The sequence below is a fragment of the Rana temporaria genome, chromosome 3 (assembly GCF_905171775.1).
Source record: "Rana temporaria chromosome 3, aRanTem1.1, whole genome shotgun sequence".
Classification (NCBI taxonomy): Eukaryota; Metazoa; Chordata; class Amphibia; order Anura; family Ranidae; genus Rana; species Rana temporaria.
The window spans coordinates 481,466,027-481,533,941 of NC_053491.1; the positions used below are offsets into that span (position 1 = coordinate 481,466,027).

The window sequence follows — 67,915 nt, forward strand, 5'->3', positions numbered from 1 at the left end:
ACATTGGTGATCAGTGAGAAGAATGTTCCTTACATTGGTGATCAGTGAGAAGAATGTTCCTTACATTGGTGATTAGTGAGAAGAATGTTCCTTACATTGGTGATCAGTGGGAAGAATGTCCCTTACATTGGTGATCAGTGAGAAGAATGTCCCTTACATTGGTGATCAGTGAGAAGAATGTCCCTTACATTGGTGATCAGTGAGAAGAATGTCCCTTACATTGGTGATCAGTGGGAAGAATGCTCCTTACATTGGTGATCAGTGAGAAGAATGTTCCTTACATTGGTGATCAGTGGGAAGAATGTCCCTTACATTGGTGATCAGTGGGAAGAATTTCCCTTACATTGGTGATCAGTGAGAAGAATGTTCCTTATATTGGTGATCAGTGAGAAGAATGCCCCTTAACATTGGTGATCAGTGAGAAGAATGTCCCTTACATTGGTGATCAGTGGGAAGAATTTCCCTTACATTGGTGATCAGTGGGAAGAATGCTCCTTACATTGGTGGTCAGTGAGAATGCTCCTTAAATTGGTGATCAGTGAGAAGAATGCTACTTACATTGGTGATCAGTGAGAAGAATGTTCCTTACATTGGTGATCAGTGAGAAGAATGCCCCTTACATTGGTGGTCAGTGGGAAGAATGTCCCTTACATTGGTGATCAGTGGGAAGAATGTCCCTTACATTGGTGATCAGTGGGAAGAATTTTCCTTACATTGGTGATCAGTGGGAAGAATGTCCCTTACATTGGTGATCAGTGAGAAGAATGTCCCTTACATTGGTGATCAGTGGGAAGAATGCTCCTTACATTGGTGATCAGTGGGAAGAATGCTCCTTACATTGGTGATCAGTGGGAAGAATGCTCCTTACATTGGTGATCAGTGGGAAGAATGTCCCTTAGATTGGGGGTCTTTTAAAACATTTAAGTAATGTAAGTAAACACTCTTTACAATCAGGGGATGGTTTAGATATCAATCTTGCTACCTGAAGTTCTTCTTGAAGATATCTTGTGTAACGTTGCCTCCTCTCTATTTTCTCTGTGTGTTGTGCTCTCCAGCGGCTGGTCAGATGGCGAGTGATTCTAGCGACGATCCTGACGTCCGTGGTCCTAGTAGTCATTATCCAGTTCTTCATAACGGAGAAGCCCCACCTGGAGCTGAAGGAGATCCTGGACCATATTGTACCCAATAACAGCCCTGCCCCAGTCCTCCGCCATTCAGTGACTTTGTACCACCGCAACAATACATTTTACATGGATCTGTCTGAGTACTCTGGGCAGTACCCAGGCCTTCAGGAGTACCGTTGCCGTACCTTTATAGATCTCTCCGGATATTGCCGGACATCGGATCCTCTGATCATCTTGGCCGTGAAATCTCACCCGGCATCCCCTGAGAGGAGAATAATCTTACGTCACACCTGGGCTCAGCAGAGGAGGATTCTAGGGTACAGGTTCCTCCCCGTGTTCCTCCTCGCCAACTCCGGCCATCGGGCAGAGATGGAGAGTTTGGTGGAGGAAGCCTCGATTAACGGTGACATTATCCTGTGGGACTTCATGGAGAGCCACCATAACTTATCCCTGAAGGAGCACTGCTTCCTGGAGTGGCTGCATTACCGCTGTCCGGAGGCCAAGTACATACTCAAAGGTAAAACCGGGTCCCACAATTAAAGGACCTGTCCAAAAAAAGTGATATTTTCTTTATACTAGGGTTGCGCCGATACCAGTATCGGTGCTGATACTAAGCAATTGCACAACTATTAGTACTCATGCAAGTGCTTCCATAGCTGAAACCGATACTTTCAGGCTTGGTTCTTTCTGCTGTCAGCGGGATTCCCCCACTGACAGCTGAAATAGAAAAAAAAGCCGCCAGGAGGAAGGAGGTACTGATTCCTCTATATAGATCTTTATTTAACTAGAGTGGTCACCAGCAATAGGAAGGAGGTCCTGATTCTTCTATATAGATATTTATATCACTAGAGGGGTCACCAGCAATAGGAAGGAGGTCCTGATTCTTCTATATAGATATTTATATCACTAGAGGGGTCACCAGCAATAGGAAGGAGGTCCTGATTCTTCTATATAGATCTTATTATCACTAGAGGGGTCACCAGCAGGAGGAAGGAGGTCCTGATTATTTTATATAGATCTTTATATCACTAGATGGATCACCAGCAGGTGAAAGGAGGTCTTGATTCCTCTATATAGATCTTTATATCACTAGAGGGATCACCAGCAGGAGGAAGGCGGTCCTGATTCCTCTATATAGATCTTTATATCACTAGAGGGGTCACCAGCAGGTGGAAGGAGGTCCTGATTCCTCTATATAGATCTTTATATCACTAGAGGGGTCACCAGCAGGTGGAAGGAGGTCCTGATTCCTCTATATAGATCTTTATATCACTAGAGGGGTCACCAGCAGGTGGAAGGAGGTCCTGATTTCTCTATATCAGGGGTCTCAAACTCAAATTACCTGAGGGCCACAAGACAAGTTTTCATATGCCATGGGGGGCCGCATGCAAACTTTCAAACTTCAAAAACAACAGTACTGGTGTCAGCGAACACATTATTACCACCAGCACTGGTGTAAGTCAGGGTTTGACAAATTTGAGTAAGTACATACTCAAAGGTAAAACCGGGTCCCACAATTAAAGGACCTGTCCAAAAAAAGTGATATTTTCTTTATACTAGGGTTGTGCCGATACCAGTATCGGTGCTGATACTAAGCAATTGCACAACTATTAGTACTCATGCAAGTGCTTCCATAGCTGAAACCGATACTTTCAGGCTTGGTTCTTTCTGCTGTCAGCGGGATTCCCCCACTGACAGCTGAAATAGAAAAAAAAGCCGCCAGGAGGAAGGAGGTACTGATTCCTCTATATAGATCTTTATTTAACTAGAGTGGTCACCAGCAATAGGAAGGAGGTCCTGATTCTTCTATATAGATATTTATATCACTAGAGGGGTCACCAGCAATAGGAAGGAGGTCCTGATTCTTCTATATAGATCTTTATATCACTAGAGGGGTCACCAGCAATAGGAAGGAGGTCCTGATTCTTCTATATAGATCTTTATATCACTAGAGGGATCACCAGCAGGAGGAAGGCGGTCCTGATTCCTCTATATAGATCTTTATATCACTAGAGGGGTCACCAGCAGGTGGAAGGAGGTCCTGATTCCTCTATATCAGGGGTCTCAAACTCAAATTACCTGAGGGCCACAAGACAAGTTTTCATATGCCATGGGGGGCCGCATGCAAACTTTCAAACTTCAAAAACAACAGTACTGGTGTCAGCGAACACATTATTACCACCAGCACTGGTGTAAGTCAGGGTTTGACAAATTTGCTTGGAATCTAGGAGCCAGCTAAAAAAGTTAGGAGCCAGGAAACGCACCCCGTCCCGACGGGCTTGCGCGCAGAAGCGAACACATACGCGAGCAGCGCCCGCATATGTAAACAGTGTTCAAACCACACATGTGAGGTATCGCTGCGATTTGGTAGAGCGAGAGCAATAATTCTAGCACTAGACCTCCTCTGTAACTTAAAACATGCAACCTGTAGATTTATTTAAACATCACCTATGAAGATTTTAAAGGGTAAAAAAGTTTGTCGGCATTCCACAAGTGGACGCAATTTTGAAGCGTGACATGTTGGGTATGAATTTACTCGGCGTAACATTATCTTTCATAATATTAAAAAAAAAATGGGGATAACTTTACTGTTGTAATTTTTTCCCAAAAAAGTGCGCTTGTAAGACCGCTGCGCAAATACGGCGTGACAGAAAGTATTGCAACGATCGCCATTTTATTCTCTAGGGTGTTAGGATAAAAAATATATATAATGTTTGGGGGTTCTAATTAGAGGGAAGAAGATGGCAGTGAAAATAGTGTAAAATGACATTAGAATTGCTGTTTAACTTGTAATGCTTAACTTGTAATACCAACGGCCACCACCAGATGGCGCCAGCTCACATCTGGTGGTAATAACTTGTAATACCAACGGCTCACCACCAGATAGCACCAGCTCACAAAAAAAAAAAAAAAAAAAATTTTTTTTTTTTTTTTTTTACTCTTTGCTCCCCCCACTTCCACCCTGCCTGCGGGCCATTTATAACTGGTCCGCGGGCCGCAAATGGCCCGCGGGCCGGTACTTTGAGACCACTGCTCTATGTAGATCTTTATATCACTAGAGGGATCACCAGCAGGAGGAATGAGGTCCTGATTCCTCTATATAGATCTTTATATCACTAGAGGGGTCACCAGCGGGAGAAGGGGGTCCTGATCCCTCTATATAGAACTTTATATTACTAGAGAGGGGTCACTATTAGCAGGAGAAAGGAGGTCCTGGTCCCTCTATATAGATCTTTATATCACTAGAGGGGTCACCAGCGGGAGAAGGGGGTCCTGATCCCTCTATATAGAACTTTATATCACTAGAGAGGGGTCACTATTAGCAGGAGAAAGGAGGTCCTGATCCCTCTATATAGAACTTTATATCACTATAGGGGTCACCAGCAGGAGAAAGGAGGTCCTGATCCCTCTATATAGATCTTTATATCACTAGAGGGATCACCAGCTGGAGGAAGGCATAGTTGCCAACAGTCCAGATTTTCCCGGGAAAATCCTGATTCCTCTATATAGATCTTTATATCACTAGAGGGATCACCAGCGGGAGGAAGGAGGTCCTGATTCCTCTATATAGATCTTTATATCACTAGAGGGGTCACCAGCAGGAGGAAGGAGGTCCTGATTCCTCTATATAGATCTTTATATCACTAGAGGGGTCTCCAGCAGGAGGAAGGAGGTCCTGATTTCTGATAGATCTTTATATCACCAGCAGGAGGAGGGAGGTCCTAATTCCCCTATATTGATCTTTAGTGAGACCTCATTTAGAATACTCTGTCCAGTTCTGAAGACCTCACTTAAAAAAATATATTAATGAGATAGAACGAGTCCAGAGACGGGTAAAAAAAATGGTGACAGGTCTGGAGGATAAAACATATCAGGAGCCACTTAAAGGATAAATTCACCTGTTCACTGTTCATAAAATAAATGCTACGTTGTATCTCTTTGTCTCCTGTCTGATCAATGTTTATAAGCAATGTTACTTTGTATCTCTCTATCTCCCATCTGATCAGTGGGGTGGATTCAGGTAGGGGCGCGCAAAACTGCGTTGGCGTAACGAATGACATTTACGTTACGCCTCCGCAAGTTTTACGGGCAAGTGCTTGATTCACAAAGCACTTGCCTGTAAAGTTGCAGCGGCGTATCGTAAAAGGGGCCGGCGTAAGCGCGCGTAATTCAAATGATCCCGTAGGGGGCGTGGATCATTTAAATTAGGCGCGTTCCCGCGCCGAACGTACTGCGCATGCGCCGTCCCTAAAATTTCCCGACGTGCATTGCGGTAATTGACGTCGCAAGGACGTCATTGGCTTCGACGTGAACGTAAATGGCGTCCAGCGCCATTCACGAACGAGTTACGCAAGCGACGCAAAATTGTGAAAATCGCGACGCTGGAACGACGTTCAAACTTACCATTGGCTGCGCCTCCTAATAGCAGGAGCAGCCTTACGGCGAAAACGACGTACGCAAACAAAGTAAAAAACGAGTGCCGGCCGCGCATACGTTTGTGAATCGGCATTAGTATGCAATTTGCATAATCTACGCTGACAACTACGGGTGCGCCACCTAGCGGCCAGCGGCAGATTGCACCCTAAGATACGACGGCATAAGAGACTTATGCCAGTCGTCTCCTAGGGTACAGTCGGCGTATCTAGCTTCCTGAATACAGAAAGTAGATACGCCGGCACTACTTAGCAATTACGCTGCGTATCTATGGATACGCAGGCGTAATTGCTTTCTGAATCTACCCCAGTGTTTATAAACAATGTGCCAGACTTTCTATTTTCTGCCAGTGGCAGCTTCTACATCTGCTTTCTTGCCAACAAGTGCAAGAAAGTAAGTGGCAGATGGGCAGAAAGTTATGGCATACTGCACGTGTCCTGTGCAGAACGATAAGGTGCTACACGCATCTTGTACAATAATGTTTTTATAGGCATGTGAAGTACAGTGGAACCTTGGTTTAAGAGTAACTTGGTTTGAGAGCTTTTTGATTTGAGAGCAACTTTTTTTTATTTTTATTCTGACTCGGTTTGCGAGTGTTGACTCACAATACGAGCAGCATTCAAGCTAAATAGGCCTGCAGTACCTCATTTGGCCTGAGGTACAGGGGCGCAGAAGCCGAGCAGAGCCGGAAATAGGCCTGCAGTACCTCATTTGGCCTGAGGTAAGGGGTGCAGGAGCTACGAAAAGCCAAACATTGGCTTGCAGTACCTCATTTGGCCTGAGGTACGGGGGCGTAGGAAACGAGCCATCGTGTCCTTGGGTCTTTTCGGCCATTTTTGGCTTTCTCTGGCGCCCCCCACCTCTGGCCGCATTTGGAAGTCCATGCAGATCAAATTATTTTCGTTTCCATTGACTTCAATGGGAAAACTCACTTTGATATGCGAGTACTTTGGATTACAAGCATTCTCCTGGAACGGATATGCTCGTAATCCGAGGTTCAACTGTATACCCATTGTCACATTCTAGGTTTATCCAAAAAATTGGATTAAGATCACCAACTACGGTAAGAACAGCTTCTATAAAACCTACAGTATATAAGGACTCTTGGGTTGCTTTGGTAATTGAAAGTTGGTTGATTTGAGAATTTTTGTGTGTGATCGGCATGAACTATACCGTTGTTTTCATCTCTACCCAAATGTTTCCTCCATGACAGCGGACGATGATGAGTTTGTGAACCCCCACTCTCTGGTCTCCTACATCTCCACCTCCGTAAAGAAGTTTCCTCACCAGGTCCACGGATTCTGCCAGTCACGGTGCCCAGTTGAACGCTGGGGTAAATACGGCATTCCCTTCAGTGTCTTCCCGTATGATTTCTACCCCCCATTCGTCTCTGGTGGAGGATTCCTCTACTCTGCCGAGTTGGTCCCCTTGCTTCTCAAAGCCTCGTCCACCATCCCCGTCTTCCCCCTGGATGATGTCTACTTTGGTCTACTGGCTCTAGCTGCCAACATCTCCTTCCACCACGAGCTTCGCTTCCGTACCTTCGGGCTGAAGTCCACCAAGATTTGCCGCTTCCAGGACGTCCTGGTGGCCCATGGTTTATCGAGACGTCGGCTGCAAGAAGTCTGGGATGCCCTTCCTTACGCCTCTCCGTGTCCACCCAGCGATGAAGAGAAGCAAGAGTACGAGATGAAAGTCAAAAGTGTACAAGAAAGTGACAGCGGATAGTCACCAACTAGTTCTGACTTCATAGACTTATGGCCGTGTTAAAGTGTCATCAGATATATTTTTCACGTGATGTCCCTACCTACTAAGTAAATGCTTCCTCCTGCCTGCAGCGGAATGATGACATCATCTTAGCCTAATCAGAGACACTGGACCAGAGTTCAAGAATTACTTTTGAATAAAAAGGGCCCTTTCACACGGGCGGACCAATCGTGTCCGCCTGTCAGTTTTTCAGGTGGACCTGATCACAGTGGCGTCACTAGGGTTGGTGTCACCCGGTGTAGAAAAAAATTGGTGTCACCCCCTCCACCAACTATAGTCACCTTTAAGTACAGACCCCCCTCCACTAAGTACAGACCCCTCTCCCTCAGTGCAGACCCCTCTCCCTCAGTGCAGACCCCCTCCCACAGTACAGACCCCCTCCCACAGTACAGAACCCCTTTCCTTAGTATAAGCCCCCCATTAAGTACAGACCCCCCTCCACTAAGTACAGACCCCTCTCCCTCAGTGCAGACCCCTCTCCCTCAGTGCAGACCCCCTCCCACAGTACAGACCCCCTCCCACAGTACAGAACCCCTTTCCTTAGTATAAGCCCCCCATTAAGTACAGACCCCCCTCCTGCAGTATAGACCCCTCTTATTCAGTACAGACCCCCCCCCCCCCCCCCCGCAGTACAGTACCCCCTCCCCCCTCCTTCAGTAAAGAACCCCCTCCCGCAGTATAGACCCCTCTCCCTCAGTACAGACCCCTTTCCCTCAATATAGACCTCCCCCTCTTTCTCAGTATAGACACCCCCTCCATCAGTATAGACCCCCCAGTGCAGACCCCCCTCCCTCAGCATAGACCTCCCTCAATCAGCGTAGACCCCCTCCATCAGCATAGACCCCCCCTCATTGAAGCCCCCCTCAATCAGTATCAACCCCCTCATTGCAGCCCCCCTCAATCAGCATAGACCCCCCTCATTGCAGCCCCCCTCCATCAGCATAGACCCCCAGTGCAGACCCCCTCCCTCAGCATATACACCCCCGTACATCAGCATAGACCCTGTGCAGACCCCCCTCCCTTAGCATATACACTACCCCTCCATCAGCATATACACCCCCTTCGTCAGCATAGACCCCCTCAGCATATACACCCCCTCTATCTGTATAGACCCCCCCAGTGCAAACCCCCCTCCCTCAGCATGGACCCCCCCTAAGTGCAGACACACCCCTCCATCAGACCCCCCTCTCCACTTATGCTAGTAGTCCCCCCCTTCCCATAGCGCCCCCAGCATATGTCCATGTACAAATACAGTACACTGTTTAGACATCAGAACAGCGCGGAATATGCACAGCGGCGTGTCTCTCCACGGACTCCCTCATCCTGTGTACATGTAGTGTGGGAGGAGCTACAGTGCAGAGGGCTGGATGGGCGTGGAACCGTTTTGATCCAAGAGCCAGGAGAAACCTTTCGGCAATCGGCACAACTCAGGAGAGGGAGAGACACAGATCAGTGGGGTGTGAGGATTGTGTGATGCCGCTGCCCACAGGTGTCACCCCCATAGCAATGCCACTGCCCGATCGGACTATACAATGCTCTTTATGGAGCAGCGAATGTCGACTTTTGATCCAACAGGTACATTTTAAAGACCCGGTAACCTCAGGAAAATATTTGTCTGCAATGTCTGGTACCGGGTAATAAATACAGCGGATACATTTTTTTTATTTTGCTGTGTGGATGTCTTAACCATTCACATGGGTACCACAAATGTTAGCCATACTGTTTGTAATATGATTATCTACCATCGTCAGCAGCTCCATCTAGTGGCCATAATGCATTTTTTTTATTCGATATTTCAGGAAAATACTGCATTATGGCAGGATGTCTGTTTCTCCTGTCCAGGCAGTGCAGAGACAAGGGGGTAGATTCAGTTATGCCGCGTACACACCATCACTTTATGTGATGAAAAAAAATGACGTTTTTAAAAACGTCACTTTAATTGACTGTGTGTGGGGGAAAACGTCGTTTTATGTCTTGTAAAAAACGACCAAAAAAAATTGAAGCATGCTTCAATTTTATGTGTCGTTTTTCAAAAGTGCACTTTTTACTTCACAGAAATTGACCGTGTGTAGCAAAAAACGTCGTTTTCTAAGTTCTAAGCTTCAATGGTAAAACGTGGTGGAACGTAACCTCACTTTGCAAGAACATTGTGAGAAAACGATGGTGTGTAGGCAACTTCGTCTTTGAAAATTGAAGTTTAAAAAACGTCATTTTTTACTTCACAGAAAGTGTCGTTTTTTTCCATCACATAAAGTGATGGTGTGTACGGGGCATAACATCTGTGCTTTTTTTACGTAGGCGCAGGGCACCGTTTTTGCCCTGCGCCCCCGCAAATTTTCTGCACTACCCGCGATTCACGGAGCAGTAGCTCCGTAAATTGCGTGGGCTCTCCGGCAAAATGCCCGGCGTAAGCGCGCGCAATTTAAATGATCCCGTAGGGGGCGGGAATCATTTAAATTAGGCGCGTTCCCGCGCAGAGCGTAGAGCGCATGCTCCGTCGGGAAACTTTCCCGACGTGCATTGCGGTAAATGACGTCGCAAGGATGTCATTTGCTTCAAAGTGAACGTGAATGGCGTCCAGCGCCATTCACGATTCACTTACGCAAACTACGTAAATTTTTAATTTCGCAACACGGGAACGACGGGTATATGTAACATTGGCTGCCCCTGCTAATAGCAGGGGCAGCCTTACGCGAAAACCGCCGTACGCAAACAACGTAAACTGCGTCTGCAGGGCTCGCGTAACGTTGTGAATCGGTGTTAGTATGCAATTTGCATACTATACACAGATCACAATGGGAGCGCCCCCTAGCGGTTTTCGCTAGAATGCAGCCTAAAATCTGCGTGGCATAAGAGCCTTATGCCTCGCAGATTTTAGGCTGCTGTCGGCGTAGCGATGTTCCTGAATCAGGAGCATTCGCTACGCCGGAGCAAGTAAGCAATTGCGCCGTGTAACCTATGGTTACACGGGCGCAATTGCTTCTTGAATCTGGCCCACTGTTTGTAATATGATTATCTACCATCGTCAGCAGCTCCATCTAGTGGCCATAATGCATTTTTTTTATTCGATATTTCAGGAAAATACTGCATTATGGCAGGATGTCCGTTTCTCCTGTCCAGGCAGTGCCGGGACAAGGTCATCTAGAGCCCAGGGCGAACATGCCAAATTGCGCCCCCGCTCAAGATGTTTGAGCATTATGTGTCAACAAACCCCCCCCTCCACAGAAAACAAACTTGAGCAGTAATCTGCATGCTTACCCCCTAAGCATAAATACCCCCTCCTCCCAATAAAAAAACACCCCCCTGCTGAAATCCACTTCCCAGCACTAATATTTGCCCCCCCCAGCTCAAATCCTCTCATTCCCTATATGCCCTCAGCATATATCCACCCCTGAAAAATTCCCCCCTCCTAGTACACATACTATAACCCTCACATTCCCCCTCTGAACACAATCTTCTCCTCCCACTCCACCCCCCCCCCTCCCAGCACAAAATCTCCCATCCTAGCACAACCCCCTTCCCCCCAAATTTCCCCTCCTAGCACAAATACATCAATCGACCCTACTAGCCTCAAAACCCCCCCCCCCCCCAAAAAAAATCCCCGTCTAGCACAAATCCCCTCCCCCCTACCATATTAGCTTTTCTAACAAAAAACAAATGTCCCCCTCCTAGCACAAATCTTCTTCACCCAACCCCTCTCCCAATCCCCTCATATCACTACTTATAGCGCAACTCCCCCAAATGTCCCCTCCTTGAACAATTCTTTTCCCCTGCCAACCCCCAAATATCCCCTCCTTGTGGTCCCCACCCCACCTCACATGATAAGACAGTGCCCAGGGCAGCCGTCCCTTCTGCCCACCCCTTGTCCCGGCCCTGTGTCCTGGCCTATCGTAAAACTATAACCAAATCCGTTAAGAATACATAGCATACCCTTCTACATGTGTTCTGGTCGTGCTCCCGGATCAGGGGATTCTGGGGAGAGGTACTCCACATCACCCAGAAATTCACAGAGAGTACGGTGCCGGACGACCCAGCGTACATCCTCCCCCATGCCACCGATATGTCGGCTGGGGCCTACAAAAAAAATCGATAGTGCGTCTTCTTTTAGATGCTGCTAAAGCCTGCGTGCCTCTCCACTGGAAGTCCCCTCACCCGCCGACCGTAGCTCTTTGTCTCAGGAAGGTAGATGAGATGATCAGTCACATGGAAGACTTGATCCTCTCCGGCCAGCAAAGACAAGAGGTGTACCCCAAAACCTGGCAGCTATGGAACATTTTCAAATACTCAGTGGAGGGACAGAATCTCAGAGGGACTGAGTGACCCTTGACCACTCGGTTACGGGAGTGGTACCTGATCTTTCAATGCTGGGAATACCCAAAGCAAAGATTACGCCCCTTGGGGCGCTTTGTTGCATCCTTGCTCGTGCAGAACCCCCCCTCCTCCCTCGTCTCACCCTTTTCTGCTTCTCTTCTTTTCTATTCTTATATGCTCTTATTCTACTTTCTTTTTGGAAAAAGGAAAATAGGAAGGGGGGCTGGACCGGTCGGGCCCAGATGCCTGGTTTTTGACCATGCTGTCTACTGTCATATAGGTAAATTCAGTAATGCCCCATACACACCATCACTTTATGTGATGAAAAAAAACGTCGTTTTTAAAAACGTCACTTTAATTGACCGTGTGTGGGGGAAAACGTTGTTTTATGTCTTGTAAAAAACGACCAAAAAAAATTGAAGCATGCTTCAATTTTATGTGTCGTTTTTCAAAACGTTGTTTTTTACTTCACAGAAATTGACCGTGTGTAGCAAAAAACGTTGTTTAAAAAGACGTTTTTACACCCGCGCATGCCCAGAAGCTACTTATGAAGCGAGCTTCAATGGAAAAAGTGGTGAACGTAACCTCGCTTTGCTAGAACATTGTGAGAAAAACGATGGTGTGTAGGCAACTTCGTCTTTGAAAATTGAAGTTTCAAAAACGTCATTTTTTACTTCACAGAAAATGTCGTTTTTTTTCATCACATAAAGTGATGGTGTGTACGGGGCTTAAGAGTTAGGCCGGCTTATCAGTCAACCTAACTCAGAATCTACGCCGACTTATGTTTAAGTGTATGCTCAAACAGAGATACGCTTAAACATATCTAAGATACGACGGCTTGCGCCGTCCTTTCTTAGATTGCAATATTTTGGATGGCCGCTAGGTGGCGCTTCCAATGCGGTCGGCGTAGAATATGTAAATGAGGAGATACGCCGATTCACGAACGTACGCCCGGCCGACGCAGTACTTTTTTGCCGTTTACGTAAGAGATGGGCCGCGTAAAGTTAGAGCTAGGCCCTATTGGAATAGTAATGTCAAGTATGGCCGCCGTTCCCGCGTCGAAATTCGATTTTTTTTACGTCGTTTGCGTAAGTCGTCCTTGAATCGGGATTTACGTCGTTTACGTCCACGTCAAAATCAATAGGCCCGTGCGGCGTACTTAGCCGCAATGCACACTGGGAAATGTAGGCGCCCGGCGCATGCGCAGTTACAAAAAAGCGTGAAAAACATAAGGTCAAGCACAATTAGCATACAACACGCCCCCCTAACACACATTTGAATTAGACGCCCTTACGCCTGCCGATTTAAGCTACGCCGCCGTAACTTAGCAGGTAAGTACAATGGGCCATATTCTCAAATACTTTACGCCTGCGTATCAGCAGATACGCAGACGTAAGTCCGATCCTATGTTTAAGTGTATTCTCAAACTGAGATACACTTAAACATGCCTAAGATACGACGGCCTGCGCCGTTGTATCTTAGGCTGCAATATTTACGCTGACCGCTAGGTGGCGGTCAGCGTAGAATATGCAAATGACTAGTCACGCCGATTCTCTAACGTACGCTTGCCCGCCGTAGTGTTTTAACGTCGTTTCCGTAAGCGATACGCGGCGTAAAGATAAAGATGCCCCCTAGGTGGCGTACTCAATGTTAAGTATGGCCGTCGATCCCGCGTCGAAATTTGAAAATTTAACGTCGTTTGCGTAAGTCGTCCGTGAATGGCGCTGGACGCCATTTACGTTACAGTCAAGTAATTTACCCGACGGAGCATGCGCATTACGATCGGCGCGGGAGCGCGCCTAATTTAAATGATCCACGCCCCCTACCAGGATGATTTGAATTAGGAGGGGTTGCGCGGGTGGACTTTACGCGACGCCGCCGCAAGTTTACAGGTAAGTGCTTTGGGAATCAGGCACTTGCCACTTAAACTTGCGGTGGCGTAACGTAAAGGACATACGTTCCGCCGCCTCAGATATTTAAATTATGCCCCATTGTGAATCATGTACTTGCCTAGCTAACTTACGGCGGCGTAGCTTAAATGCCTTAAGCTACGCCGCCGCAAAGTTACGAAAATGTACCTGAATCTAGCTAATAGATTCTTGCTTGAGATAGATGATGGCAGCCCGTTAGGGCTGTACACGGGAGGAGAGAAGGGCTCATGGTGGCTTACCCACTTGGGTTTTTGCTGCCCTCCTTGGAAGACACACGCCCAACAGGGGGTCGACTGTGGTATGTGTCATGTATAATGATGTGTGTTTTATATACTGTATGTATCTCTATCTCCATGTTATTCTTGATGTAATGACTGTATTGTTGTGGTCCGGACGGACCGTCTTCTCTGTTATAAATAAAAAATAAATTAAAAAAAGAATACAGAGCATGCCATCAAAGGATACCCAGAATTAATGAGGATCGTAAAAGGCATTCAGAGCAGTGACCTTTCAGAGACCTCTGCCCAATTCAAAACTTAACCACTTAAAGTGGAGCTCCACCTTAAAAAAAAATATTAAGCCTAGGTTCACACTGCTGCGAATTCAAAATCGCGATTTCGCCCGCAATTTAATGTAAATCACGGCCCGAAATCGCAAAAAGTAGTACAGGAACTACTTTTTGAAATCGCAGATGCGGCGTCGCACTGATTAGGACAGTGCCATTGCCGACAATTGCCGCCGAATTGAGATGCGATTTGACATGTCAAATCGCATCTCAAATCGTTCCAAATCGTACCCAGTGTGAACCAGGGCTAAAAGCCAGTAGCTAAAAATACGGCAGCTGCTGACTTTTAATAAATGGACACTTACCTCTCCAGGGTGCCTGCCGCAGAAGACGAGCAATCGCTCGTGTCTCGGCTGCCCCCGCCGCCATCTTCTGTGAGGGAATCAGGAAGTGAAGCCTTGCGGCTTCACTGTACGGTTCCCTACTGCGCCTATTCACTGGTCCCTGTTGTGTTCTAGGAACTGTGTGTTTCCCAGAACACAGCGTGGGGGGGGGGGGGGCGTTATTCTGCGGATATTCTGCGGATATCTCTCCCCGGAAATGGGTGCAAATACCTGTATTATACAGATATCTGCACCCCCCTCCCCATGAAAGGTGCCAATTGTAGCACCAGAGGGGGGGAGGAATCTGGTGAGCAGAAGTTCCACTTTAGGGTAGAGCTCCGCTTTAAGGACCGAGCCTCTTTCTGAGATTTGTTGTTTACAAGTTAAAAACTATGGGTCAGATTCACAAAGAGATACGATGGTGTATCTCCTGATACGCCGTCGTATCTCTGAGTTCCGTCGGTTGTATCTATGCGACTGATTCATAGAATCAGTTACGCATAGATATGCCTAAGATCCGACAGGTGTAAGTGACTTACACCGTCGGATCTTAGGCTGCAATTCTAGGCCGCCGCTAGGTGGCGCTTCCGTGTCTTTTACGCGTCGAATATGCTAATGAGCATTTACCCCAATTATGAAACGAACGACCGCTCGGCGCTTTTTTTTTACGTCGTTTACGTTCGGCTTTTTCCGGCGTATAGTTACCCCTGGGTCTATGAGGCGCAGCCAATGTTAAGTATGGCCGCCGTTCCCGCAATGAAATTAGAATTTTTTACGACGTTTGCGTAATACGTATGGACGTAATTTACGTAAACGTCGAAATCAATGACGTCCTTGCGACGTCATTTGAAGAAATGCACGCTGGGAACATTTCCGGACGGCGCATGCGCTGTTCGATCGGCGCGGGGACGTGCCTGATTTGAATAGTACACTCCCCCTAGCCGCGGAATTTGAATTCCGCCGGGGGATTTACGATACCCCGCCGCAAGTTTTGAGGTAAGTGCTTTGTGAATAAAGCACTCGCCTCAAAAACTTGCAGCGGCGGATCGTAAATCAGATAGGTTACGTGGATCTAAAGATCCGCTAACCTATCTGAATCTGGCCCTGTTTTTTTGCTAGAAAATTACTTAGAAGCCCCAAACATTATACATTTTTCTAACACCCTAGAGAATAAAATGGCAGTTGTTGCAATACTTTATGTCACACCGTATTTGCACAGAGGTCTTACAAACTTTTTTTTTCGATTCTGCACGCAAGCTTGGCGGGGCGGGGCACGTTTGTTTTTTTTTCTTATTTATTTTACCTTTAATTAAAAAAATGTACATTGTTCTTTAAAGAAATAAAAATAAATGGTGTCACTTTTATTCCTATTACAAGGGAATGTAAACATCCCCTTGTAATAGAAATAAAGCGTGACAGGACCTCTTAAATATGAGATCTGGGGGTCAAAAAGACCTCACATCTCATATTTACACTAAAATGCAAAAAAATAAAAATTATGTCACTTTTATTCCTATTACAAGGAATGTAAACATCCCTTGTAATAGAAAGAAGCATGACAGGTCCTCTTAAATATGAAATCTGGGGTCAAAAATACTTCACATCTCATATTTACACAAAAATGCAATAAAAAAAAAATTGTCATTTGAAAAAATGACAACAAAAAATGTGCCTTTAAGACGCATGGGCGGACGTGACGTTTTGACGTCGCTTCCGCCCTGCTATGCTATGAAGACGGGTGGAGGCCATCTTGCCCTCACTCGTATCCATGGCAAGCAGCGAGAAGGACCCGATCGCCTCCACCGCTACCGTAGGGTGACCATGTGTCCCAGATTGCCCGGGACAGTCCCGCATTTTGCAGGTCTGTCCCGGGCACATTCATTCTAGGACAATACAGTGTCCCGGAATGAAACTGACACAGCCATCCCCCGGGCCAATCTGATGCCCCCAAAAAAGGCCGCCACATCACCGCTTTACTCACTGACAGTACTTGTCTTGGCTGGGAATGCCTGGAGGAGCACAATCCCCGCCCCCTGCTTGTGATTGGAGAGATCATAAATCCTGCCTCTTGTGTCCAATCACTGTGCTGTGATTCGTTACAGCACAAGCGGATTTTTGGGAAGGGAGGTGCCCCTGAATGGTAGTTTGGAAATGTGGTCATCCTACGCTACCGATGTCTCCAGGAAACAGCAGAGGGCGTGGAAGAGCGGCGGGGGGGGCCCGCTCTCCCACCACCGATGACGGTGATCTCTTGGCGAATCCGCCGGGGAGACCACACCAATATCGTTCACAGCACCGCCACCTGATGAGATGGATATCTCGGTTGTGGCAGCAGCTGCTGCCGTTACCGAGATATCCCTCTTCAAATAGAGGACATATATAGTCGTGCGGCGGGGCTTAAGTGGTTAAGAGCTATTGGTGGAAGCAATGTTTTGACGTCGCTTCTGCCCTGCTATGGTATGGAGACGGGTGGGGGCCATCTTCCCCTCACTTAAATCCATACCCAGCCTGCAAGAGGACCCGATCGCCTCCGCCGCTGCCGACGGCTCCGGTAAGCGGCAGAGGGCACGGGAGAGTGGAGGGAAGGGGGGTCCCCTTCCTCCGCCGATTAAAGTGATCTTGCGGTGACTCCGCCACAGAGACCACCATTATCGGAAAACGGACTGCCGGCTGAAGAGGAGGATACATGGGTTATGGCAGCTAGCAGCTGGAATTCAATGCTGAACAATAATCTATCCGTTTCAAGAATGCAAACGGCACATATTGGGAGATATGAACAATGGTATAAAAGTGTGTGTAAGGGAGGGTCATTATACTGTCATCAACCCCCCGGACAGCCCATGGACACTCCTTACCTGTTTTATTGCTCAGGGGGCATCTGTCAACACCCCTTTGATCTCAGAGAAAAGGGGAGATGCCAAGACAGTAGTCAGTTCTCCTTTACCATCAAATCAGACATATCTGCCAAGTTTGAGAACCATTTTGACACCCGGCCCAACGACCGAACTCTGTTCAACCCCAGGACATTGATTGCAAGTATCCTTCCTCCTTAAAGCGGGGGTTCACCCTATTAAAAAAAAAAAAAAAAAAATTTTATTCTACCATTACATTCGGCATCGTAGCGCGAGCTACAGTATGCCAGTCTTACATTTTTTATCCCCGTACTCACTGTGCTATGGATCATTGAAGATTCCGACTCCCGCGGGGAATGGGCGTTCCTATGGTGAGAGAAGGTGATTGACGGCCGGCCCTGGCACGTCACGCTTCTCCGGAAATAGCCGAAATAGGCTTGGCTCTTCACGGCGCCTGCGCATAGCCTGTGCGCAGGCGCCGTGAAGAGCCGAGACCTACTCCGGCTGTCTTCGGGGAGCGTGACGTGCCAGAGCCGGCCGTCAATCATCCTCCCTCTCCATAGGCACGCCCATTCCCCGCGGGAGTCGGAATCTTCAATGATCCATAGCACAGTGAGTACGGGGATTAAAAATTTAAGACCGGCATACCGTAGCTCGCGCTACGATGCCGAATGTAATGGTATAATGATGTTAAGGAGGGTGAACCACCGCTTTAATTCTACCTTATCTCTCTGTTGCTGTTTATTGTCTTTTCTGTTAATAGTTTATTTGCACCAATTTTGACCTTTTTATTGTTAAAGCCTCATTTTGAAAAGTGTTAACCTTGTCCCCTAAAGCTCTTAATGCAAGCTAGAAAAGAACCTGTCTTTTGAAGAGTGCTACTGTATCCACTTAAGCCCCGGACCATTTTGTTGCTAAATGCCCAGGCCAGGTTTTGCGATTCGGCACTGCGTCGCTTTAACAGACAATTGCGTGGTTGTGCGACGTGGCTCCCAAACAAAATTGGAGTCCTTTTTTCCCCACAAATAGAGCTTTCTTTTGGTGGTATTTGATCACCTCTGCGGTTTTTATTTTTTGCGCTATAAACAAAAATAGAGCGACAATTTTGAAAAAAAATCAATATTTTTTACTTTTTGCTATAATAAATATCCCCCAAAAACATATATAACGTTTTTTTTTCCCTCAGTTTAGGCCGATACGTATTCTTCTACCTATTTTTGGTAAAAAAAAAATCGCAATAAGCGTTTATCGATTGGTTTGCGCAAAATTTATAGCGTTTACAAAATAGGGGATAGTTTTATTGCATTTTTAGTAATTTTTTTTTTAATACTAATGGCGGCGATCAGCGATTTTTTTCGTGACTGCGACATTATGGCGGACACTTCGGACAATTTTGACACATTTTTGGGACCATTGTCATTTTCACAGCAAAAAATGCATTTAAATTGCATTGTTTATTGTGAAAATGACAGTTGTAGTTTGGGAGTTAACCACAGGGGCGCTGTAGGAGTTAGGGTTCACCTAGTGTGTGTTTACAACTGTAGGGGGGTGTGGCTGTAGGACTGACGTCATCGATCGAGTCTCCCTATAAAAGGGATCACTCGATCGATGCAGCCGCCACAGTGAAGCACGGGGAAGCCGTGTTTACATACGGCTCTCCCCGTTCTTCAGCTCCGGTGAGCGATCGCGACGGAGCGGCTATAAACGAATAGCCGCGCCGTCGACCCGGATCGCTCCCCGCGGGTATCCGACCGCCGCATGTAGCGGGGGGGGTCCCGATCGGACCCCCGACCCGCGGAAAGGCAGGGACGTACCTGTACGCCCATATGCCTGTACGTGCCATTCTGTGGACATACATATACATGCGGCGGGTATAGGACAAAGCCTCTGAGCATACCCGTCTGTGGTGACAGTGTGCGTTACAGACGATTATTCTAAAATCATAATTGGTATTGCTGATGTAGCGCCCACCCCAAATTATGGGGCGCTATTTCAAATCAAAGGGATGTCTGGGTCGATACTTGGACCCAGACCTGTCTAATTAATACAAGTTTGCCTCTGCTCTGGCTGTGGTACTATCTGGTAGTTTTCCCTTGTTGGCTGCAGGTGGCGTTACCATCTTGGGCTTATGTTAGAACGCAGGTGTACCATGGTGTGTTGGGTGTCCCTTCTCGGCAGCGGTGCAGTGGGAGTGGTGACCCCGCTGTGCATGCTGGGAGGGGATACTTAAGGGGCAGATGCCATTTTTCAGGGGCCTTCGCCTCGTGGCCCTCCTGGCATGAGGTGCGTGTGTGTGAACCCGACTTTGGGGCCAAGTTGGCCCGGGGTCACTTTGCTGTCAAGTAGGCTCAGCTATGCTGGCTGGGGCCTACAATTCTCAAAGGGGATCCCAAGCTGTCTGTCCACAAGGCAGGAAGCTGTCTTAATGAAGGAGACCAGGGGAGGACCTGCCCTGAAGGAGACTGGCAAAGTGCTGGCGTCTCGGGTGAGGCCTGGTGACCTAATTAAGGAGGGATCCACTACATTGAAAGCCCTGCAGTTCGGCTTAGGGGCTCTTCTACTGAACGGCTGTAGGTTCAGGACTTTAAAATCCTGAGGATTCCTGGACGCATCCAAGTTCATTAAAAAGGTCTGTGGCAGAGACCAAGTTCATTCCATGACAGTCTGTAGCAGAGACTGTGTGAACATTAGTTTGTGCATCATCCCAGCTGCTAGGCCATGTGAGAGGGGACTATCCGGGTGAGCAATACCCACTCAATAGTTGAGAGTGGAGACGGATTGACTATTTTTGAGCATTCTGTACCGCGTGCCTGAACCTTCCCCTACTCTTCTCCTCCCTTCTACTTTCTCTTATTCAAGTTACTCTGCAGTGAAAATAAAACCAAACTGTTGAAGGTTTTACATCTGTCTGGACATTGCATTTACTATGGACTTTCCTACCCTGACAACGAAGCTTAAGAGGTAACATACAAACCCAAAATTTAACCAGCAGCTCCTTCGGGGGTAGTGCTACACTAAAATTACGAGTCCCTCCTGCTCGGTCCATGGAGGTTGTGGCAGTTAAAGGGTTAATTGCTTAATTAGCCCAGTGACAATCGCTCTCAGGCTGCTGGCACCTAGATTGTGGTCCTGCAAGCTGGAAGAATCTTTGTGCCGGGTGCATCTGAGCATTTACCCGATATGCCCAAGCTTTTCCTACAAAGGATCAAAGGGCAGTTACAGTTGCGAGCATGCATTGGGAGAAGTATTTTATCCATTATGGCCTACCCACAGGTCATACTCAGATCAGGGCAAAGATTTTGAGAGCAGACTAATTAAAGAGTTAATTCAGCTGCTGAAAAATCACAAAAGTCGAACCACCTCTTATCACAGTGAAGGTCATGCTCTCCCTAAGAGATTCAGTAGGACCTTGCTTGATATGTTAGGAGGTACCCTACAGGCTGATGACAAGTGTACCTGGAGCCACAGGGTAAGATACACTCCTATCTTTGACACACAGGATCTGGAGCACATACTTCCACCAGGAACACATACCTTCCCCCTGACTAGGGATGGGCTGAACGACCCCCTGTTCGGTTCGCACCAGAACTTTCGAACATCGGGAAAGTTTGGACCCAAATAACAAACCCCATTGAAGTCTATAAGAACCCAAATGTGAAAAATCAAAAGTGCCTATTTTGAAGGCTTATATGCAAGTAATTGGGCATACAATGGTTATGGGGGGGGGGGGGGCAGGTACTGCCCTAGGGGACGAAAAAGTTGGTAAAAAAACGTTATAATTTCAATAAATCCCTGCTCATTTAAAAATAAAGTATAAAAATAAAAAATTCCTTTGAATATAGTGCCTGGGGGGTCCCCTTAGTCCACTTGTAAAGTGGCACATCTGTACTGTGTAAAGAAACTGCTGCAGCAATAATTGCATTTATAAAGCCCTGCAAGCTTTATATATAATGGCCCAGATTCAAGAAGCACTTGCGCCCGCGCAACCATAGTTGCGCGGCGCAAGTGCTTACTTGCTCCGGTGTAACGAGTGCTCCTGATTCAGGAACCTCGTTACACCGACTGCAGCCTAGGATGTGACAAACATAAGCCTCCTTATGCCTTCACATCCCAGGCTGCATTCTTGCGTTGGCCGCTAGGGGGCGCGGCCTTTGTGATCGGCGTATAGTATGCAAATTGCATACTACCACCGATTCACAAAAGTTGCGCGGGCCCTGCGTACGCAAGGTACGGAGTTTCCGTACGGCGCCTTTAGCATAAGGCTGCTCCTGCTAATAGCAGGCGCAGCCAATGCTAAAGTATAGCTGCGCCTCCCGCCCGTGAAATTTTAATTTCACGTCGTTTACGTAAGTGAACCGTGAATGGCGCTGGACGCCATTCACGTTCACTTAGAAGCAAATGACGTCCTTGCGACGTCATTTGCCGCAATGCACGTCGGGAAAGTTTCCCGACGGAGCATGCGCTGTTCGCTCGGCGCGGGAGCGCGCCTAATTTAAATGATTCCCGCCCCCGGCGGGATCATTTACATTAGGCAGCCTTGCGCCCGGCTGTTTAGCATATTGCCCGCGCAATTTACGGAGCAACTGCTCCGTGAATCGCGGGCAAAGCGCAATATTTGCGTGGGCGCAGAGAAAAAAAAGTTGCTCTTTGCCCACGCAAATATTGCGCGATTCTACCTGAATCTGGGCCACTGCGTTAAACTTGCAGTAACTATCCCTACATTCACACTAATGTAAAGATTAGGGATGAACTTCGAGTTCAAGTCGAACTCATGTTCGACTCAAACATTGCCTGTTCACTGAACAGCGAACTATTTTGGGTGTTCGCTGCAAATTCAAAAAGCCGCGGAACACCCTGTAAAAGTCTATGGGAGAAATCTAAAGTGTTAATTTTAAAGGCTAATATGCAAGTTTTTGTCATAAAAAGTGTTTGGGGACCTGGGTCCTGCTCCATGGGACATGGATCAATGCACATTTTTTTTTAAAACTGTGTTTAATAATGCTTAAAGTGAAACAATAAAAGTGAAATATTCCTTTAAATTTCGAACCTGGGGGGTGTGTATAGTATGCATGTAAAGCAGCACTTGTTTCCCGTGCTTAGAACTGTCCCTGCACAAAGTTTCATTTCTGAAGGAAAAAAAGTAATTTAAAACCACTAGCGGCTATAATAAATTGTCAGCTCCCGGCAATACAGAGAAAAGTAATTCATAAAAAAAAAATGCGTGGGGGTCCCCCCAAATTCAATTACCAGGCCCTTCAGGTCTGGTATGGATATTAAGGGGAACTCCACCCAAAATTAAAAAAAAATGCTGTGGAGTTCCCCCTAAAAATCCATACCAGATCCTTTATCCGAGCACGCAACCTGGCAGGCCGCAGGAAAAGAGGGGGGGGGACAAGAGAGCACCCACCCCCCCAAACCGTACCAGGCCACATGCCCTCAACATGGGGAGGATGCTTTGGGGGGTCTCATCCCCACAGCCCTTGCCCGGTGGTTATGGGGGTCTGCGGCCGGGGGGCTTATCGGAATCTGGAAGACCCCTTTAACAAAGTTGACCCCCAGATCCCGGCCCCCACCTATGTGAATTGGTAATGGGGTACATTGTACCTCTACCATTTCACAAAGAGAGTGTAACAAATTGTAAAAAAAAAAAAACACAGACACCGTTGAGAAAGTCCTTTATTAAAAATAAAAAAATAAAAAAGATTTCAGCGGTGGTAAGCCACTCTCGGTCTCCACTCCAATGCTGACGGTATCCTGCGATGGGTGATCTCCTCTCCAGGGTCCAGTGATGAGAAGATCTCCTCCTCATCCAGGTCCAGGATCCAACGATGAGATGTCCGCAGCGCAGCGCATCACCTGTCTCCACCGGAGACACTCCGGGAATGATGCGGCGGGAGCCAGTGACAGCTCTTATGTAGGTGAGGGCGGGGGCCACCCATCACGTGACCCCGTTCCCCTCTGACGCAAGGGAAAACCCAGTCTTTCCCAGTGACTTGCAGGTGACACTTTGTGCAGGGACAGTTATAAGTACGGTAAAACAAACGCTACTTCACAGGCATACTATACACCCCCCCTAAGTACGAAATTTAAAGGAATATTTCACTTTTATTGTTTCACTTTAAGCATTATTAAAATCACTGCTCCTGAAAAAACTGACGTTTCTACACTGACAATACAATCAGAACAGCACACTATAGCACACTAAGGCCCAGATTCTCAGAAGAGATACGTCGGCGTATCTCCAGATACGCCGTCATATCTCTGCGCCTGATTCTTAGAATCAGTTACGCATAGATTTCCTGTAGATCCAACTGGCGTAACTGTGTTACACCGGCGGATCGTAACTGCATATTTACGCTGGCCGCTAGGTGGCGCTTCCGTCGAATTCCGCATCGAGTATGCAAATTAGCTAGATATGCGAATTCCCGAACGTACGCCCGGCCGACGCAGTAAAGTTACGACGTTTACGTTAGGCTTTTCCCGGCGTATAGTTGCCCCTGCTATATGGTGGCATAAGTGCGGCATAACAATGTTAAGTATGGCCGTCGTTCCCGCATCGAAATTTTGAAAAAGTTACGTCGTTTGCGTAAGTCGTCCGTGAATGGGGCTTGACGTCATTTACGTTCACGTCGAAACCAATGACGTCCTTGCGGCGTACTTTGAAGCAATGCACACTGGGAAATTCCACGGACGGCGCATGCCCCGTTCCGCAAAAACATCAATCACGTCGGGTCACAGTAGTTTAACATAAAACATGCCCCCCTTCCACATTTGAATTAGGCGGGCTTACGCCGGCCGATTTACGCTACGCCACCGCAACTTACGGAGCAAGTGCTTTGAGAATACAGCACTTGCCCGTGTAAGTTGCGGAGGCGTAACGTAAATCAAATACGTTACGCCCGTACAATTTTACGCGGCTGTACGTGAATCTGCCCCTAACTGTCTAATAGTACTGAACAGAGCCCTGTTCTATCTCTCTCCACGCCGCTATCACACTACAAATGGCCGCTATAGAAAGAATACTTTTATAGTAGGGGCGGGATGTAGACCAATAAGCCATGATTGAATACAGTCATCATGACAACGTCCAATCATGGCTCTGATAATACTCTGTGCCCTGATTGGGCGAAGCTTTTATTGCTTCAGCCAATGAGGGCTTTCAATGCAGAGGCGCAGTGCATTGTGATCATTCAGCGGGCTGAACAAACGTTTGAACGACCCTATAATTCAGTTGCTCAGAGAACTTCCAAACAGCCAATGTTCGGCCCGAACTCATGCTCGGGCCGTACTGTTCGCCCATCCTTACTCCTGAGTCCTGACATATCCTGCACTGCTAGAAGACTCTGATCCTTCTTAAAGCGGGGGTTCACCCTATAAACGCAAAAAAAATAATTTTTTTTCTTCTACCATAAAATCAGGCATTGTAGCGCGAGCTACAGTATGCCTGTCCCGATTTTTTTTATCCCCGTACTCACCTTGTACTCGTACATCGAAGATACCGACTCCCCTCGGGGAATGGGCGTGCCTATGGAGACGGAGGATGATTGACGGCCGGCTCTGGCGCGTCACGCTTCTCCGGAAATAGCCGAAATAGGCTTGGCTCTTCACGGCGCCTGCGCATAGCCTGTGCGCAGGCGCCGTGAAGAGCCGAGACCTACTCCGGCTGTCTTCGGGGAGAGTGACGTGCCAGGGCCGGCCGTCAATCATCCTCCCTCTCCATAGGCACGCCCATTCCCCGCGGGAGCCGAAATCTTTAATGTACGAGTACAAGGTGAGTACGGGGTAAAAAAATCGGGACAGGCATACTGTAGCTCGCGCTACAATGCCTGTCTCGATGGAAAAATCATGTCAGTGAGGGTGAACTACCGCTTTAACTCTCCTGAAACAAAGCATTATGAGGGGCTATATGTAGGAATTATAATACTAATTCACACACATGCAGCTAGCGTTTAGAAGCAGAAGGATATCATAAATTGATTTTATTTACCAGAAAGCGATGTAGATTTGGTAATTGAATATACGATGGAACCTCGGAAACGCGGTTAGCGAGTGTTTCGCAATAGGAGCACTGTATTTTTAAAAATCGTAACTCGGTTTGCGAGTGTTGTCTCTCGCAAAACAAGCACGATTCAGGCCAAAGCAGTGTGCAGTACCGCGTTTGGCCTGGGGTGGGGGGGCTCCAGAGCCGAGCCAAACATCGCCGATCGGCATCGTTCGGAAATGCACAGAAAGGCCCGAGAACAGCACGGCTGATCTCTGCAAATCTCGGGAACAAAGTCTTTCCGAGGTTTGCCAAGGTCAGCCGAGGTGTTCTCTGGCCTTTTTGGCCGTTTCCAAGGCTCTCCGGTGCCACTCTGCCTCTGGCCGCATGCGGTATTGCATGCCATTGAAGTCAATGCGGAACAAATTACCGTATTTATCGGCGTATACCGCGCACTTTTTTGCCCTGAAAATCAGGGCAAAATCGTGGGTGCGCGGTATACGCCGAAACCCGCTTTCCCGCGCCGAGTTTTGAATACTGCGCCGACATATACCGAGCGCAGTACACTCGGGTATAGTCGGGCAGTCTCGGCTCCTTCCGCGCTGACGTCCTGGACGTACAGGACGTCAGCGCGGGTCACCGAGCATTGCCGACAATACACGAGTGTACTGCGCTCTGTATATGTCGGCGCGGTATTCAAACTCGGCGCGGGAAACGAGCGGGGAGGACGCGAGGACGCCGCAGAAGGACGCCGGACCCGCCGAAGAGGACACCGGACCTGCCGAAGAGGACACCGGACCCGCCGAAGAGGACACCGGACCCGCCGCAGAAGGACACCCGAAGCCGCAGAAGGACGCCGGACCCGCCGAAGAGGACACCCGAAGCCGCAGACGAACGCCGGACCCGACGAGGCCGCTGATGGACGCCACGCAAGACACCAAAACTTTTTTTCCACAGGATTCGGGTCAACTTTGGGGGTGCGCGGTATACGCGGGAGCGCGTTATACCGCGATAAATACGGTATTTTAGTTTCCATTGACTTCAATAGGGAAACTCGCTTTGATATGCGAGTACTTTGGATTACGAGCATTCTCCTGGAACGGATTATGCTCGTAATCCGAGGTTCCACTGTAAGGTCATCTTACAGACAAATAGTACACAGCAGAATATATATTTTTTTAAGTATTGACTTTGTTTCTTCTCTGTAGAGTCAATATTGTACTTTATACCCTGGTCTAACCTCTGCTCACCATCACTTATGATGGTGAAAGGGCAACTCTTATGCCTCGTACACACGATCGGACATTCCGACCACAAAACCGTGTTTTTTTTTTTTACAGATTTTGGCTCAAACTTGTCTTGCATACACACGGTCACACAAATGTTGTCGGGGATTCCAAAACGTCAAGAACGCGGTGACGTACAACACTACGGCGAGCCAAGAAAAATGAAATTCAATGATTCCGAGCATGCGCCGAATTGATTCCGAGCATGCGTAGAATTTTTGTGCGTCGGAATTGGATACACAGCTTTTGTTGTCGGAAAAATTGAAAACCAGCTTTTAAACATTTGTTGTCGGAAATTCCGACAGCAAATGTCCGATGGAGCCTACACACGGTCGGAAACGTTTTGAGAATTCTTTCTAGCAGCCACTATGTAATTAGTAAAATCAGGACCCACCATACATCCTCTTCTCAAAAGGACCGGGGTGGTGAGAAGGAGTATATCTTAGGGCGACCATTAATTGGCTGGTTTTAGGAAATCATAATCCCCATTCAAAGATCATTTGTAATGAACAGGCTCTAATGTTCTGAGAGGACAATAATGGCTCCTCATAACACAAGAGACTTGCGGCACACAGAAATATTTCCTCTTGACTGAAAATCTCAGATGCTCAGCCACCAGTCCTTCTCTCTTCAATAGTGGTACGAAGAGTAGGAACATGGACCCAACGGTATTGATGTCAAATGAATTCCATGGACATTCCAGCAAAGGGATGTAGAAGGAGCAGATGTCTCCTCGCCTGACATTTTCCTGTTTTAGAGAAGAGGAACATTTTTCCATAATCAGTGTATACTTTTCCCAAAATGATTCTCATTTACCCCAGAAAAGTGTACTGTGAGGTCCTTTTACTATCTGCTTCTCTCCATTTATTTAAATATCACTGTTCAGCCCCGTCCTGTAAAGGAGGATTTGACACACCAAACAGCATTTTGACCCCTCCCAACTCCATTCCTCCCCGATGTCTGAGAGTTTCACTTTCGTTTCTCTCTTCTGCTGTCAGCGATGGCGTCTGGTGATCTGAGAGCTGAGTTGGAATGTTCCGTCTGTCTGAACATTTATACAGATCCTGTAAACCTGAGATGTGGACACAACTTCTGCCGGGTCTGTATTGATCGTGTGCTGGATACACAGGGGGGGTCTGGAGGATATTCCTGTCCTGAATGCAGAGAGAAGTTTCAGGATCGGCCTGCACTGCACAGGAACATAACACTACGTAACATAGCGGGGAATTTCCTGTCTTCTCAGCCAAATCAGGAGGACTCTGGGGTCTTCTGTACTTACTGTGTGGACTCTCCTGTACCTGCTGTTAGATCCTGTCTGCTCTGTGAGGTTTATCTGTGTGATAAACACCTGAGAGTCCACAAAAAGTCCCCGGGACACATCTTATGTGACCCCACCTTGTCCATGGAGAACAGGAAATGCTCCGTCCATAAGAAGATCCTGGAGTATTACTGCACTGAGGATTATACCTGTGCCTGTATGTTGTGTGTGATTGGAGGACATAAAGGACATAAGATGGAGTCACTGGGTGAGGCTTCTGAGAAGAAGAAGAATAAACTGAGGAATGTTCTGCAGAAACTTCTGACAAAGAGAGCGGAGACGGAGGAAAGAGTCCAGAGTCTGCAGGAACACAGGAGGAAAGTAGAAGAAGAAGCACCTGGTGACACCGAGAGAGTCACTGTCCTGTTTAGAGATCTCAGGAGACGTCTGGAAGATCTGGAGAAGAGAATCCTGAGGGAAATCTCCAGGAGGGCAGAGCGGATCTCCATCTCCATCCGGGATCTGGAAATAAAGAAGGAGAAGCTGTCCAGGAAGATGCGTCACATTGAGGAGCTGTGTAACATGACGGATCCACTGACTGTCTTACAGGAATCAGACACAGGTGACTTGTGTGATACTGAGGATGGAGATAATGAGGACAGAGAGAGACATGAGAAGCTCCTCCATGATGGAGGGGGTCTGGATGTGGCTGGGATATCACACACATTACACACATTATCTGATATAATGAGAGGGGTAAATGTAGACTTCTATATACAGGGAGCTGCAGACATATTACTGGATGTAAACACAGCTTATAATCTTCTCCATATATCAGATGACAGGAAAACTGTATCCAGGTCAGATGTAAAACACAATCGTCCAGAAACACCAGAGAGATTTCAGGGTAGTTATCAGGTGTTGAGCAGTCAGAGTTTCTCCTCAGGGAGACATTACTGGGAAGTGGATGTCGGGGAAACAGATGGATGGAGAGTCGGGATGTGTTACCCCAGTATAGACAGGAGAGGAGGGCAGTCACTGATTGGATATAATAACAAGTCATGGGGTTTGTACAGGGATGGTGATCAGTATGGGTTGAGACATGACAATAAAGAGATCCTTTTAACCCCCAATCTCTCCAGTAACAGAGTCAGGATAGATCTGGATTATGAGGCCGGGCGGATCTCCTTTTATGATCTGTGTGACCCGATCCGACACCTCCACACCTTCACCACCACCTTCACTGAGCCCCTCCATGCTGGGATATGTGTATGGAGAGGTTGTATAAAGATATGTGGGAGGAATCAGGGAAAGTGAGATTTTCACAGGAAGATGGGGGATAGGATTGGTGGAATATTCAGCCAAAAGTCCTGCAGTGTTTTCTATAACGATATTTCTATGAGGCATCTCTATCTCTCCAATTTAGATCACTGTGATTGGCTGGAATAACTGTTTAAATATAATGAGGGATTGTTTTTCATTTGGTCAGCAAAGGGGGTTTGATCTATCTATCTATCTATCTATCTATCTATCTATCTATCTATCTATCTATCTATCTATCTATCTATCTATCTATCTAATTTCTGTAAAGGGACAGCTAAAAGTGGGAAAAAAAGGACGTCATCTTTGTTTGGGAGCCACGTCGCATGACCGCGCAATTGTCAGTTAAAGCGACGCAGTGCCGAATCGCAAAACCTGGCTGGGTCCTTTAGCTGCCTAAAGGTTCGGGGTCTTAAGTGGTTAAAAGGACAGCTAAAGACAAAACATTTTTGGTATTGGATAGCGTGGAGAGGAATTCGAGCCTCTGTCAAGATTGTTATTGCTGTCTGTGTCCCCATTAGGTAGATTTACCCTCTCTATTGTTCTGGTGACCATTCTCACCAGAAGTGAGAGAAAATTCCAAATTTTGGGTCATTACCAGAACTGGAAACGAGGGGAAATCCTCCAATGGGGACACTAGTTCTGTTGACAACCAGGGATTTCTTCAACTTGGAGGGATTTCCTGTCGCTTCCTGTTTGGCTATGGGATAGAAAGTGAAAGGAAATCTACCCAATGGAACACAGGTGGCAATAGAAACCCAATAGGGATTATAATCCTCCCTTTATCCCCAAATTTTTTTTTTTTTTCATTTAGTCCTACATTATTTTGCAAACAGAAAGTTACCGTATTATATCAGCAATTTCCCTTCCTCCTAAGTTCTGCCCCTCCTCCTCAGGGTGGCGCTATTGTGCAGCCATAATCAGACAGAGGGTGAAGATGATCCATCAGTACAGAGAATGCAGTGTGGTCATTGTGATAGGATAGGAAGAGGTCACCTCTACATCTAGGAGGTCACATGACCCCATGTGGGGGAAGGGGACTGGGAAGGACCAGTGCTGGATTTATAAGGGGGGTCGGGGGGAAATGGGGCAATTGGGATATGCTTTGTTGATATTTCATGTTGGAGATTTACAACCACTTTTTTGCTTGCAATTGCAATAATAAAAAGGAAGTATTTTTGTAAGTATTGTAGTGTGATCCATAACTGTGATGTATGACTTGCCAGTTCCAACTACAGTATCTGTGTAATCTCTATTCTTACAGTCAATAAAATTGGGGGGGGGGGGGATAACAAGCATAATCCGTTTCAGGAGAATGCTTGTAATCCAAAGCACTTGCATATCAAAGCAAATTTCCCCATAGAAGTCAATGGAAACAAATAATTTGTTCCACATTGACTTCTATTGCATGCAATACCGCATGTGGCCGGAGGTGGGGGGCGTGCCGGAGAGCCTCGGAAATACTCGGGGACAGCTCGGCTGAACTCGAAAAGGCTCGGAAACCCAGAAATACACTGTTGCTGAGCCTTTCCAAGGGTTTCCGAGTTCAGCCGAGCTGTTCACGAGTGTTTCCGAGGCTCTCCGGCGCCCCCCACCTCTGGCCAAATGCGCTATTGCATGCCATAGAAGTCAATGTGGAACAAATTATTTTAGTTTCAATGGACTTCTATGGGAAAACTTGCTTTGATATGCGAGTGCTTTGGATTACTATCATTCTCCTGGAGCAGATTATACTCATAATCCGAGGTTCCACTGTAGTGCAAAAAAACTTTTTTAGGTTTCGCTGCGACTTGAGTCGCACCAATTAGAATGGGGACCATTGAAATACATGGGTTTTGAATTGTCATGCGACTTCACATGTGTCAAGTCGCACAACAACTAGCAGTAATGGAAATGGAGCCTTAGAAATTCTCCCTAGGACATATTTAACCCGTTGAACTCCCCCTAGTGTAAACCCCTTCTCTGCCAGTGACATTTATACAGTAATCAGTGGCTATTTTTAGCTCTGATCGCTGTATAATTGTCACTGGTCCCAAAAAAGTGTCAAAAGTCTCCGATCTGTCCGGGGCAATGTTGCAGTCCCGCTAAAAATGGAAGATCACCGCCATTACTTTAAAAAAATAAAAATAATACAAAAATTGCCATAAAACTATCCCCTTATTTTGTAGATGCTTTAACTTTTGCGCAAACCAATCAAATGCTTATTGCGTTTTTTTTACCAAAAATATGTAGAGGAATACATATCGGCCTAAACCGAGGAATTTTTTTTTTTTTTTAAATTGGGGCATATTTATTATAGCAAAAAGTTTAAAACATTTTATTATTAATGCTCTATTTTTGTTTTTATAGCTCAAAAAAAAAAAAACAACAATCAGAGGTAATCAAATACCACCAATAGAAATCTCTTTGTGGGGGGAAAAAAAGGACGTCAATTTTGTTTTTGTGCAACGTTGCACGATCGCGCAATTGTCGGTTAAAGTGACGCAGTGCTGAATCGCAAAAAATGGCCCGGTCATTAAAGGGCCAAATCTTCCGGGGCTAAAGTGGTTAAACAAATAAGGTTTATCATTCATTTCAGTTCACTTTTTTTCTTTTTTATTTGTCCTATAATTTAAAGGACAAGGTCATTTATCTTTCTGAACATGTTACACCCGTATTAAGCATGTAACATGTTCAGCAACCTCCTGTCATCCCCACTAATGAACTACGAGAGCGCTCATCAGTACCAAGTATCAGTACAAGCCAATGGTGGCTGTTGTGTGGGAGAAGCCTTGCGCGGCCAAGCTGTTTTCAAATTGTGACAGCGGGCAGGGGATCCTCTCTGCGCACCCGCTGTCACAATTTGAAAACGACGTGGCCGTGCAGGGAACCACCCTCAAAACAGCCCCCATTGCAGCAGACAGCTCGTAGTTCTCAATGAACTGTGAGGATGCTGGTGAGCGCTCTCGTAGTTCATTTGTTCTTCCTGCTCTCCAGTAACTGTGCCTGTACTGGAGGTATGGGCAGACAGCTATACTGAAAGTCTGCAGAAGCTTGGCCATGCACCCATCATCTGCTGATTGGGAGTGCAATGCTCTGCAGGCCCCCAAGAAAAAAAATGCACATTTTTGTACCTGTAAAATGCTGAGGGGCCCTCCGGACCTGAATTCCACTGGGTCCCCAAAGTCTAAATCTGTCACTGGGAAGGACAGAAGTGAGGTCTGATAGATGCTGGCAGTAGGGTGACCACATTTCCAAACTGCCATTCAGGGACCCCCCCCCCCCCCCCAAAAAAAAAAAGATGATTTTTGTCATTTTTTTCGCTGACTTTTGGGGCAGGGGTGTATGAAATCAGCAGGCCCATGTGCGAGTGGAGTGTATGGTGGGGGGTAATATGTACAGGAGAGGAGTGTGGAGTGGCTGGGGGTAGTTAGTGGAGAGAGGAGGATGGGCAGGGGGACCGTGGGATGGACAGTGGGATGGACAGGTGGACGGTGGGATGGACAGGTGGACGGTGGGATGGACAGGTGGACTGCACACTTACACATACGGACTTGTCTCTGACTGTCTCCCCAACCTCTCGGTTCTCACTTCTTCCTAGTAGACTGTTCTCTGAAGCCTACGCTCTCCTTGCCGGACTCTTCTTCCTCCTCGTTGTCCAGGGACGAGCGTCCTCATCCGCGCCTCATGTCTGCCATGTCAGTGAGAAGAGAATCTGCGAGGCTGCGCTGGAAACTACACTTCCCAGCGTGCAACGTGGCACACGGAGCCCTCAATAGAGATGACTGAGGGAGGCGGCTTGTGTAGCTTGTCTGAGCGGAGCGGACATGCTCCCCGCCGCAGCAGATCCGCCCCCCCTCCATCTGTACTGGGAGGACTCATGGAGATCAGGGGAGGGGAGAGGGGTGAAGGGTAACAATAGAGCAAGTTGGGGGGGGGGGCAGAGGAAGAGGAGCGGTATAACCCGATGTGTGTCTGTACAGAGCAGCATAGAGCTCTGTCCAGTTCTGTGGAAAAGCAGAAAGAGAGAAGACTTCACACCACTGACCCGGAGAAAGGCCTTTGGAGAAATATACAACAGTTTACCACTTCCAGACCGCCCGCCGTTGTTTTACATTGCTACTTTAAAGAGGAATACCATAACCTCAGTATCCTCTTCTTCAACGGGCGGTCTGCTTTGAGATAAAAGTGGTCTGCGGTGGGAGAAGCCCCCCTCCCGCCTCTCTCCCGTGCCCTCCACCGCTTACCAGAGCCGTCGGTAGCAGCCGAGGCAATCGGGTCCTTCTCCCTGCTTGGCATGGAGACAAGTGAGGGGCCTCACCCATCTCCATATCATTGCAGGGTGGAAGCAACGTCAAAACGTCACTTCCGCCCAATGCTCTAATGCCGCGTAAACACGACCGTTTTTCACGACGGGAAAAAAATAATTTTTTAAATTGGTCATTAAAAACTATCGTGTGTGTGGGCTCCAGAGCATTTTTCTCAACGAGAAAAATAGGCATTAAAAATTTAGAACAAGCTCTATTTTTTCACGTCGAGAAAAACGGTCATGTGTAGGCTTTAACGACGGGGAAAAAAACGTGCATGCTCAGAAGCAAGTTATGAGAAGAGAAATTTGCATAATCAGCCCAAAGGGTGGCGCCATTCGCATGGAACTTCCCCTTTATAGTGCCGTCATACGGGTTGTACGTCACCGCGCTTTGCTCAAGCATTTTTTTTTTCCACGATTGTGTGTATGCAAGGCAGGCTTGAGAGGAATCATGTTGAGAAAAAAGTTGTTTTTTCCCATGACATTAAAACGGTCATGTGACTCGTTGGTGTTACAAGGTCTCAGGTGTGAATGGGGAGCAGGTGTGTTAAATTTGGTGTTATCGCTCTCACTCTCTCATACTGGTCACTGGAAGTTCAACATGGCACCTCATGGCAAAGAACTCTCTGAGGATCTGAAAAAAAGAATTGTTGCTCTACATAAAGACGGCGAACCTTGGCTCCCCAGATGTTTTGGAACTACATCTCCCATGATGCTCAGCCACACTGCAGTGTGCATGAGCATCATGGGATACATAGCTCCAAAACATCTGGGGTGCCAAGGTTCGCCATCACTGGTCTAGACTATAAGAAGATTTCCAAGACCCTGAAACTGAACTGCAGCGCGGTGGCCAAGACCATACAGCGGTATAACAGGACGGGTTCCCCTCAGAACAGGCCTCGTCATGGGCGACCAAAGGGGTTGAGGTCATGTGCTCAGCTTCATATCCAGAGGTTGTCTTTGGGAAATAGACGTATGAGTGCTGCAGAGGTTGAAGGGGTGGGGGAGGGTCAGCTTGTCAGTGCTCAGACTATACGCCACACACTGCATCAAATTGGTCTGCATGGCTGTTGTCCCAGAAGGAAGCCTCTTCTAAAGATGATGCACAAGAAAGAGCCGCAAACCGTTTCCTGAAGACAAGCAGACTAAGGACATGGATTACTGGAACCGTGTCCTGTGGTCTGATGAGACCAAGATAAAGGTATTTGGTGTCAGATGGTGTCAGGCGTGTGTGGCGACAACCAGGTGAGGAGAACAAAGACAAGTGTGTCTTGCCTACAGTCAGGCATGGTGGTGGGAGTGTCATGGTCTGGGGCTGCATGAGTGCTGCCGGTGTTCTGCCGAGATGTGTCCCCCTGGCGGATAATGCCCGCCCTGGACTACGCAGGCGCAGAGCTCCAGCTCCGAAAATTACCGAACGTGAAGATCTGTGCATGAGCTGTAGACTGCGCCTGGGCAATGAACAGGGCATTGTGACAGTCATTGCCGCCCGCTCCCGATGCTCGCTCCACTCTGCAAGGGGGGCGGGTGTATTACAATTATATTGTGTAAGGGGCGGATGGCACAAACTCCCCCATCAACAGTGTAAAACTCGCCCTTCTTTTTTTTTAAACAATGGACGCCCGCAGTCTGACTGAGACTCTGCATGTAAGAGGTGAGTGTAAACAAACCTTTCCCCGTTCTTCCTAGTGACTGCCACTGATCGTCTGTTCCCTGTCATAGGAAATGACGATCAGTGATGTCACATGTCAAGCCACGCCCCCACACCGTAGTAATCACTCCCTAGGAAACACTTAACCCCTTCAGCACCCCCTACAGGTTAACCCCTTCACTGCCAGTGTCATTTTTACAGTAATCAGTGCATTTTTATAGCACTGGTCGCTGAAAAAATGACAATGGTTCCAAAATAGTGTCAAAAGTGTCCGATGTGTCCGCCGTAATGTCACAGTCAAGATAAAAATCGCAGCTCGCCGCCATTATTAGAAAAAAAAAAAAAATGATTAATAAAAATGCCATAAACTATCCCCTATTTTTGTAGACGCTATAACTTTTGCGCAAACCAATCAATAAACGCTTAGTGTGATTTATTTTTTACCAAAAATATGTAGAAGAATACATATCGGCCTAAACTGAGGAAAAACTTTTTTTTTATATATATTTTTGGAGATATTTATTATAGCAAAAAGTAAAATAATATAGATTTTTTTTTTTTAAATTGTCGCTCTATTTTTGTTTATAGCGCAAAAAAAAAAAAAAAAACGCAGAGGTGATCAAATACCACCAAAAGAAAGCTCTGTTTGTGGGGGAAAAAAAGATGTAAATTTTGTTTGGAAACCACGTCGCACGACCGCGCAATTGTCAGTTAAAGCAATGCAGTGCCGAATCGCAAAAAGGGGCCGGTCCTTTACCTGCATAATGGTCCGGGGCTTAAGTGGTTAATCACAAGAGTTCCCCTTTTACATCAGAGTCCACAGAGTTCCCGTTTTACTTCTAAACTCGCAGGGTTCTCTTACACAGTAAAGGGGGGACTCTGCAGACTCTGATGTGAGGAAGAACTCTGGGGACTCTAACATAAGGGATGCTCTGAACTCTGATGTATGTAGAAGACTCTAAGGGGGAACACTGTCACCTCTGGTGTAATGGGGGACTCTGATGTAAGGGGTGCTCTGAGAACCCTGATTGACCTTGGTGTACTCACTCAGAGGCAGGAGAGAGAAGGGGGGAGACTTAAGTCACAGACAGGGTTGGATGGTGAGCTCACTCACCCCTTGGCAGTCAGCGTCTCTCATCCAGATGTATCTGAGGCTGCTGGAGCGTGGGCAGACACAGGGTTATTGGGACGGGAGGAAGAGGAGCAGATCAAGCCCTTTCTCCTCTCCTGTCTGTGTGGGGGGAGGGGTAATTGTCAGTGTTTGCTTTGGGCAGTGTAAAAAAGAGTGTAACAGAAGCTTACACAACTGCAGCCAGCCGGCAGAGCAGCGTATTTCTTTATTTATTATAATGCCTAGTGCGCCCAAGAGAGGGCGCATGGTGCGCCTCTATAGACCTGGCGCATGGCATTTAGAAATGTAAATAGAAGGGATTTGGGCGGGAGTTTATTAGAGGGGGGATGTGGGGAAGTGTAGTGACATGTGTTTGTTTATGTTTTACGGGCCGAATTGAAAGTGAAAGTGATTTTTCTGAAAACATCGCTGCACGCCTTCAAGTACGCCTAAAGCCTCGGGAGGTTTATTTGCATACTGCGCATGCATGCGTGGCAATTTCGTATATTCGCACGCACCGTCTCACTACGCCGGAAAAATCTTGGTAAATTCCAAGCGGCGTAGCTGCATTTGTGCGGCTTGAGGCGGCGCACGTGAATTCCCAACCATTTTCAGCTTGCGCTGACCATGAAAGGGAACTCCGCGCCAAATTTCAAACAAAAAATCGGCGTGGGTTCCCCTGCAGTAGCACATCAGACCCTTCGGTTTGGTCTGGATCGTAGGGGGGGAAAACCTACGCTGAAAAACAAGATCCATACCAAACCCTTTTCCACGCACGCAGTCTGGCCGGACAGCAATGGGGGTGGGGACTAGCGAGCGCCCCCCCTCCTGAGCTGTACCAGACCGCATGCCCTCAACATGGGGGAGTGTGTGCTTTCGGGCAGGGGGGGCACTGCGCCCCCCACCCCAAAGCACTCTTGTCCCCATGTCGATAGGGACAAGGGCCTCTTCCCGACAACCCTTGCCGTTGGTTGTCGGGGGATGCGGGCGGGGGCTTATCGGAATCTGGGAGCCCCCTTTAATAATTCATCTGGGGGAAAATGTAAAGTAAAAAAAAACACACAGATTTTTGTAGTAATTTATTAGTCAGCTGGGGGGGTCTTCTGCTGAGGCCCCCCTTTCTTCTTTAAGCTCTTTTACAAGGGGGGTGTAGGCCCGGTCTTCGCCGTTTTCTGCGAGGGGCGGTCATCTCTCTTCTGCCGGGCCCGGGCTTCTCCTGGCTGTCTTCTGCCGGCTCCGGTCTTCCCTCTTCTGCCGCCGGGCTCCGGTCTTCTCTCTTTCCTCTTCTGCCGGGCTCCACCGCGGGGTCCGGTCTTCTCTCTTGCCTCTTCTGCCAGGCCCCGCCCAGGCTTCTCTCCACTGTGTTCTCTGTTCCCTCTTCTGCCTGGCTCCACCGCGGGGGCCAGGGCTTCTCTCCGCTGTCTTCTTCTTCCTTCTTCTGTTCCAGCAATGTTGACGAGCTCTCCCGCTGTAATGCCGTCTGAGCGATGCATAGGCATAGGGCGTGGTCACCGGGTAATGCCACCCGGTGACCCCACCCTTTGTGGCATCACATTCCTGCGGCATGATGGGAATGTGAGGTCACAAAGGGTGGGGTTGCAGGGTGGCATCACCCGGTGACCACGCCCTATGCCTATATAAGTCGATGCGCACCGCTCAGACGTTATTACAGCGGGAGAGCTCGTTGTGTCAACATCGCTGGAACAGAAGAAGGAAGAAGACAGCGGAGAAGCCCTGGCCCCCGCGGTGGAGCCAGGCAGAAGAGGGAACAGAGAACACAGCGGAGAAGCCCGGGGGGGGGGTGCCCCACCCCCCGGCAGAAAACAACGAAGCCCGGGTACCCCCCCGAATGGTAAAGAGCTTAAAGGCGGTGGGGGCCCCAGCCGAACACAGCGGAGAAGCCCGGGGGTGGCCCACTCCCCGGCAGAAAACAACGACGCCCAGGTGCCCCCTGAATGGTAAAGAGCTTAAAGGGGATGGGGGGCCCCCGGCAGAATACAGCGGAGAAGCACAGGGGGGCAGAAAACCGGGACCCCCGGCGGAAGGCAGCGGAGAAGCCCGGGGGGGGTGGCCCACCCCCCGGCAGAAAACTACGAAGCCCGGGTGCCCCCCCCCGAATGTAAAAGAACTTAAAGGGGGTGGGGGGCCCCAGCAGAAGACCCCCCCAGCTGACTAATAAATTATTTTAAAAATCTGTGTGGTGTGTTTTTTTTTACCTTTACATTTTTCCCCCAGGTGAATGGGTAGGGGTACGATTTACCCCATACTCATTCACATAGGGTGGGGGACCGGTATCTGGGGGGCACATTATTAAAGGGGGCTCCCAGATTCTGATAAGCCCCCGCCCGCATACCCCGACAACCAACGGCCAGGGTTGTCGGGAAGAGGCCCTTGTCCCTATCGACATGGGGACAAGAGTGCTTTGGGGTGGGGGGCGCAGTGCCCCTCTGCCCCAAAGCACACACTCCCCCATGTTGAGGGCATGCGGTCTGGTACGGCTCAGGAGGGGGGGCGCTCGCTCGTCCCTACCCCCTTTCCTGTCCAGCCAGACTGCGTGCTTGGATAAGGGTTTGGTCTGGATCTTGGGGCAACCCCCACGACGTTTTTTCGGCGTAGGTTTTCCCTCTTATGTTCCAGACCAAGCCTAAGGGCCTAATATGCCCCCAGAGGGGAACCCACGCCATTTTTTTTTATTTGGTGTGGAGTTCCTCTTCATGGTCAGCATCCCCTGCTCGCCCCTGGTCCCGACACGGGTGCCCGGCTGGAGCGATCATTGCCGTGCACCCACGATCGCTCGATGTGTGTGTAAACGCACAGCTCCCGGTCCTGTCAGGGGGACAAATGCCTGATCGTCTGTTCATACAATGTACGGATTTTGTCATATACCGCGTCCCAGAATAAAGGCAGGCAGCAGAGAGATGTTGTAATCTCTCTGCTGCATGCAGCTGCAGTGCACAATGAGGGCAGAACTGTTGTGATGCAGGGGTGGGCAGTGAGAGATGACATCATCTCTCTGCTCCCCTGCCGCTCTTTTGCTGATTGACATCCCCCTTTTAGTGTCCTGCCCGCCATTCCTGTCACACCACTAACAGCAACGGCTCACTCGCTGACTGCTCCCCCCCCTTTCAGTTTCCTTTTCGCCGCTCTGCCTCCTGTCATGTCACCACTAACAGCGAGCAGCGGCGCCGGGCTCCTCACAAGCAGCGGCATTGCTCACTCGCTGATTGCTTCCCCCCTCCCCTGCGAGTGTCCTCTCCGCCGCTCTGTCTCCTGTCATGTCATCACTAACACAGCGAGCAGCGGTCCCGGGCTCCTCACAGGCAGCGGCGCCGCCCACTCGCTGACTGCTTCCCCCCTCCCCTGCGAGTGTCCTCTAAGACAGGCAGCGGAGCGGGTTGAACGGGCTGGCGCGGGCGTCAGTATGCCGCACCCCTCAAAGTGCCGCCTGGTACCCATGGTACCACCCAGTCCCATCATAGGGCCGGCCCTGCATGGCTATAAAGAATAAAGTCATTGCTCATTAAAAAAAAAAAACGTGGGGGTCCCCCCAAATTCCATTACCAGGCCCTTCAGGTCTGGTGTGGATTTTAAGGGGAACTCCACCCCAAATTTAATAAAAAAAAATAAAAATAAATTAACCTGGCCGGCCGCAGAAAAGAGGGGGGGACAGAGTGCGGCCCCCCCCCCTCTCCTGAACCGTACCAGGCCACATGCCCTCAACATGGGGAGGATGTCCCCATGTTTTTGGGGACAAGGGCCTCATCCCCACAACCCTGGCCGGTGGTTGTGGGGGTCTGTGTGAAATGGTACCCCCCTGTGTGAAATGGTAATGAGGTACATTTTGCCTCTACCATTTCACCAAAAAAAGTGTAAACAATTTAAAAAATGACAATAGCCGGTTTTTGACAATTCCTTTATTAATGTCTTCTTTCTGCACTTCTTCTTCTTCCATCTTCTTCTATTCTGCTTTCATTCGGGTTTCTTCCTCCATCTTCTTCTTCCTCTGCTTCTTTCTTGGGTCTTCTCGTCCGCATCTTGCACGGCTTCCATCTTCTTCTCCTTCCGTCGGCCTTCTCGTCCGCATCTTGCACCGGCTTCTTCTTCTCCTTCCGTCGGCCTTCTCATCCGCATCTCGCTTCTTCTTCCCCGGACGCTGCGCTTGGAATTGAAGTCCCCGCCGTTGACGCTCCTGTGACCCCCCTCTGACGCCACTGGTAAACTCATAAGAAAGTCCCCGTGTGGGACATGTGCATCAGAGGGGGGTGGGGTCACAGGAGCGTCACACGGCAGGAACTTCAATTGGAAGCTCATCCGCATCTCGCTTCTTCCCTGGATGCAGCGCTTTTAATTGAAGTCCCCGCTGTGTTACGCTCCTCCGACCCCGCCCCACTCTGACACACATGTACCACACGGGGACTTTCTTATGAGTTTACCTGTGGTGTCAGAGGGGGCAGGGTCACAGGAGCGTCACACGGCGGGGACTTCATTTTCAAGCGCAGCATCCGGGGATAGAAGATGCGAGATGTGGATGAGAAGGCCGACGGAAGGAGAAGAAGATGGAAGAAGACGCCGGTGCAAGATGCGGACGAGAAGGCTGACGGAAGGAGAAGAAGATGGAAGAAGAAGCCATGCAAAATGTGGATGAGAAGACCCAAGAAAGAAGCAGAGGAAGAAGAAGATGGAGGAAGAAACCCAAATAAAAGCAGAAAAGAAAAAGATGGAAGAAGAAAAAGTGCGGAAAGAAGATATTAATAAAGGAATTGTCAAAAACCGGCTATTGTCATTTTTTTTTTACATTTTTGACACTTTTTTTGGTGAAATGGTAGAGGTACAATGTACCCCATTACCATTTCACACAGGGGGGGGCGGGATCTGGGGGTCCCCTTTGTTAAAGGGGTCTTCCAGATTTCGATAAGCCCCCCACCCGCAGACCCCCACAACCACCAGCCAGGGTTGTGGGGATGAGGCCCTTGTCCCCATCAACATGGGGACATCCTCCCCATGTTGAGGGCATGTGGCCTGGTACGGTTCAGGAGAGGGGGGGTGCACTCTGTCCCCCCCTCTTTTCTGCGGCCGGCCAGGTTAACGTGCTCAGATAAGGGGTCTGGTGGGGATTTTTGGGGTAACTCCACGCCATTTTTTTTTTAATTTGGGGTGGAGTTCCCCTTAAAATCCACACCAGACCCGAAGGGCCTGGTATGGATATTTGGGGGGAACCCCCACGTCATTTATTTTATTACGGCGGGGTTCCCCTTAATATCCATACCAGACCTGAAGGGCATGGTAATGGAATTTGGGGGGGGGACCCCACACTTTTTTTTTATACAAATGAATTCTCTCAGAATTGCCGGGAGCCGACAATTCATTATTGCTGCGAGTGATTTTTAATGACTTTTTTTCCTTCAGAATGTCATTTTGAGCAGGGACAGTTCTAAGCATGGGAAACATGCGCCTTTTCACATGCTGACTTTACACCCCCCCCAGGTATGAAATTAAAAGGAATATTTCACTTTTATTGTTGCACTTTAAGCATTATTAAATTCACTGCTCCCGAAAAAACGGCCATTTAAACAAATAAAAAAAGCATTGATACGTGTCCCTTGGGGCAGGACTCGGGTCCCCAAACACTTTTTAGGACAAAAACTTGCATATTAACCTTGAAAATTAACACTTTTGATTTCTCCCATAGACTTCTAAAGGGAGTTCGGCGGCGGCTTTACATATTACTTGTGTAGCGCCTGTGTATTTTTCAATACAGGTGCTATGGTAAATTTAGTGGGATGAGAGAGTAATTTGCTCTCATCTATGTTGATTTGTTTAAATGTAGCTGTCGCCAGCCCTGAACTGTCCTGTCGGTCATTCTGTGCTCCAGAGATGTAGTTCCATCTCTGGATGGCAGGTGGCACCAGAGGGGTCTTTCCTTCAGCAGGTCTTTCTTGGGTCTTCTCGTCTGCATCTTGCACGGCTTCTTCTTCCATCTTCTTCTCCTTCTGTCGGCCTTCTCGATGGCAGGTGGCACCAGAGGGGTCCAGGCAGAGGTGCCTTTCCTTCAGCAGCCAATTAGAGGAGTGTTTCCCTCGCGGGGCATGCTGGGGGAGGGTATTTCTGTGGCCGATGCCATTTTTTGGGGTTCTTTGCGGGTTCCTGGTTCCAGGTGCGGCGTCCACCTTCAGGGTGTGCGCACATCACGGGCCCCGGCGATATGGCCTACCAGGCCGGGGCGCACATGCTACGCGGAGTTCCTGACTCTGGGCCCTCATGGCTCAGAGCAACTAAAGCTACAATGGGGGCCCATTTTGAGAGGAAGATCCCAAGCTGGCTGTGCTGTTCGGTGGGGAGTCGGTGTGAGGTGAGCCAGAGGCAGGTTATCCAATAGGACTCAGACAAACCATCGGGGATCTGGGTGACCGAATACTGGCAGGTTGGATGCTGCAAACTGTCAGTCGGTGGCCCCAAACTATTGACTGAGAGGATTCGCTCTACTTTTCATGTTCCGGAGTACTGGGCCTGTGGCAGAGACCCTTTACTAATCCAAATTCCATTAGAGCCAAGTCGGTGGCAGAGACTTGTTCCTTCTCAGTGTTTCCGAGTGACACCCTGGCTGCCAAGCCTGTGAGAGGGACCTGTCCAGGGGCACAATACCCACTCCGGCTGGAGTGGCGACGAAGCAAGAATAATCATTGGAGGCAGGACTGCTTCTTCTATCCATAGCCTGAGCCCTGGTTCACACTGGGTACGATTTGGAACGATTTGAGATGCGATTTGACATGTCAAATCGCATCTCAAATCGGCGGCATTTGCCGGCAATTGTCGGCAATGGCACTGTCCTAATCAGTGCGACACCGCATCTGCGATTTCAAAAAGTAGTTCCTGTACTACTTTTTGCGATTTCGGGCCACGATTTACATTAAATTGTGGCCGAAATCGCGGCAAAATCGCGGCCGCGAAATTGCGGTAAAAACGTGCATTTTACCGCGATTTTGAATTCGCAGCAGTGTGAACCTAGGCTGAATCTGCAAAGTTCCTCCTTTTCACCAACCTATGCTGTCTACCTCGAGTTGACTGTTGGTTGTGTTGGACCAGAAATAAAAGCATTGAAAACGTCAACCAACAGCCTGGACATTCCGTCACTGCTCTCACCATCACCATTAGAGGTCGACCGATATATCGGCTGGCCGATATATCGGGCCGATATTCAGTCATTTTGGAGAAATCGGCATCGGCCGATTATTATCCAAATGTGGCCGATATTTAGCAGATCTGCATCAGCAGAGTGTGGAGAAGGAAGGAGGAACATGGGGTCCCCCCTCCCTTCTCCACACTGTCTGCAGAGCAGTGCCGTGTGTGTGAAGGAGAATGGAGCTGTCGGGCCGGTGTCGGGGTGGGCGGGACCCGGGGTGGGCGGGACTCAGCTGTCCAACACCAGCCAATGGGATGAGATCATTGGCTGGATAGCTGCCCACCCCGGGTCCCGCCCACCTCCAACATCACGATGAATCTAAACTCCTCTCTCTCTCTGCTCTCACAGTTTCACAGCACATAATGTAGCTGATAATGTGTGAAACAGTTTCACATGGTGCTGCAGAGACAGAGGAGCTCCGATTCATCGTGATGTTGAAGGTGGGCGGGACAGCATTCCAGCCAATGATCTCATCCCATTGGCTGGTGTTGGACAGCTGAGTCCTGCCCAACCCGGGTCCCGCCCACCTTCAACATCACAATGAATCTGAGCTCCTCTCTCTGCTCTCTGCAGCACCATGTGAAACTGTATAGAGAGAGTTTTACACATCAGCTACATTATGTGCTGTGAAACCTGCTAATGCCAACCAGCCAGTGTCACCTGCCAATGCCATCCAGTGCCACCTGTCAATGCCATCCAGTGCCACCTGCCAGTGGCAACGCCATCCAGTGCCACCTGCCAGTGGCAACGCCATCCAGTGCCACCTGCCAATACCATCTACTGCCACCTGGCAGTGCCATCCAGTGCCACCTGCCAATGCCATCCAGTGCCACCTGCCAATGCCATCCAGTGCCAACTAGTGCCACCTGCCAGTGCCAACTAGTGCCATCCAGTGCCACCTGTCAGTGCCAACTAGTGCCATCCAGTGCCACCTGCCAAGGCCATCCAGTGCCACCTGCCAGTGCCAACTAGTGCCATCCAGTGCCACCTGCCAGTGCCATCCAGTGCCACCTGCCAAGGCCATCCAGTGCCACCTGCCAATGCCATCCAGTGCCATCTGCCAGTGCCAACTAGTGCCATCCAGTTCCACCTGCCAGTGCAAACTACTGCCATCCAGTGCCACCTGCCAATGCCATCCAGCGCCACCTGCCAATGCCAACTAGTGCCACCTGCCAATGCCAACTAGTGCCATCTGTTAATGCCATCCAGTGCCACCTGTCAATGCCATCCAGTGCCATCTGTCAATGCCATCCAGTGCCACCTGCCAGTGGCAACGCCATCCAGTGCCACCTGCCAATACCATCTAGTGCCATCCAGTGCCACCTGGCAGTGCCAATGCCATCCAGTGCCACCTGCCAATGCCATCCAGTGCCAACTAGTGCCATCTGCCAGTGCCATCCAGTGCCACCTGCCAGTGCCAACTAGTGCCACCTGCCAAGGCCATCCAGTGCCAACTAGTGCCATCTGCCAGTGCCAACTAGTGCCATCCAGTGCCACCTGCCAGTGCCAACTAGTGCCATCCAGTGCCACCTGCCAAGGCCATCCAGTGCCACCTGCCAAGGCTAACTATTGCCATCCAGTGCCACCTGCCAATTAGTGCCACATGCCAGTGCCAACCAGTGCCATCTGCCAGTGCTAACTATTGCCAATTAGTGCCACCTGCCAGTACCAACCAGTTTCACCTGCCAATGCCATCCAGTGCCACATGCCAATTAGTGCCACCTTCCAGTGTCACCTGCCAGTGCCAATTAGCGCCACCTGCCAAAAAATAAAAATCGGCCTAAAATATCGGCCGCAAAAATCGGCATCATATATCGGCCATCGGCCACCCCAAATTCTAAATATCGGCATCGGTATCGGCCAGAGAAAAACCCATATCGGTCGACCTCTAATCACCATCACCCCTAGACACATCACAGAGGTAACTTAATTATGCCGTCCCAAATCTAACCAGCGGCTCCTCCGGGGGTAGCGCTACACTTGCATTGCGCCCTGTGCTACGCCGATTCATGCGCCTAATTAAGGATTCATCCAGCGTACCAATTAAGCCATGAACCGGCGCAGCGCACTGTTAATAGTAAATCAGCCCCAGGGTGTCGATGCAACATTCCAGACAGGGCCACTTCACACCATAGAAATGCAGTCCAGATGCTTTTCTGCATTCGCTTTTTTAATGCATTCCAGTGCATTTTTGGTGTGTTTTTGATACAGTCCAGTGCATTTTTGGTGTGTTTTTGATACAGTCCAGTGCATTTTCCCCCTCTTTTTTTCTTAAACCTAAATAAGGACATTTGCATTCCAGTGCATTTTTGGTGTGTTTTTGATACAGTCCAGTGCATTTTTCCCCTCTTTTTTTCTTAAACCTAAATAAGGACATTTGCATTCCAGTGCATTTTTGATGCGTTTTACAGCATTCCAGTACAGTCCAGTGCAGGAAAAATGCAGCATGTTAAAAAAAAATTCTGGATTGCACTGGAACTGCAAGCACTGCTGTGAACTATCCCACTGAAAAACATATAACCTGCTTTCCATGTGTTTTTGAAGCAGAAAAAAAATGCACTGGACTGCATGTGGTGTGAGCTGGCCCTGTATGGAGAAAGCTGTGTTCTTGACTTTGGATTCTGTAGTTTCTGGACCAGAACTTTGAGGCTCGGTTCACACTTAGACCCCTTTCACACGATGCATCTCAATGGACCCTTTCACACTGAGTCCTGCAAGCAGCAGCTTTTGGGCTCCAAATATGCCCCTCTCCATTGAAATGAATTGAAAGCGCTGTAAAAACGCCTTGCCCTTTCACACTGAGGCACTGCAAAAACGCCACAAAAATGTTAGGGTCTTAGCGGTGCTTTACCAGCGTTTTTAGGGCACTGCAAGTGTGAAAGGGGTCTTAGCGGTGCTTTACCAGCGTTTTTCAGGCACTGGCAGTGTGAAAGGGGTCTTAGCGGTGCTTTACCAGCGTTTGTCGGGCACTGGCAGTGTGAAAGGGCTCTGAAAGCACTCGGGCTTTCACATTGGGATTGCAGATGAGGCTTCGCTCGAATAACGCCCCCAGTGTGAAAGGGGCCTTAGTGCGGACGCGGCTCACAGCAGGGGTCCGGCGCGTCTCTGTTTCAGGGACAAATCAGGCCAGAATTTTTGCCTGAATTCAGACCTGAAACAGAACCAAAGACGCACAGGTCCCCTGTGCAATCCGCTCCGCAGCCGCCATAGATATGTGTAACCCGGCTCCATAGAGACAGGCACACTCTCCTGTCATGTGAATCGGATTCTGAGAAAACCACTTCCAATTCACACCAGTGTGAACCCGGTTCTATTCCTGTGTCCGGAGTTTACCAGGTGCCTGCAATCTGTGAGTACACAGGTGTGTAAGGTCGTTATATACTCAGGTCTGAGGAGAGCTCAGAACTTCCAGAGATCATTTCCAGTGAGGGAGACAAAGACAGAGGGTCCCATCAAGGGTAAGGTGACCAGATTTTTTTTTTGGCAAATGGTAAACTGTTTTATAAGCATATTTTCCTCTAATGATATGAAGCACTGACCCCCGAAGGAGCTGCTGGTATTTGATTGGGCCTGTTCTCTGCTCTAACACCCCTAATAATTTGGTCTCACTCCCCTTGACACAGCTGTGGTGCAGTGCTGGTGTGAAGCTCAATAATAAGAAAGGTGAATAGACACAGATTATCTTCACTTTACCTGTGTTGTCAGCCGGGCATACACTGCTACACCTGTTTGGAGAACTAACAAGTCTCACAACAGGTTGTGTTAAAGCAAAAGGTAATATTACTGTAGCACCTGTGTACTTTACAGTACCGGTGCTAGTTAAATTTTAGAGGTAGATCAGAGTGTAGTTTAACTCTGATCCAGATTGTTAAAGCGGGGGTTCACCCTAAAAAAAAAAAAATTCTAACATTGCATGGAGCCGACCTATGAGACCGACAGTATGCTGTTTTTTTTCTTTCTTGCGTACATACTAGGGTTGTCCCGATACCACTTTTTTAGGACTGAGTACAAGTACCGATACTTTTTTTCAAGTACTCGCCGATACCGAATACCGATACTTTTTTTTAAATGTCCCCCCACAGATGCGGCCATGTCCCCCCCCCCCCCCCCCCCACAGATGCGGCCATGTCCCCCCCCCCCCCACAGATGCGGCCATGTCCCCCCCCCCCCACAGATGCGGCCATGTCCCCCCCCCCCCCCCACAGATGCGGCCATGTCCCCCCCCCCCCCCCCCCACAGATGCGGCCATGTCCCCCCCCCACAGATGCGGCCATGTCCCCCCCCCCCCCCCCACAGATGCTGCCATGTCCCCCCCCATATATGCAGCCATGTCCCCCCCCCCCCCCCATATATGCAGCCATGTCCCCCCCCCCATATATGCAGCCATGTCCCCCCCCCCATATATGCAGCCATGTCCCCCCCCCCCTATATGCAGCCATGTCCCCCCCCCCAATATATGCAGCCATGTCCCCCTTAACTATATGCTGCCGTGCCGCGCCGCCGCTTGGTTAATACGGGCGGGGAACAACATTACAGCTTACATTTGAATAGCTGTAGTCTTAGACACTCCCCCTTGCTCGGGATTGGACAGTTCACCCGAGCAAGGGGGAGTGTCTATACGCGGCGGGAAAGACTACAGCTATTCAAATGAAAGCTGTAATGTTCCCCGCCCGTATTAACCAAGCGGGGATGCGTTGGCGGGGGGGGGGGGAAGTATTTTATTTTGGTATCGGGGGTATTTGCGGGAGTACGAGTACTCCCGCAAATACTCGGAATCGATACCGATACTAGTATCGGGACAACCCTAGTACATACCATTTTAGGGCTATTTTCACCCCCAGCTTTGCCGCGGGCGTTCCTAATCTCAGGCTGTGATTGACGTGCTTCCGACCGGCGCATACTGCGCGTCACGAGTTGCCGAAAGGAGCCGAACGTCGGTGCGCAGGTGCCGTATAGAGCCGCACCGACGTTCGTCTTCTTTCGGCAACTCGTGACGCGCAGTATGCGCCGGACGGAAGCACGTCAATCGCAGCCTGTGATTAGGAACGCCCACTCCCGCGGGGAAGCCGGGGGTGAAAATAGCCCTAAAATGGTATGTACGCAAAAAAAAAAAATTAACCGCATACTGTCGGTCTCATAGGTCGGCTCCATGCAATGTTAGAATTTTTTTTTAGGGTGAACCCCCTCTTTAAGTGCAAAACAGGGTCTCTGTCTCAGCTTGGCTGTGCTGTGGGCTATTCTGTTGCGCTGGGGTGTTCTTACAACCCTGGTGCTGCAGGTGGCAGCAGTGGAGTCAAGGTTTGGGTACTTCTTTCCCGGCAGCCAATCAGGAGGGTCTGACCTCGCTGTGCGTGCTGGGGAGGGGTATTTTATGAGGCAGACGCCATTGGCTCTGGGTCTTCCACTTCTTCGAGTGTGGCACCCACCTTTAGGGTGACCACATCAGAGTTATGGCCTACCGGGGCGTGCGTTCCACGCGGTGTTCCTGGTTCCAGGACCATGTTGGCCCGGAGCATCTGAACAGCGACGAGGACCCAGTGAGCGACTGGGTTCCCACCTTTGAGGATCCAAAACTGTATTGCTGTTCGGTGGGGAGTCCGTCTGAGGAGCGCCATTGAGAGGCTGGCAATACAAAAGGGCCTCGACAAACCATCGGGGATGGAGGTAGCCGGACACTGAAGGATTGATCACCAGTCAGTCGGTACATGGGCGACAAGTTGAAGGAGATCCAGGCGTAATTCATCTAAGGAGGATTATCTCCGTAACTACAAATCAGAGAGGGCCTGTGGCAGAGGTGTCTCTCTGACGTTCACCAAGGAGGGTCTGTGGCAGGGACTCTATCCTACAAATGTTCGAGTGATACTCCGGCTGCCAGGTCAGTGAGAGCAAGGGCGGATCCAGAGTCTAGTCTCGAGAGGGGCACTGCCAGAAAATAAGGTGTTGCTTACAGAACTCAATTAGGTGTCTGGTGTGTCCGCTGCAATGTTGCAGTACCGCTAAAAAATCAATGATCGCCGCCATTACTAGTAAAAAATATTTAAATATAAATGCCATAAATCTATCCCATAGTTTTGTAGACGATTGTCAGGGACTGCAGACATGGTACAAGAGATGGTCAGGGACTGCAGACATGGTACAAGAGATGGTCAGGGACTGCAGACATGGTACAAGGGATGGTCAGAGACTGCAGACATGGTACAAGGGATGGTCATGGTACAAGGGATGGTCAGAGACTGCAGACATGGTACAAGGGATGGTCATGGTACAAGGGATGGTCAGAGACTGCAGACATGGTACAAGACATCAATGCAGCCTCATCAGTGCCCATCATTGCAGCCCCACTGTATTATGAACGCAGTCCCACTTTTGTATATAAATTCAGTCCCACTTTTGTATATAAATTCAGTCCCACTTTTGTATATAAATTCAGTCCCACTTTTGTATATAAATTCAGTCCCACTTTTGTATATAAATTCAGTCCCACTTTTGTATATAAATTCAGTCCCACTTTTGTATATAAATTCAGTCCCACTTTTGTATATAAATTCAGTCCCACTTTGTATATAAATTCAGTCCCACTGTGTATATATAAATACAGCCCCACTTTTGTCAATGAATGCAGCCCCACTTTGTATATGAATGCAGCCCCACTGTGCATGGCACTCACCATGGCATTGCCTCGATCACACAAAGCAGGTACCTCCTCCTGACGTGTGTCATGGAAAAAACAGGAACTGTGGGTCTGTGTTCGGCAGGGCAGTGTGCTCTAGCAAGGTCCCCCCTAGACGGACTTGTGTGATAGACAAAACACTGATTCATTCAGTGTTCCATCTCCATCTACTATCACACGATCAGGTCTAGCACAGGCAGCATAGCCGAACACAGACCCAACCCTCACACACAGCGAGAGATGCCCGGTGTTATACACGCAGGAGAGAGGGGGAACGCTGCAGTCGGCTACAGCTCAAAGCAGCCTCAGGACAGGCAGCCTACCGGGCTGGGCCAGTCCGGCCCTGGTGATGAGAGAGAGAGTGAGAGACTCGGCAGCGGCAGGAACCGCAAAGCAGTTTAAAAAAAATAAATAAATAAGCCAATGTGACATGATTGTCTCGGGGGGGGGGGGGGAGAATTTCCCTGTTGCCCCCCCCCCTGGATCCGCCATTGAGTGAGAGAGGCCTGTCCGGGTACACTAAACCCACTCAGGAGTGGCGCAGAGAAAGTGTTACGCTTGGGAGCAGGACTGTTTCCCTATCATCACGCCTGAATCTGCTGATCTCCTTTTTTCTTCAACTTTACTTTCCTCACCACAAGTTTATTGTTTTTACCCGGCTGGGTAATAAAGAGCACAGCAAAGAGCACCTGTTGTGGACATTCCTTTACTTCTACCAAATGCAATACGCATCATTCACCTCTAGGAATTCGGGGGAGCCATGAGGTAAATGTGCCGCCCAAAACAACCAGCAGCTCCTCCGGGGGTAGTGCTACATAGTTATTTGAAGTCATGTGTGTTTTAAATGTAATTCATTGTATGTCTAAATTTGTCCTGCATACTTGTTATCTTTATTTTGTTCTATGGTGTTGATGTAAGAACTTGATATGTACACTAAACATCAGTGATACAAGAACCTCCGCCTTCTCATTGTGACTAAGGGGATCTATATTTTGGTGTGTGGTGTGTGTGTGTGTGTTCCTATGGCTTATCTATGCATTTATTACACTTAAATTTCTCTTTCTGGGCAGGGGGCTGAACAGTCTAGCTTTACAATTGGTTGAAGCTGAAAGAGCTTGTGAGCCAGGTGGCACTGCATTTTCCAGTGTTTGTATTTTGCTAAAGCTGGAGAAGATCCCCCTGCGTGGGTACGGTACCGGACCCCCCGTTTTACTTACCTGACCCCTTGAAAGTCCCGCGCGTGTCTATGTGATCCTCTTCGGTTCCCAGCCTGGCCGTTAATTGGCCGTTAATTGGCCAATTGCTGCGCTGCCGTCAATCACAGCAGATGACGCGGCGCGCCAAGTGATACAGTCGGCGGCTATGCCCGCCGCTGTAGCACGCGGGCGTGCTCGTAGAAGCTTTCCACTATGCTCACTCGCATGAAGGTGGAAAGCTTTTGCGAAGGAGGAGCCAAGACAGCCGCCGAGGGACCCCAGAAGACAGGGTTAGGGGACACTCTGTGCAAAACAAGCTGCACAGTGGAGGTAAGTATAACATGTTTGTTATTTAAAAAAAAAAAAAAAAAAAAAAAAAAGTTTGCCTTTAGTGACCCTTTAAGTGTCCAATTTTTTTTTTTTTTTTTTTTTTTTGGCAGAACACCCCTTTAAGCTTCTCAGATCATAACCCTATTAGATTTGTATATTTTATTTATTTTTTCCCTGGACAGTCACATTTTTTCTGTAGGAGAGACTTTTTTATTATCCACCATATAACCAAGCCTATGAGTCCTACAAGTCAAAGATCAGCCCCACCCTGTTTAGGTAAATATTGAAAAATGTAACTGCATTCTTCCCCGGTGTCAAAGATTTTCACTTTCATTTCTCTCTTCTGCTTTCAGCGATGGTGTCTGCTGATCTGAGAGCTGAGCTGGAATGTTCCGTCTGTCTGAACATTTATACAGATCCTGTAAACCTGAGATGTGGTCACAACTTCTGCCGGGTCTGTATTGATCGTGTGCTGGATACACAGGAGGGGTCTGGAGGATATTCCTGTCCTGAATGTAGAGAGAAGTTTCCGGATCGTCCTGCACTGCAGAGGAACATAACACTACGTAACATAGCGGGGAATTTCCTGTCTTCTCAGCCAGATCAGGAGTCCGGGGTCTTCTGTACTCACTGTGTGGACTATCCTGTACCTGCTGTTAGATCCTGTCTACATTGTGAGGTTTCTCTGTGTGATAAACACCTGAGAGTCCACAAAAGGTCCCCAGAACACATCTTATGTGACCCCACCTTGTCCATGGAGAGCAGGAAATGCTCCGTCCATAAGAAGATCCTGGAGTATTACTGCATTGAGGATGGGACCTGTATCTGTATGTTGTGTATGATTGGAGGACATAAGGGTCATAAGATGGAGTCACTGGATGAGGCTTCTGAGAAGAAGAAGAATAAACTGAGGAATGTTCTGCAGAAACTTCTGACAAAGAGAGCGGAGACGGAGGAAAGAGTCCAGAGTCTGCAGGAACACAGGAGGAAAGTAGAAGAAGAAGCACCTGGTGACACCGAGAGAGTCACTGTCCTGTTTAGAGATCTCAGGAGACGTCTGGAAGATCTGGAGAAGAGAGTCCTGAGGGAAATCTCCGGGAGGGCAGAGCGGATCTCCATCTCCATCCGGGATCTGGAAATAAAGAAGGAGGAGCTGTCCAGGAAGATACGTCACATTGAGGAGCTGTGTAACATGACGGATCCACTGACTGTCTTACAGGAATCAGACACAGGTGACTTGTGTGATACTGAGGATGGAGATAATGAGGACAGAGAGAGACATGAGAAGCTCCTCCATGATGGAGGGGGTCTGGATTAGGGTGACCACATTTCCAAACTGCCATTCAGGGACACCCCCCCCCCCAAAAAAAAATACGTTTTTTTACATATTTTTTTGCCAGTTTTGGGGGCAGGGGCGTATCCTGAAATCAGCGGGCCCGTGACAGGGGACTGGGTGACAGGGGACTGGGTGACAGAGGGCTGGGTGACAGGGGACTGGGTGACAGGGGACTGGGTGACAGGGGACTGGGTGACGGAGGGCTGGGTGACGGAGGACAGGGTGAAAGGGGACTGGGTGAAAGGGGGCTGGGTGACAGGGGGCTGGGTGACAGGGGGCTGGGTGACAGAGGGCTGGGTGACAGGGGGCTGGGTGACAGGGGACTGGGTGACAGGGGACTGGGTGACAGAGGGCTGGGTGACAGAGGGCTGGGTGACAGAGGGCTGGGTGACAGAGGGCTGGGTGACAGAGGGCTGGGTGACAGAGGGCTGGGTGACAGAGGGCTGGGTGACAGGGGACTGGGTGACAGAGGGCTGGGTGACAGAGGGGGACAGGGGGACTGGGTGGCGGAGGGCTGGGTGTGGGTGACAGAGGGCTGGGTGACAGAGGGCTGGGTGACAGGGTGACAGAGGGCTGGGTGACAGGGTGACAGAGGGCTGGGTGACAGGGTGACAGAGGGCTGGGTGACAGAGGGCTGGGTGACAGGGTGACAGAGGACTGGGTGACAGAGGACTGGGTGACAGAGGACTGGGTGACAGAGGGACTGGGTGACAGAGGGACTGGGTGACAGAGGGACTGGGTGACAGAGGGACTGGGTGACAGGGTGACAGAGGGCTGGGTGACAGGGTGACAGAGGGCTGGGTGACAGGGGGTTGGGTGACGGAGAGCTGGGTGACGGAGGACTGGGTGATGGAGAGCTGGGTGACAGAGGGCCGGGTGACAGAGGGCCGGGTGACAGAGGGCCGGGTGACTGGGTGACAGAGGACTGGGTGACAGAGGACTGGGTGACAGAGGACTGGGTGACAGAGGGCTGGGTGACAGAGGGCCGGGTGACAGAGGGCCGGGTGACAGAGGGCTGGGTGACAGGGTGACAGAGGACTGGGTGACTGGGTGACAGAGGACTGGGTGACAGAGGACTGGGTGACAGAGGGCTGGGTGACAGAGGGCTGGGTGACAGAGGGCTGGGTGACAGAGGGCTGGGTGACAGAGGGCGGGGTGACAGAGGGCGGGGTGACAGAGGGCGGGGTGACAGAAGGCTGGGTGACAGGGTGACAGAGGGCTGGGTGACAGGGTGACAGAGGGCTGGGTGAGGGGGGACTGAGTGACAGAGGACTGGGGGACAGAGGACTGGGGGACAGGGTGACAGGGGACAGGGTGACAGGGGACAGGGTGACAGAGAGCTGGGTGACAGAGAGCTGGGTGACAGAGAGCTGGGTGACAGAGAGCTGGGTGACAGAGAGCTGGGTGACGGAGGGACTGGGTGACGGAGGGACTGGGTGACGGAGGGCTGGGTGACGGAGGGCTGGGTGACGGAGGGCTGGGTGACAGGGACTGGGTGACAGAGAGCTGGGTGACGGAGGGCTGCCTGACGGAGGGCTGGGTGACGGAGAGCTGGGTGACGGAGAGCTGGGTGACGGAGAGCTGGGTGACGGAGGGCTGGGTGACGGAGAGCTGGGTGACGGAGAGCTGGGTGACGGAGGGCTGGGTGACGGAGGGCTGGGTGACGGAGAGCTGGGTGACGGAGGGCTGGGTGACGGAGGGCTGGGTGACGGAGAGCTGGGTGACGGAGAGCTGGGTGACGGAGAGCTGGGTGACGGAGAGCTGGGTGACGGAGAGCTGGGTGACGGAGAGCTGGGTGACGGAAGGACTGGGTGACGGAAGAGCTGGGTGACGGAAGGACTGGCTGACAGAGGGACTGGCTGACAGAGGGACTGGCTGACAGAGGGACTGGCTGACAGAGGGACTGGCTGACAGAGGGACTGGCTGACGGAGGACTGGGTAGAGAGAGATTATACAGTCCAGATTACAATTTGCAGGGGCAGCAGAGGTGACAGAGAAAGGGGGGTGCACCATGCAACCCCCCCCCCCCTTTCTCACTGTCACCTCTGCTGCCCCTGCAAATTGTAATCTGGACTGTATAATCTCTCCCCCCATTGCATGGTCAACCCCCCCCCCCCCCCCCCCCCTGCACCTACCTTTTCTGCCCCTGCTCCAAGGATGGCCGGCGCGGCGCAGCGGAAGTCGGGACTCGCGGGAGGTCGGGACTCAGGACGGGCGGCGGATCGAGTCCAGCTGAGCAACCAAGGCCTGAAGGGGAGGAGGAGGATGTCTTGGTCTGTGCCGCGGTAGGTGAGTGACTCACTGCTGTGACGGTGCTGTCTCTCTGCCTGTTACGCTGGCGCTGCTGCTCTCTCTGCAGCAAGAATCGCGGCTGGCCGCTGGAGGAGGAGGAGGTGGGGGAGGAGTCGGAGGCGCAGAGAGCGGGACACGGTGACGTCACTGGTTGCTACAAGCCAAGCGGGGCTTCCCTAGCAACCAGTGATTTAGAATCATTTAATTACAGCGGCAGTGAGTGTGGCAGGCAGTTGATTCCGGGACTCTCTATTGTCCCGGTTTGAAGGCTCCCGGGACACGGGACAAAAATGTATATTACGGGACGATCCCGGGCAAACCGGGACACGTGGTCACCCTAGTCTGGATGTGGCTGGGATATCACACACATTACACACATTATCTGATATAATAACAGAGGGAAATGTACACTTCCCTATACAGGAAGCTGCAAACATATTACTGGATGTAAACACGGCTTATAATCATCTCCTTGTATCAGTTGACATGAAAACTGTAATCAGGTCAGATAGATACCAGTATCATTCAGAAACACCAGAGAGATTTCAGAATCATCCTCAGGTGTTGAGCAGTCAGAGTTTCTCCTCAGGGAGACATTACTGGGAAGTGGATGTCGGGGGATCAGATTGGTGGGAAGTCGGGATGTGTTACCCCAGTATAGAGAGGGGAGGAAGGGAGGCAGCGATTGGATATAATAAGAAGTCCTGGGGATTGGTCGGGTATAATTATCAGTATTTGATGAGACATGACAGTAAAGTGATCCTCTTACCCGCCAATCTCTCCAGTAACAGAGTCAGGATAGATCTGGATTATGAGGCCGGGCGGATCTCCTTTTATGATCTGTGTGACCCGATCCGACGCCTCCACACCTTCATCACCACCTTCACTGAGCCCCTCCATGCTCTGATATGGGTAGGGAGAGGCTGTATAAAGATCATGCTTTTTTGATTATTTCATGTCAGAGTTACTATTATTGCAATTGCAAGCAACAAAGTAATAAAAAAAAAAGATTTTGCAGATACTAAGCGCAGGAAGGAAGTCTTTTTGTAAGTATTGTAGTGTGATCCATAACTGTGATGTATGACTTGCCAGTTCCAACTATGGTATCTGCGTAATCTCTATTCCTACAGTCAATAAAATTGGGGGGGGGGGGGCGAACGAGCATAATCTGTTTCAGGAGAATGCTTGTAATCCAAAGCACTCGTATATCAAAGCGAGTTTCCCCATAGAAGTCAATGGAAAAATAATTAATTCCACATTTACTTCTATTGCATGCAATACCGCATGTGGCCGGAGGTGGGGGGCGTGCCGGAGAGCCTTGGAAATACTCGGACAGCTCGGCTGAACTCGGAAAGGCTTAATCTCAGAAATACACTGTTGCCGAGCCTTTCCAAGGGTTTCCGAGTTCAGCCGAGCTGTTCACGAGTGTTTCCGAGGCTCTCCGGCGCCCCCCCACCTCTGCACACATGCGCTATTGCATGCCATAGAAGTCAATGCGGAACAAATTATTTTAGTTTCCATGGACTTCTATGGGAAAACTTGCTTTGATATGCGAGTGCTTTGGATTACTATCATTCTCCTGGAGCAGATTATACTCATAATCCGAGGTTCCACTGTAGTGCAAAAAAACTTTTTTAGGTTTCGCTGCGACTTGAGTCGCACCAATTAGAATGGGGACCATTGAAATACATGGGTTTTGAATTGTTATGCGACTTCACATGTGTCAAGTCGCACAACAACTCACAGTAATGGAAATGGAGCCTTAGAAATTCTCCCTAGGACATATTTAACCCGTTGAACTCCCCCCTAGTGTAAACCCCTTCTCTGCCAGTGACATTTATACAGTAATCAGTGACTATTTTTAGCTCTGATCGGTGTATAATTGTCACTGGTCCCAAAAAAGTGTCAAAAGTCTCCGATCTGTCCGTGGCAATGTCGCAGTCCTGCTAAAAATGGCAGATCACCGCCATTACTAGTAAAAAATAAAATACTAAAAATGCCATAAAACTATCCCCTATTTTGTAGATGCTATAACTTTTGCACAAACCAATGAAAGGCTTATTGCGTGTTTTTTTTTTTTTTTTTTTACCAAAAATATGTAGAGGAATACGTATCGGCCTAAACTGAGGATTTTTTTTTTAACCATTTAAGACCCGGACCTTTAGGCAGCTAAAGGACCCGGCCAGGTTTTGCGATTCGGCACTGTGTCGCTTTAACAGACAATTGTGCGACGTGGCTCCCAAACAAAATTGGCGTCCTTTTTTTCCCACAAATGGTGCTTTCTTTTGGTGGTATTTGATCACCTCTGCGGTTTTTATTTTTTGTGCTATAAACAAAAATAGAGTGACAATTTTGAAAAAAAATCCAATATTTTTTTATTTTTTACTTTTTGCTATAATAAAATTCCCCCAAAAATATATAAAAAAAAAAAAAAAAAAAAATAAGTTTTTCCTCAGTTTAGGCCGATACGTTCTCTTCTACCTATATTTGGTAAAAAAAATCGCAATAAGCGTTTAGCGGTTGGTTTGCACAAAATTTATAGCGTTTACAAAATAGGGGATAGTTTTATTGCATTTTTATAAAAAAAAATTTTTTTTTACTACTAATGGCGGTGATCAGCTATTTTTTTTTTTTTTTTTTTTTTTTTTTTTTTTTTTTTACACGTGACAGCGACATTATGGCCGACACTTTTGACACATTTTTGGGACCATTGTCATTTTCACAGCTGTAGGGGGGTGTGGGTGTAGGTGTGACATCGATTGTGTATCCCTATAAAAGGATCACACGATCGAAGATGCCGCCACAGTGAAGAACGAGGAAGCTGTGTTTACACACAGCTCTCAACGTTCTTCAGCTCCGGGGACCAATCGCGGGACTCCAGCGGCGATCGGGTCCGCGAGTCCCGCAGCTTCAGACTGGGTCGTGGGCGCCCGCGACCGGGCACCAGCAGAGGACGTGCCTGTACGTGCATGTGCCCAGCCGTGCCATTCTGCCGACGTAAATGTGCAGGAGTCGGTCCTTAAAGGAGAGTTCCACCCACAATTTCACTTTTTAAATATAAATACCCCTGTAATACACAAGCTTAATGTATTCTAGTAAAGTTAGTCTGTAAGCTAAGGTCCGTTTGTTACAGCATTTAGATAGTTTATAATCTAGAAATCGACCGTGGCCATCTTAAGTGTGGGCATCATGAAGCCAGACTGTATGACTTCCTGGATTTAAGCTTTGCATATCTCGCACATGCTCAGTGCACAAGAAATGTAATAGGTTTCAGTCAGGTTTGCAAGGACTACTGGGAAACATGATGCCTATCCCAGAAACCCTTGCAAATAGCCTAGGCTAATGAGGAGGAAGTAATGAAGGACTACAAAATAAAGGTATTTACAAGCAACAAATTGAATAAAAATTGTCCATTCTGAACACTATGAGATTAGAGCATGCAGCACAGACAAACCTAAAAAAATGGGTGGAACTCCACTTTAAGTGCTTAAATTGGGGCATATTTATTATAGCAAAAAGTTAAAAATATTTTTTTATTATTGTCGCTCTATTTTTGTTTATAGCTCAAAAAAAAAAAAAAAAAAAATCAGAGGTAATCAAATACCACAAATAGAAATCTTTTTGTGGGGGAAAAAAAGGACGTACATTTTGTTTTTGTGCAACGTTGCACGACCGCGCAATTGTCAGTTAAAGTGACGCAGTGCCGAATCGCAAAAAATGGCCCGGTCATTAAAGGGCCAAATCTTCCGGGGCTAAAGTGGTTAAACAAATAAGGTTTATCATTCATTTCAGTTCACTTTTTTTTTTATTTGTCCTATAATTTAAAGGACGAGGTCATTTATCTTTCTGAACATGTTACACCCGTATTAAGCATGTAACATGTTCAGCAATCTCCTGTCATCCCCACTAATGAACTACGAGAGCGCTCATCAGTACCAAGTATCAGTACAAGCCAATGGTGGCTGTTGTGTGGGAGAAGCCTTGCGCGGCCAAGCTGTTTTCAAATTGTGACAGCGGGCAGGGGATCCTCTCTGCGCACCCGCTGTCACAATTTGAAAACGACGTGGCCGTGCAGGGAACCACCCTCAAAACAGCCCCCATTGCAGCAGACAGCTCGTAGTTCTCAATGAACTGTGAGGATGCTGGTGAGCGCTCTCGTAGTTCATTTGTTCTTCCTGCTCTCCAGTAACTGTGCCTGTACTGGAGGTATGGGCAGACAGCTATACTGAAAGTCTGCAGAAGCTTGGCCATGCACCCATCATCTGCTGATTGGGAGTGCAATGCTCTGCAGGCCCCCAAGAAAAAAAATGCACATTTTTGTACCTGTAAAATGCTGAGGGGCCCTCCGGACCTGAATTCCACTGGGTCCCCAAAGTCTAAATCTGTCACTGGGAAGGACAGAAGTGAGGTCTGATAGATGCTGGCGGTAGGGTGACCACATTTCCAAACTGCCATTCTGGGACCCCCCCCCCCCCCCCAAAAAAAGATGATTTTTGTAATTTTTTCGCTGACTTTTGGGGCAGGGGTGTATGAAATATGAAATCAGCAGGCCCATGTGCGAGTGGAGTGTATGGCAGGGGGTAATATGTACAGGAGAGGAGTGTGGAGTGGCTGGGGGTAGTTAGTGGAGAGAGGAGGATGGGCAGGGGGACCGTGGGATGGGCAGGGGGACCGTGGGATGGGCAGGGGGACCGTGGGATGGGCAGGGGGACCGTGGGATGGACAGGTGGACAGTGGGATGGACAGGTGGCCGGTGGGATGGACAAGGGGGGACGGTGGGATGGACAGGGGGACTGCACACTTACACAAACGGACTTATCTCTGACTGTCTCCCCAACCTCTCGGTTCTCACTTCTTCCTAGTAGACTGTTCTCTGAAGCCTGCGCTCTCCTTGCCGGACTCTTCTTCCTCCTCGTTGTCCAGGGACGAGCGTCTCCTCCGCGCCTCATGTCTGCCATGTCCGTGAGAAGAGAATCCGCGAGGCTGCGCTGGAAACTACACTTCCCAGCGTGCAACGTGGGAGGCGGCTTGTGTAGCTTGTCTGAGCGGAGTGGAGATGCTCCCAGCCGCAGCAGATCCACCCCCCTTCCGAGCCGTTTATTAGTGTGGCTGCAGGGGCGGACTGACCATTGAGTCACTCGGGCACTGCCCGAGGGCCCCATGCCACTAGGGGGCCCCATCCGGGTTGCCAGGCTCAGTAAAACCAGGGACAGTATGTAAAAATCTGTTTTTTTTTTTTTTTTTTTTTTTTTTTTTTTTTTTAGATCTGTCCCTGATATGTCTGAAAATGACATGCTTTTAATGTGAATATCCCAAGATTTTAGCTGCCCGCCTCTGCACTACCTCCTGGTGTGGTGGCCATCTGTAAGCCAGAGGGGCCCCATAATCTTCTATTGCCCGGGGGCCCCATAAGTTGTCAGTCCGCCCCTGTGTGTCCTTATTTCATTCCGGGACACTGTATTATCCCGGAATGAAGGTGCCCAGGACACGGGACACAAATTTGAATAAAGGGGCAATCCGGGACACGTGGTCAAAAGGGTGACCACATTTCCAAACTACCATTCAGGGACACCCTCCCTTCCCAAAAATCAGCTTGTGCTGTAACGAATCACAGCACAGTGATTGGACACAAGAGGCAGGATTTATGATTTCTCCAATCACAATCAGGGGGTGGGATTATGCTCCTCCAGGCATTCCCGGCCAGGTACTGTCAGTGAGTAAAGTGGTGATGGGGGGGTGGCTGTGTCAGTTTCATTCCGGGACACTGTATTGTCCTGGAATGAATGTGCCCGGGACAGACCTGCAAAATGCGGCACAGTACCGGGCAATCCGGGACACGTGGTCACCCTAGCTGGTGGGTAGTGAGCTCCATCTGTACTGGGAGGACTCATGGAGATCGGGAGAGGGGTGAAGGGTAACAATAGAGCAAGTTGGGGGGGGGGCAGAGGAAGAGGAGCGGTATAACCCGATGTGTGTCTGTACAGAGCAGCATAGAGCTCTGTTCTGTAGAAAAGCAGAAAGAGAGAAGACTTCACACCACTGACCCGGAGAAAGGCCTTTGGAGAAATATACAACAGTTTAACCCAGTTTACCACTTCCAGACCGCCCGCTGTCGTTTTACGTTGCTACTTTGAAGAGGAATACCATTGTTATTGTAGCAGCTAGCTACCATAACCTCAGTATCCTCTTCTTCAACGGGCGGTCTGCTTTGAGATAAAAATGGTCTCTGCGGTGGATTCGCCGCAAGATCACTTTTATCTGCGGTGGGAGAGGCCCCCCTCCCGCCTCTCTCCCGTGCCCTCCACCGCTTACCAGAGCCGTCGGTAGCAGCAGAGGCAATCGGGTCCTTTGCCCTGCTTGGCATGGAGACAAGTGAGGGGCCTCACCCATCTCCATACCATTGCAGGGTGGAAGCAACGTCAAAACGTCACTTCTGCCCAATGCTCTAATGCCGCGTAAACACGGCCATTTTTCATGGCGAGAATTTTTTAAATGGGTCATTAAAAACTATCGTGTGAGCTCCATAGCATTTTTCCTCAACGAGTAAAATGGGCATTAAAATTTTAAAACGTGCTCTATTTTTTCACGTCGTGAAAAACTGTCGTGTGTAGGCTTTAACGACAGGGGAAAAAAACACGCATGCTCAGAAGCAAGTTATGAGAAGGGAAATTTGCATAATCAGCCCAAAGGGTGGTGCCATTCGCATGGAACTTTCCCTTTTTATAGTGTAAATAATGTACATATGCGCTAAAAACAACTAATTAAAGCGGTGGTTCCCCCTAAAACACATTTCTAACAATAGATTCGTAAGACCCGTTACACTGCGGGTAGGCTGTTTTTTTTTTTTTTTTTTTTTTTTTTTCGTACATACCGAGATCTCGGCGTCTCGTCCCTTGTCGGTGGGCGTTCCTAGTTGTTTGACGTTCCTCGGACGGGCGCATACGTGACGTCACGACTTTCCGACAGAAGCCGAACGTCATTGCGCAGGCGCCGTATAGAGTCGGCTCTATACGGCACCTGCGCAGCGACGTTCGGCTTCTTTCGGAAAGTCGTGATGTCACGTATGCGCCCGTCCGAGGAACGTCAATCAACTAGGAACGCCCACCGACAAGGGACGAGACGGCGAGATCTCGGTATGTACTAAAAAAAAAAAAAAAAAAACAGCCTACCCGCAGTGTAACGGGTCTTACGAATCTATTGTTAGAAATGTGTTTTAGGGGGAACCACCCCTTTAATGTGATATCTACTACAAAAGATCAGATGCCAAATGTGATAAAAAACAAACAAAAATTGCTAATACTGATGAGTGAACTCGGTATTGTTATCACCGCAAACAAATGTGATAAAATCAAAATAGCATCGACTGCATAAGGTTTCCAATAACCGTCCCTATAGTTGAATGGATATTGCTCTGAAGGGTTAACAGTGCGTGTTTAATCAGCAGAAAGTGAATGTCAGTGCAATGAATGAATGAAAAACTTATATAGCGCGGCACATGCGAACTGAATCGCTTCTGGGCGCTTGATGTTTCGTGTCTCATGACATCAAAAGAGCAGAGTTTTAATCTGTCTTCTGAAAGTCAGGTGGTTTTCCTCCAACCGAATGCTGGTTGGTAAAGCGTTCCATAGTCTCGGACCTTGAAAAGCAAACCTTCTTTCTCCTGTTGACTTGTATTTGGTTTTTGGTACCCTGACCAGATTTTGGTCGGTGGATCGCAGAACGCGATTCGAATTGTGAGGTTCTATCTTGTCGCAAAGATATTGCGGCGCCTTCCCATGGATGCACTTATGTGTCAGGCAGAGTGCTTTAAATGCAATTCTGTCTTTTACTGGCAACCAGTGAAGGGTTCTCAGCGAAGGTGAGATTGATTCCCATGTCCTTTTCCCAGTCACCAGTCTGGCGGCCGTATTCTGTACGACTTGTAGACGAGCGATTTGGTACTTTGGGAGTCCGAGGTAAAGGGCATTTGCATAGTCCAGTCTGGAATTCACGATTGTTCCCACCACGACTGCTACGTCTTCTTTGGGGATAAATGGAATAAGTCTGCGTAGCAGGCGCAACAAATGGTGCGATCCGCTGACTACTGACCCTATTTGTGCGTCCATTGTCATGAAGGTGTCAAAAATGACTCCTAGACTTTTGACTTTGGAGCTAGGGGTGATGATTTGGCCCAGAATGGGCGGTGGTGTCCAGGTTGTTGCCAGTTGACTCTTTCGGCTGGCGTGAAACATAAGAAGTTCTGTTTTGGAACTGTTGAGTTTAAGATAACTCTTAGTCATCCAGTTTTCTATTGAAGAGAGACATTTCTCTAAACTGAGATGATGATCCTTTTTGTTGCAGATGCGAAAATACAATTGCGTATCGTCTGCATAAGAGTGATAGAGTAGTTCTTGGCTACTGATAATATCAAAGAGAGGGCGAAGATAGATGTTGAACAGTACCGGTGACAGGGGGGATCCTTGGGGGACCCCACATGGCACCGTGCGTTTTTCCGACGTGAAAGATCCCAGTTTCACTGTTTGTGATCGGTTTTCAAGAAAGGAGGAAAACCATGGTAAATCACCTTCTGCGATTCTGGCTACCTCGGCCAGTCGCATCAGTAACATTTTGTGGTCTACTGTGTCAAAGGCTGTGCTTAGGTCCAGCAGAACCAGGAGACAGCCTAGGATGGCTATTAACCACTTAAGCCCCGGACCAATACGCTGTCTAAAGACCCAAGGTGTTTTTACAATTTGTCACTGCGCTGCTTTAACTGGTAATTGCGCGGTCATGCAATGTTGTACCGAAACGAAATTTGCGTCCTTTTCTTCCCACAAATAGAGCTTTCTTTTGATGGTATTTGATTGCCTATGCGATTTTTATTTTTTGCGATATAAACGGAAAAAGACCGAAAATTTTGAAAACAAAAGATTTTTCTTATAACAAAAAGTAAAAAATATCGACTAAACTAAATTTTAGTCAAACATTTAGGCCAAAATGTATTCAGCCACATGTCTTTTGTAAAAAAAATCGCAATAAGCGTATATTTATTGGTTTTCGCAAAAATTATAGCGTCTACAAACTAGGGTACATTTTCTGGAATTTACACAACTTTTATTTTATGACTGCCTATCTCATTTCTTGAGGTGCTAAAATGGCAAGGCAGTACAAAACCCCCCCAAATGACCCCATTTTGGAAAGTAGACACCCCAAGGAAACTGCTGAGAGGCATGTTGAGTCCATTGAATATTTAATTTTTTTGTCCCAAGTGATTGAATAATGACGAAAAAAAAAAAAAAAAAAAATGTTTACAAAAAGTTGTCACTAAATGATATATTTCTCACACATGCCATGGTTATATGTGGAATTGCACCCCAAAATACATTCTGCTGCTTCTCCTGAGTACGGGGATACCACATGTGTGGGACTTTTTGGGAGCCTAGCCGCATACGGGGCCCCAAAACCCAAGCACCGCCTTCAGCATTTCTAAGGGCACAAATTTTTGATTTCACTCCTCACTACCTATCAAGGTTTTGAAGGCCATAAAATGCCAAAATAGCAAAAAAAAAAACCAAATGACTCCATTTTGGAAAGTAGACACCCTAAGCTATTTGCTGAGAGGCATGTCGAGTCCATGGAATATTTTATATTTTGACACAAGTTGCGGGAATATGACAAACTGATTTTTTTTTGCACAAAGTTGTCACTAAATGATATATTTCTCACACATGCCATGGTTATATGTGGAATTGCACCCCAAAATACATTCTGCTGCTTCTCCTGAGTACAGGGATACCACATGTGTGGGACTTTTTGGGAGCCTAGCCGCGTACGGGACCCCGAAAACCAATCACCACCTTCAAGATTTCTAAGGGCATAAATTTTTGATTTCACTCCTCACTACCTATCATAGTTTTGAAGGCCATACAATGCCAAGATGACACACAACCCCCCCAAATGACCCCATTTTGGAAAGAAGACACCCCAAGCTATTTGCTGAGAGGCATGTTGAGTCCATGGAATATTTAATTTTTTTTGCCCCAAGTGATTGAATATTGACCAAAAAAATAAATAAAAAATAAATTACAAAACGTTGTCACTAAATGATATATTTCTCACACATGCCATGGTTATATGTGGAATTGCACCCCAAAATACATTCTGCTGCTTCTCCTGAGTACGGGGATACCACATGTGTGGGACTTTTTGGGAGCTTAGCCGCGTATGGGACCCCGAAAACCAATCACCACCTTCAAGATTTCTAAGGACATAAATTTTTGATTTCACTCACACAAATCTTGAAGGTGGTGATTGGTTTTCGGGGTCCCGTACGCGGCTAAGCTCCCAAAAAGTCCCACACATGTGGTATCTCCGTACTCAGGAGAAGCAGCAGAATGTATTTTGGGGTGCAATTCCACATATAACCATGGCATGTGTGAGAAATATATCATTTAGTGACAACTTTGTGCAAAAAAAAATCAGTTTATCATATTCCCGCAACTTGTGTCAAAATATAAAATATTCCATGGACTCGACATCCCTCTCAGAAAATAGCTTGGGGTGTCTACTTTCCAAAATGGGGTCATTTGGGGGGTTTTTGTGCTATTTTGGCATTTTATGGCCTTCGAAACTGTGATGGGTAGTGAGGAGTGAAATCAAAAATTTACACCCTTAGAAAGCCTGAATGCGGTGATTGTTTTTTGGGGTCCCGTACGCGGCTAGGCTCCCAAAAAGTCTCACACATGTGGTAGCCCCGTACTCAGGAGAAGCAACAGAATGTATTTTGGGGTGTAATTCCACATATGGGGGGAGTATGTTTTGCGCGTGGGTGTAAGCGTTACTGGCACTAACTAGCTACCTAGCGGCACCAGCGACACTAATACAGCGATCAGAAAAATGATCGCTTAGTGACGCTGGTAATAGGGGGTAAAAGGGTTAACTCTAGGGGCAATCAGGGGTTAAAACCTTTATTAGAAAATGTATGGGGGTACCTAACGCTATAAAAACCTGGCGGGCGAACCTCAAAAAATAACTAGCTACCTAGCGGCACGAGCGACACTAATACAGCGATCAGAAAAACGATCGCTTAGTGACGCTGGCAAAAGGGGGGGTGAAAGGGTTAACTAGGGGGTGATCAAGGGGTTAAAAGTGTTAGGTCCAGTGTAGCCCCCTACCCCCCCCCCCAATAAAGGTTTTAACCCCTTGATCACCCCCTAGTTAACCCTTTCACCCCCCTTTTGCCAGCGTCACTAAGCGATCGTTTTTCTGATCGCTGTATTAGTGTCGCTCGTGCCGCTAGGTAGCTAGTTTTTTTTGAGGTTCGCCGCCATGTTTTTATAGCGTTAGGTACCCCCATAAATTTTCTAACGCTATAAAAACATGGCGGCGAACCTCAAAAAAAAACTAGCTACCTAGTGGCACGAGCGACACTAATACAGCGATCAGAAAAACGATCGCTTAGTGACGCTGGAAAAAGGGGGGTGAAAGGGTTAACTAGGGGGTGATCAAGGGGTTAAAACCTTTATTGGGGGGGGGGCTATCCTGGACCTAACACTAACTGCCTGACACTAACTGCCTGTCACACTGAAACTAAATGCAGTGATCAGTAAATGATCACTGCAATTTAGTGACGGTGTGACAGGGGGGGGCTGGTGGGGGCGATCGGGGGGTGACCGGGGGGGGGATCGTAAGCCTATGTGTCTGTGTGTCAGTGTAGTGCTTGTGTACTCACTGTGTGATGTCTCCGCTCCTCCGCCGGACGAAAATACCGACGGGAGGAGCGGTGACATCACTTCCTCCTCTGCCTGTGTTTACAATGCAGGCAGAGGAGGGCGGGGGAGGAAGCTGATTGGCTGGGGAGCGATCCGGAGGGGGCGGACAAAAACGAACTGCCGCCCCCGCATCCCGGATCGCTCCTGAAGATTACCGACCCGCGCCATGTACCGGGGGGGGGTCCCGATCGGACCCCCGACCCCCGTCAAGCAGAGGACGTACAGGTACGTTGATGTGCCTGTCCGTGCCATTCTGCTGACGTATATGTACATGAGCGGGTCGGGAACTGGTTAAGCACTACAAATGGATTCGGACCCGCTTCAGTGTGATGATACCACACAGCCTTGTTGAATAATATGCAATGCAGTTACTTCAGATCCACTCCACACAAATCACGACAGGATGTAAAATATATGAGGGAGAGAAAGAAACACACAATAGTGTAATGCTGCAAAGCTCCAAAGCAGAATCAGAGGCGCTGTGCGCTGATACACTCACGATTTTCCCCCTCTTTGTGAAAGCCGCTCAGTAACGAATTGTAGAGATCCTCACTCGGGAACTTCCAACAGGTCTCGTATGGCAGGCTCCTCCCCCACGCGTATCATCACTTGCCACGTGACTTAATTGCTCTATGGACATTACCCATGATTAAGTCACATGGCAAGTGACGATACGCGTGGGGGAGGCGCCTGCCATACGAGACCTGTCGGAAGTTCCTGAGTGAGGATTCAACTATAGGGACGGTTATTGGAAACCTTATGCAGTCGATGCTATTTTGATTTTATCACATTTGTTTGCGGTGATAACAATACAGAGTTCACTCATCAGTATTGGCAATTTTTGTTTGTTTTTTTATCACATTTGGCATCTGATCTTTTGTAGTAGATATCACATTAATTGGTTGTTTTTAGCGCATATGTACATTATTTACATTGTTTATGGTTTGATCACCTTTTTT

At 48.5% G+C, this 67,915-nt stretch overlaps 3 protein-coding genes across 3 annotated transcripts; all 3 read left to right on the forward strand.

Moving 5' to 3' along the window:
* Positions 1-979: 979 nt before the first annotated feature.
* On the forward strand, positions 980-7,509 carry LOC120931029 (beta-1,3-galactosyltransferase 5-like). Its single transcript, XM_040342153.1, has 2 exons — positions 980-1,641; positions 6,772-7,509. The coding sequence occupies exons 1-2, from the start codon at positions 1,251-1,253 to the stop codon at positions 7,284-7,286; spliced, it is 906 nt and encodes a 301-aa protein (XP_040198087.1). The 5' UTR covers positions 980-1,250; the 3' UTR covers positions 7,287-7,509.
* Positions 7,510-27,534: 20,025 nt separating this feature from the next.
* LOC120933678 (nuclear factor 7, ovary-like) lies at positions 27,535-29,403 on the forward strand. Its single transcript, XM_040347018.1, has one exon. The coding sequence runs from the start codon at positions 27,575-27,577 to the stop codon at positions 29,147-29,149; it is 1,575 nt and encodes a 524-aa protein (XP_040202952.1). The 5' UTR covers positions 27,535-27,574; the 3' UTR covers positions 29,150-29,403.
* A 17,385-nt stretch (positions 29,404-46,788) lies between these two features.
* Positions 46,789-56,225, forward strand: LOC120930789 (E3 ubiquitin-protein ligase Midline-1-like). The gene is made up of 3 exons (XM_040341962.1): positions 46,789-46,840; positions 51,932-52,785; positions 55,549-56,225. The coding sequence occupies exons 2-3, from the start codon at positions 51,934-51,936 to the stop codon at positions 56,152-56,154; spliced, it is 1,458 nt and encodes a 485-aa protein (XP_040197896.1). The 5' UTR covers positions 46,789-46,840; positions 51,932-51,933; the 3' UTR covers positions 56,155-56,225.
* The last annotated feature ends 11,690 nt before the right edge of the window (positions 56,226-67,915 follow it).

Bases quoted from the DNA above. Each gene is read 5' to 3' on its own strand.
- LOC120933678 (XM_040347018.1), top strand. From the start codon at position 27,575: ATGGCGTCTGGTGATCTGAGAGCTGAGTTGGAATGTTCCGTCTGTCTG.
- LOC120931029 (XM_040342153.1), top strand. From the start codon at position 1,251: ATGGATCTGTCTGAGTACTCTGGGCAGTACCCAGGCCTTCAGGAGTAC. The intron at 1,642-6,771 runs GTAAAACCGGGT...CCTCCATGACAG, and splicing joins GGCCAAGTACATACTCAAAG to CGGACGATGATGAGTTTGTG.
- LOC120930789 (XM_040341962.1), top strand. From the start codon at position 51,934: ATGGTGTCTGCTGATCTGAGAGCTGAGCTGGAATGTTCCGTCTGTCTG. The intron at 52,786-55,548 runs ACTGTCTTACAG...GGTCACCCTAGT, and splicing joins GTAACATGACGGATCCACTG to CTGGATGTGGCTGGGATATC.